This window comes from Mytilus galloprovincialis, chromosome 9 (assembly GCF_965363235.1).
Source record: "Mytilus galloprovincialis chromosome 9, xbMytGall1.hap1.1, whole genome shotgun sequence".
Taxonomy (NCBI): domain Eukaryota; kingdom Metazoa; phylum Mollusca; class Bivalvia; order Mytilida; family Mytilidae; genus Mytilus; species Mytilus galloprovincialis.
In genome coordinates this window covers 61289149-61341304 of record NC_134846.1, presented here as the reverse complement: position 1 = coordinate 61341304, position 52156 = coordinate 61289149, and the positions used below count along the sequence as shown (strand labels likewise).

The following is a 52156-nucleotide window of genomic DNA, read 5'->3' as shown; positions in this document are numbered from 1 at the left end:
ATGAAAAGAAGTTTAAAACATTCTATACTGTATAGAGCGAAAATTCATCAATAGGATTTTAGAAATAAATATTCATTTTCCATGCTGATTCGAAAGAATTATTGGATGGGAAATTATATCAGTAATTTTAATCAGTAGAAAGCAATGCAATACTGCAATTTGTAGACAATCTCTACCATTAACATGAGCTGAATTCCATGTAACTTATTGGAAACCTATATATATATATATGCTTACAAAGAACATGCAGAATTATTGAATTCAGATAGAACATCGGGTGCAGTCATTCTTTAATTTCATCTTTTGTTGACTGATAAATTTGTTAATACTAGAACACATCCGTGATATCGCGGGTCCGAGACTGAATTAAAGTATATAAATATGCGCAAGACTTATTTTAGTATTAGTATTGTCATCTGATAAAGTCATGCCGATTATAAGATACACAATTTTCTCTGCTTTTAAATCTTTCTGTTTGAACCCGTCGAACTGGAACTTATCAATTATTGGTAACATTAATTATTTGGAAAACAAAAGGTCCTGGAATGGAGTATTTTTTAATCAACAGCATTGTCCTATATTAGTTATAAAGAAAGTTGAATTCTTTGATTCGCTGTTTTACGCCATGCCCGCTAACAAATTGAAAACTGTACCGATACGCCTTATTTTCAGTCACAGATTTTTAATATTCGTATTGTTATCTTAGAAAGTCTTACTGATTAAAATACTACAATAGGTAACAATTTGACAATTTAGTAGTGTCAACCCTGTGATTATGACCCATGTATATAGCATATTAATCCTGAATACACCGTTTGGTGGTGCGCCTGTCAGATGCGGAACGTACAGATAAGGTAATAGGTAACAGGTGAATATACTATTGGTATCGGTATCGGACTCAACCCGGAACTTCTTAATTATTGGCAATATTAGTTACGTGGAAAACAAACGGGCCTGAAGTGGTGTAATTTTTAATCTACACCTTTGTACTATATTAGTTATATATAAAGTTGAATTCTTTGATTCGTTTTAACGTGATGACGGCTGACAAATTGGACCTCGTTATTTTAGTATAATAGATACATGAATAGCTGTACGATATATACTGCACATAATATATAGCCTTACATAGACAATAATAGTGCATTGACTTGACATATCAACGATATAAGGATAAGGCTTAGAAACAGGGAAATGCGAGGCTCTGCCGATTCGGGCCGAATCCTTATATCGTTGATATGTCAAGTCAATGCACTATCATTGTCTTTATACTGCAATCTAAAAAAAATCACTTTCAATTGTTGTTTAATGTGTTAATTTTATCATTTGATTTAATTATTGGGAAACTTCACCCTTTTATGAAAAGACCTCATATCATGCAGGCGGAGAAATAAGCAACACGATGAAATGTACATTACATTTTGAAATTCGCAATCGATGGTGAACGAATTTGTTTGAAAATGAACTAAATTATCAACAATAAGCATATAACATAATGTTATATAGTTTGCAGACTAAAAATATTAACAAGTAAAATATTTTTTTTATATAAATTGCAACAGAAATAAGTTAAAGTCGTTGTATATATTGAAAACAAGAACAGGTTGAATAGGTCGTATGAATAATTAATTATAATTTCGGTAATTTCTATTTTAATATTCATGAGGAAAAGTGATATCATGTCAGTGACTGTATATGACATAGAAATATACGGTCAACGGATTTTGACTGCTCAAATAGAACGAGTGCAGTATAAATGTATATATTCGTGTAAGTATAAAATCTTAACTTTTCAAGGAAAACAATACATATTGGTCTATTAATGCTGTTTCCGCTTTATTCAGCAACGAGAGACGGGAAGCATTTAAATTAAACAGTAACTTAAAAATTCACTGAAACCTATAAACAAAACAAGAAAGGGGTACTTCAAACATGATTTTTTTACGCTTGTTATTTCATAATTATTATTTGTTTGTTTTTCCTAAATTTGAAATATTATATAAACTTTTACGTTATAATATTAAACATATTGTCAACGACTACCCTCCGAATGTTGGTGAAAGAAATCGTCAATTTGTTTTAAATCTACTGAAATCGTCTCATTGTTGATTTCTTTGATGATTTTTTTTTTTATTTAAAAATTAAAAGACAAATTTATGCAAAAAAGTGTAGATTATACAAAAGGGACAATCAAATACCATAAGTCGAAGACATCCACATAACACCTTCTCTTTTTCTTCTCTCTCTTCTTTGATAACAAAGGACGAATAGATATTAAGAATCTACAAATCATTGTACGGAAATCTTAAGCAACCAGAATCATACCATAAACAAGAATAGACCAAGGTGCTCTCAGACTGTTAACAGTTTCTGTTTCAATGACATTAGAGGCTCAACAATACCGCCATATTCATTGATTTGAAATTTGAAAAGCCTAGCGTTGAAATATTATGTTTTTATTTTATTTTTCAAGTATAAGATTATGGATTTACCCAAAAGTTCAATTAAGTCTAGATCACAACCTCCAAATTTCGGAATAAAATTGAGAATGAAAATGAACTTGGAAACACAATAATAAGTCGAATGGAAGTGTCTTAATGTTTTTGTTAAAACAGTGTCCTATTAAAGCTTTTTATATTTGGTCGATGATTACTTGGAAGTGTGAGACATTCGGGAATTTCTGTTTCATTTGTGACGAATGCATAACGTAACGGTACCCAAATTTCACCTATTTAGCAAAAATAGCAGCGGAAATCTTACAAGATCTCCTAGAGACTGAACAATTTGTATTTTTATGATTTGATACTATGCATGTCTTTCAACATAGGTAAATATATTTATATATACACAAAACGTTCACAGTATTTATCAACAGATGAAGTGTTTACTGAAAAAGCAAAATGTACCAAAACGTCGACATGCAACGTCATCAAAACGTCATCTTTTTAAAATTAGCAAATACAATATGTTTTAAGTATCCATTTCTTACAAAAAGAAGAGTAAGCATGGACAAATATCCAATTGTTCAAAATATTTGAAAAAAAATAAACAAAAGCTTTGTTATTCGACTTTTGACGATGCGAATTTAAGCATGGATGCAATTTGGGTACTCCTCATTACAGAATTATTGATGGTTTGGAGGTTAGTTCAGACTAATTTTTCTATGATTCCATATGAATTGAAAATCAAATTGGTGTACCTATATAATAAAGAAGGATACAGCTACAAAATAAACACAAAATGGAAATGTTTGTCTTGATCATAAAAAGACGTAGTTGAAAAAACTGTCAAAATAGGTGCAATTTGGGTACAGTCACGTTACATAGCTGTCAAACAAATGTGATTCACACGCGTGTGAAATTTATCAATTTAGACACTTCAAGGTCGTTTTTAGTGAAATATTGACCAATAATGTACGAGAAGACATCCCCCACATTTTTCCACAAACAAATCCGGCTCGACTAGTTGATCATCTCAAATCCCTTGCCAAATACGGACGTGGAAACAAGATTTGAAATATTCGATATTGCAACAAATTTTGTTGTTTTACACACAAATGATAACCTAATGACTAGGAACTGGATAAAAGAATGGTATAGGAACTTAATGAAGGACTTTCATTACAGGTGACGTGAATTAAAGGTAATTCCTCTCAGGAAACTTGAATTGGTAGAGCCCAGACTACATTAGCAAATCATTTCACAAACTTGACAGAAATAATACAAACATACAATCTGAATGATAATCTGTATCCTTTATTGTTAATGAGAAAAGGTGTTTCTCCAAACCATACTCCTCTATCAGTAATTGGCATTTAAGGGTACTGACCACTTGGTGATATTGATGGGAAATCTAAAACTGCTACAATCATAGGCTCCAGCAGCATGAGTAGCTGTTTCTCCATACTTTATCATTGCTGGACTTAATAATATCACAAAATACTAGAAGGGACATTAACAGGTGTATAATTGGCACTGGTTCAAAAACGGAATGGAGCAACACAGCCATCTCTAGAAATACTTGGAAAATCGTTTTCTCCAGTTTGTACCGCGAAATGTAGTAAACAATCTGTGTCAGTTTTGTATGGCAGTAATACCACTTATTTGGATTTGGTTAATTGGATGAACATCACCATGTCGTCTTGTTTATCTTTACTGCACATATTTTGCAATCACTTGATTTAAACGTATTTCTGCGTTCCATTGAACATCTTTAAAAGGTTGATAAGACAAAATAGAAAAAATTCAAACGTAAAAAAACCAATGACCGCATTAAAAACAACATAATTTCAAAATGGTACACTTACATTCACAGATTCAGTTAAGCAAGATGTTTAAACATTTTAAAACTCGTTCAACTTAACTATATATAACGGTAGGTATAGTGTCCGGCTAGGATCGTGGTTTTTCGAGTGATTTGGTCCATTTTTTCGAGTGTAGTTCGGGCTATTTCGAGTGATAAAACATGCGATAAGTTCAATTAACGGATATTTTGTAATTATAAGTTTTTAACATTACTACCCATCTTATATTGAAAACTTTTGTTTTGATCAACAAAGAAGCACAATTTCCTTGTATTTAATAAAAACGATCAGTATTTGTTATTGTCTGGTTATTTTCGAGAGCAACTGTGAAATCGTCCGGGTTTTTAGACAAATAGTCTGGGTTTTTTTTACAGAAAATTGGAATAAGAAAAAAGGTATTCTAGACTTTAAAAAATGATATTCTAATTGTAATTACGTGAAGGACAATAACATATATTCCAAATAAGTCATTAAAGGTTGCACTTTGTAAATACAGCTGTTTCTCAAAACACGCCTCTTTTGGGGAGTAATTGAATATTCATAGAAAATAAATTTTGTTTACATACTGGTTCCCAGTTATGCTCTCTGTGTTCCATATCGCAGAGACAGAACTTGGGAATGTTACCAGTAAATAAACATGTGCATATTGTTTACATTGAAATCTGTGGTAACCTTTCATTCGAGGTAGGGGTAGTTAAGAAAATTAGTGTAAGTTTAAACACTGAGAAGTTCAAGGCATATAAACGTTGAAAATATGCCGCACAGCCCTATATTTTGACCTTTGAAAAAAATTGTGGTGCATATGAACTTTCAATTCTAGGATAAGATTTTTTTCAAAACTTCATAGTAAAAGTGGTACAGTTTTAGCCGTAAAAGGAGTTCCTATGGGAAATTGCATTGTCAATATTTACAGAAATGCAACCTATATAGGGTGAAAAAGGGGAACATACAGAATTTAAACACATTTGCTTAATTTCACAGATTTTAAAGAAATTAACTCAAATAAAAAGTATTATAAATATTTAATGAAGATTGATAGAATCCTGGGCCTTAAATATGATGACTCAGCATAAATTAACAGTTTACAGTATGCATAGTTTACTTAAAGTCCTGGATACAAAATTAAATCATAATATTTGCATATTTGTAAGTTAAATTGTTAAGAAGTGCCTATATTTACTCTTCGCAGTCATTGAAACTCATAGATCCTTCCGGAATATTATTTATGGGGTATTCGTGTCCTTTCGATAACCCAAAAGTAAGCCGCAACACCTAAATCTGCTTTTTTGTCACCACGGCATAATAAATACAAGCTAGAAAAACAAAAATATCTCAAGAAAACTTACAATAGTGTATTCTATCCTGAATATGTACTAAATATTCAAAATTGCTAGAAACAGCAGAATGATTTAGGAAATTTGAGGCCCCAGGGGCAAAAAACATAGAAAATTGCCTACCCCCTGGGTCATAAAACAAATAATTTAACTTGTAAATGCTATGATTTTATGATTTTAAAGTTCTTGATATAGAAAACAATAACTATGCTTAGAAGTTATGCAAAAATCAGATGTTAGCAGTCATCTCTACAACATTTTAAGTGAATTTATATCTCAGACTGGTATCTGCATACATACAACTATTGCAAATATGGCTTTGTTTGAACACTTCTAGTATATATAGTAGCTAAATTGTGTCAGATATATGGTTACAGATGATACTGTTGTGACAAGAATTCTAAATTGACCATTTGAGGCAGAAAATGTGTTCTTTAATTGACAAATAGGCATACAGTAAGATGTGGACTGGAGATAGAGGCTGGATTGGATACTTTATATAATCTTGAATGTTGTAATGCTTGACTGCTAAACATTACATTTATGATATTCTGATATGCTTTCAATATGTTATCAAAACAGTTTTTAACAGGTTCTAGGCATTTTTTATCAGAAAATATGCAAATAGGGTAAGCTAGCAATAATTAAAGTCTTGTTTTCAAATTCTTTAAAAAATTGAAACAGGGGAGGGGGTATAAAATGTATAGTAAAGAAAAAATTAGAGCATACACAGTGATTTCTTTAAGACTTTAATTCTGATAAATGAGTATTGATGTGAGAAAAACTGATTTTAGAGAGTTTTCTATTTGAATAAATGTCTGTATAGGTTGCACTTTGTAAATACAGCTGTTTCTCAAAACACGCCTCTTTTGGGGAGTAATTGAATATTCATAGAAAATAAATTTTGTTTACATACTGGTTCCCAGTTATGCTCTCTGTGTTCCATATCGCAGAGACAGAACTTGGGAATGTTACCAGTAAATAAACATGTGCATATTGTTTACATTGAAATCTGTGGTAACCTTTCATTCGAGGTAGGGGTAGTTAAGAAAATTAGTGTAAGTTTAAACTCTGAGAAGTTCAAGGCATATAAACGTTGAAAATATGCCGCACAGCCCTATATTTTGACCTTTGAAAAAAATTGTGGTGCATATGAACTTTCAATTCTAGGATAAGATTTTTTTCAAAACTTCACAGTAAAAGTGGTACAGTTTTAGCCGTAAAAAGAGTTCCTATGGGAAATTGCATTGTCAATATTTACAGAAATGCAACCTAAAAGCATATCAAAATGGATCTTTTTTTCAATTTAATCGAATTTTCTGTTTGGAGAGCGTTATACAACTACTTTCCAGTGTTCATTTAGAAATGACTTGATACTTAACAAAACGGTGTCTAGAACATAATGCAGGGAACTCATATTCATTTGAACTTCATTTCATGCTACTTTTGTTTTTACAGTTAATAATATTTCTTGTGATTAACTCCGGAGATTAATAAAAAAAACAAACATTAAAAGACACACACACTTAATCCACCCAATTTTTATTGCCATTGAACACAACATTTGATAAAATTTCAGATAAAATCAACAATGAAATGAATAGTTCATTAGCCTAAATATGATCCTTTAGCAATGATAGACAAATACAAAATGTGTATATGTTCTTTAACTTTGTACTTGTTTGGCTTTATAAATATTTTGATGTGAGCGTCACTGATGGGTATTATGTAGACGAAACGCGCGTCTGGCGTACTAAATTATAATCCTGGTACCTTTGATAACTATTATATGCTATCACCAGCTAGATTGTCTAGTTCAGGAACAACATTGTAATGTCTTGATTAACATTCATATTTCTCCACTTTTAAGACACTTTTTATTTTATTGAAAGGAAGTGTGCATGGTGTTTAGTTGCTGTATGACCAATTATTACATTTCACGAATAATCAGACTCCTCCTCACAGTTGTAGCATTAAGTCATTTTCAGTTTCAATTATAAACAATAAGATAAATAATACAAGATACAAGAAAAATAGGAAATGAAATACCTAAGATGTATACTCTTTTAAAAACAAACATACATCTCATCTCATACAATATAAGATAAGATAAGATAAGAATTTTATTAATCTAATCAAGAACCCATAAAGGGCATCATTTTACAACACAATATGATTAGAAAAAGCAAAACAGAAAACTAATACATACTATAACGTTATGAACAGGATCAGAGCCTAACACAACATGTGTTTTATATAACTATTATATTAAATCTTATAATAATAAAATACTAACTTACTTCATATATTTTGTTTACATCTGGATCTTATTTCTAAACCTTTAATAATGTAATTTCCTAGGCACATGAGAGTTGGTAAATGCTCATTTGTGAACAGCCAGAAATATTTCTTATCATTAGGTAGTTCTTTAAAATTAGTACAAAAAGTTATAACTTTATCAAATAATAATTTCCTCTGTTCATCATATAATGGACAATTTACTGTAAAATGGGTCTCATCTTCAATAGAATTTGATCCATGTGATAAGCAGTGATGACATAGACGTTGAGTTCTCTATATGTATGTACGTCTCAATTCGAATTGTCTATGCGTATGTTTCGGACCATATGAGTATTAGGAGCATACATGTATTGACAATTGTGGTCTTATTAATGTTTGTGTAGATCTTACTTTGCTGAACATTATTGCTGTTTACAGTTTATATCTAATATCTATAATAATATATAACATATAATGATATTCAAGATTGAAGCAAAAAAAAAATGCAAAATTTCCTAAAATCTACCCATTTAGCGACATCAACCCATGGCCAACAATGGGTTGTTTGATTCGTCTGAAAATTTAAGAGTTGATAGATCTTAACCAACTGAACAATTTTACTCCGGCAGATTTGCTCTAAAAGCTTTAGTTTTTAAGATATAGCCAAAAACTGCATTTGACCCCTTAGGCTGGTCATCTCCCTTGCAACACACGGGTATCAAAGCCAAACAGATAAAGGATAGAGAACCAGTCTATTGACCACTATGTTCTAATTTTAGCCATGGTGGCCATGTTTGCCGATGGATCAATTTATAATCTAGATACCCTTAGGAACATTCAGTTAAAGTTTGAAGGTATTTAGTCAAGTCGTTTCAGAGGAGAAGATTTTTGAAATAGTTTACGACGACAGACGACGAAGACGACAGACGACGATAGACAACGGACAAAAAGTGATGGCATAAGCTCACATGGGGCCTTTCGGGCCCCTGTAAGCTAAAAACGAGAAACGAGAAACACGTATAAATTACATAAACAAACATGAGTATTTCGACCAAATAGGTATACATTAGAAACGATTTAATAATACAATAAACTTATTTTTAACAATGACGGTTAGATGAAATGTATTAATTTTATAGTTCAAAGGCTACCCAAAACAGCACAAGTTACAACTTGAGACCTATTGTCTTTTAATTAATTGCCTTAATCTGGGCGTATCTGTTTTTCTGTCCGTCTCTAGTATCAATTATTAGACTCTTTATCATATCGACTTATTTTGTCAGTTAGTAAAACAGTTGTTTAACAGTTCATTAAGACATTTTTGGAAGTTACCTTCCATGTCGACATTTTGCTGTTCAGTAATAGTTATCCCATGAGGTCCAAATACTTATATGGTCCGGAACACTCACATTAGATTGTTGACAACAAGGATACATACTGTACATGAAGTTTATAGAGTGTGAGGGAAAGAATATATACAAATGAACGATATTTGTTTATAAAATGCAAGTGTTGATACACCATGTGCCTTGGAAGTACTTAATTTGAGCCTGTATTTTATAGTTTTTAAACGTATTACTAAACACATAATATTTTTAGCTATAAGAAATGTGTATAATCACTCGATAAAAAAAGGACACACTCGAAAAAGCCCGGACTGCTCTCGAAAAAGCCCGAGCATGAAAAACTTAATTTAATCTCAAAATATCGTTTTCAGCGCAATAACAATAGTTTTTGTAAAGTGTCTGTATATCTAAGGATAAGTATATTCCATGTATGCAGTCCGTCGAATTTTGCATTGGTATGTGTAAGAAAATGGCTCTATTCTGTATTTTGGAATAAAAGTATTTTAAGGCTTAATTAACCTTTTTAACGAAAAGCAATGTCAGAATGATACTATCTCTATATATCAAAAACTAAAATAATGTATAACCTTGTTTATCAAACTCAAGCTTCTATATCACGTCTTGTTAGACAAGAAGTCCGTTTGTTTACATTTTTGTTCATATTCCCGACCAAATCACTCGAAAAACCACGATCCTAGCCGGACACTATACCTACCGTGTATATGAGTGATCCAATTTTTGTCATAGCCAAACAAAGATTAATAACAGAACTTGAGGTGGCCTTATCCTCAATTATTTTTATCATATTGTCTTTAAGATAGAATCATTATTAAACGTTTGTGTTATTTTGAATAATATCGATTTCTTCAGTCACATAAAAGATTTACTGTTCTTAAAATTATTCATCAGGTTACTTTGTAATTTACTTTTTTTATATTTGTTTAATTCGAGCGCCGCTGATGAGTCTTTAGTAGACAAAACATGCGTCTGGCATACAAAATCCTAAGCCTGGTATCTTTGATTTTTTTCTTAATTACTTACGTTACCTAATTTATATCGTAGAGGAACTTTCTCGTGACGTATTTCTTTGTACAACATACGGAATTAGCCATCATCTCATTTCGGTTATAGTGATGGATTTGGTATACTGAATATATTTTGTACCAGGTTGAATGGACAATTTTAATATTACAAAAGCATGCATGTTTGTTCAAAGCGTCAATAAGTCGTGATTTGATCTTTTACAATAATGTGATAAGCTTTTAGTTCCCGACAAAAAAACTTAAACTGAAATCAAATTGCATTGTTTTTGAAATGCTAATGTCTACATTAAAAAGAATGAAATTATGACTACGGACAGTGAAAGTGGTTGTTTATCGTAAGGTATGTCACTTTCAATACAGAAAAAATACATTCTTTATTTTTTTTATTCGGAATCATCGATCTTTACTAAATGACTTCATTAAGTTAACCAGTCTTTCTTATTTTCTACCTGACTACCCGCAATTCATCAAACGATATTTTTTTTTCTTGACATGTTTATTGCTAATTAACTTAAAGATTCTAGCGACAAGAAAGATCCCAAAGTAGTGAGGTCTATAAGTTCATAATTACTAAGAAACATGGCATATATCAAAACTCTTCTTATAATTATACTTGCTTGAAACAAAATCAAAGAGCATGATTCACATTTAAGATTATCCCGTGGTTTGCTACGTTCTATGGTTCAGCTTAACACAGTTCACAGAGTAACTTTAGAAAAGAAATTAGGAGAAAAGAACAGGACCAGAACATTTCTAGTTGTCAGGGATACTGAAATGAAAATCTAAAATTTACGTCATTTTTTTCTCAGGTGCACAGGTGTCTCATTAGCAATAATACCACGTATTTTTTTTTTTTATTATTATTATTATATTGTAAATGTTCTATCTTAATGAAGCATTATACAAAGAGGATACATTTACTGTGTAATAGTGTTATAATGAATATACATCATGTATATTTAGTTATTTACCTGCGTATGATGTACACCAATTATCGCTGCATGAATTTGTGTATTATTATTATTTGTTGAACGTTAACCTTTGCATATACTTGCAATTCAACGTAACAACCGATAACATGGTGTGTTATGTCCCAGATCCATAACCAATCAAAGTCTTTTGACATACCTTGAGTTTAATATATTCTGTTTAGGACATTGCGGTATGAATGTCATGGTTTGAAAGACTTTGTTACATATCCTCACAACTGAGCCTGACTTCTTCTAGATTTGATACGAATCATAGCTGGACATTTTGTACATTCATTTGCCTCTCATAGAAGACCGTCTGTTGATGTGGGTTTTTTTTAATTTTTTTATCTGCAACTGTCTCATTTATGTATATCCAATGTCTTATATTTTATGTTTTAGATCCATAATTTAAAGTTATTCAATCCTTCGAGAACAATTTAAAAATGAATAAATCTGTAGCAGAAAACCTGCAGTACAAGTTAATACTCGTGACGACACGTGCGTGTCAATAGCAGACTATGATTAGTTATAGCTTACAAAACGAATTAATAAATAAATTGATGCAAGTAGCAGGAATATATTTGCTAATATCCCGACGTTTTATCCTTGTTCTATCTTTATATTTAGCTATACATTTTACTGTTGTGATTGATTTGTTTTGTTGGTTACTTGTTTGTTCGTTGTTTTGTTTCTTTATCAATTATATTTTTCTTCATTAATAAACTGACCTTTTGGAAACAAGTCTTAAGAGTTTTCGTCTATATCCGATTATGTTCTTTTTGCATAGTTTTATTGCCAGCAAACAGAATGAATCAGCTATTCTAATCTGTGCAGCACTGATTCCAATAAAACAGTATTTGTATCTTTAGCCCTACTACATTAATTTCCTTATCAAATGTTTAACAGGATCAAGGAAATACCATTTACAATATTCTGACATAGTTATCTTTTCCCTTGATGATGGTATTGCTTCTCATAAACACAGTATTTTATTGGTCATAAACACCAGCTATCTATTATAGGAAGGGACAAATTCTAATAATGGATAGGGTGTGTATATATAGTAAAAAAAGTACTACTAGGGAGAAATGGTCAGATTTAACAGATTAAAATACTAAAATGTAAAAACATTGCTGAAAAAATGTCTTTGTCGAATGAATGAATGAATTTTATTCTCATCAACTAATGACATAGTTATAGAGACAATAAGTATATACAACAATATAATATACAGTGCATGTATGAGGAAAATGATATACGTTAACCAGGAGGAGAGACTTTCACATTAACAGCTTTAATATATCGACATAATTTTTCTAAAACAGTAATATTATTTGAGGAAAACAGATTACATAATTTCAAGGTGTTTGGATTTTTCCAACAAAATTTCGGTAAATATTTTTGTCTTTCATTAACGAAAGATTTACAAGACAAAATATAATGATACTCGTCACCAATTTCAGCCGAGCCACAGATACGACACAATCTATGATTTCTCGACAGATTGTGCCATCTCCCTGTCTCAACTGGTAGACGATGGCTACCACATCTAAATTTACAAAACATATACATACAATTCAATGGTAAAATAGATAGATATTTTTCAAATTTAAATTCTTTTTTAAATATTCTATAACATATACCTTTTGAGGTAGAATTCATATTTTCATACCATTCCTGTATAAATTGGTCCTTCAGTTTTTGTTCTACACATTTAGAAATCCACAGAGCAGAAAAAGTACCCTGCTGATTCCAAATATTTGACATTCCACAATTGTCTAGTGTGCTTTTTATAAAACATAACCATTTACTCTCCAAACCATAATTATTAGAATAGACGAATAATAGCTTATATAAAAGTGAAGAGACTTTACATTCTTCTCCATGTAAAAGACGACACCAAAACTTTACCATACGAACTCTTGCGTGAAATGAAATGGGATATCTTCCCAGCTCTCCGTAAATCATAAAATTTGGAGTAGATTGTTTCAAATGTAATATAAGTTTGGAAAATCGCAAATGTACTTTTTCGAGTAACTCTAAATTTTCAAACCCCCAAATTTCACATCCATACAAAAGTATCGGTAAAATAGTTTTGTCAAACATATCTAATTGACATTCAATAGACAAATTGTTCTTTCTACATTTTTGTAACAATCCATACATTGCTTTTGTAGCTTTTCCATATAAATATTTTCTTGTCTTCAAAAAAGAGCCACTTTTTGAAAAAATAATTCCAAGATATTTATATTCATTTACTATCTCGATTTCATAATCTTCAATATAAAATTTTAAATTCTTTGACAGTCGACCTTTTGAGAATACCATAACTTTTGTTTTCTGCACATTTACTTTCAGTTTCCATCGTTTACAATAATCACAAAATTCATTAAGCATCAATTGTAAGTCTTCATTTGATTCTGACATCAAAATTGTATCGTCAGCATACAGTAAAATAAACATTTTGAAATAAACCATCAGTTCATTTTCTATATCTTTACTAATAGTTTCTAAACCTTTAACATTTGTAGTTTCTAGAAAGTCTTGCAAGTCATTTAGATATAAAGAAAACAATATAGGAGAGAGATTCTCCCCTTGTCTAACTCCTATATCACAAGCAAAGAAGTCAGACTTTTCATTATTATGTACTATACAGGATTTCGTATCTTGATACATATTTTGTACAATTCTAAAAAATTTACCATTTATGTGGTTCTGTAGAAGTTTGAAAAATAAAGAGTTTCTATGTACAAAATCAAAGGCTTTTTCAAAATCTACAAACGCACAGTAAAGTTTCTTTCTTTTTAAAAACAATAATTGAAACAATACATACAGAGAAAAAATATGGTCGTTAGTAGAATATCCGGATCTGAATCCAGCTTGATTCTCATGTAAAATCTTATAATGATCGAAAAATGTACTTAATCTATCATTCAAAAAAGATGTGAATATCTTCCCAATGCAAGATAACAGTGTTATAGGTCTATAATTTTTTGGTTCCATTTTACTCCCTTTATTCTTAAAAATAGGTAAAACATTACCAAAAAGCCAGGACTCTGGTACAATACCTGTATCAAAAATCAAATTGAATAAATAAACATAAATGTCAATCATAGAATCCAATGAAGATGAAATGTATTCATTAATAATTAAATCATCACCTGGAGACTTGTTATTTTTCGCTTTTTTTACTGCTTTTCTTATTTCATCTGCAGTTATTTCCTTGTTAATCATCTCATTTACTTCGTCTGAATTTATCTCGTTTGTAATAACAAAATCGTCTGAATGATCTTTGTTTGTATTTAAATCTTTAAAAAAGTCAACCAAAGTTTGCAAAGGAATTTTAGAAATATCTCTTTGCCTATTACCATGAAAAAGTTTCCAAAATTCTTTGGGATTTTTTGTTCTCATGTTTTTCATTTTGTTTCGAAAATCTGTATTAAATCTCACAATAGCATTATCCATAGTTTTCTTATAGGAAAGTTCACTCACCCTTAATCTTTCTTTAAATATATTTGAACCATATTTTTTACACAGTCTTTTTGATTTTCTGAATTCTTTTTTTGCTTTCAAACATTTCAGATCAAACCATTGCTTTTTTGAATGTCTGTGTGCTTTGTTACTTGTGAGACCGAAAGTAGTTTCTGCCGATTTCAATAAAATATTACAAAGATCAAAAACTACTTCATCTACTTCCGGTTTTTGTGCGTTTTCTTTTGCATTATGTAAAGTTTGTATCTTAAAAAATAATTTCTCAATCATTTCTCCATCTAAATTATCTCTAAAATCCAAAGTTTTTTCACATTTCCATTTACCAATTTTCGGTGTAAAATTATTTGTCTCCAAATCTGAATGCTTCTTATTTTTACAGCTCAAAGTAAGTGAGAGAGGTGAGTGAACATCTGAAAAAAGTCTACAAAACTCTTGTACTTCAAAGTCGAGTATATTCTCGAGAACATTACATGTACATATTATATAATCAACTACACTTTTATTTTTACAAGTCATTCTACCAATACTATCTTTCCCAAATCTACCATTTAGGATAAACATATTATTATTTTTACAAAATTCAATAAGTTTTCTACCATACTTATTTACAATAGTGTCTGGATTTTTTCTACACCTTGATATGTTCATATCATCAAGAATACATATATCTGAAAATACATTTATATCTGATATATCATTAAATTGAGTATCATCAGTATCTTCTATTTCATGGAAATCTTTTAGTGTTGCAGTTCGACTATTGAAATCGCCAAGTAAACACATGTAATCATTATTCTTACTAAAATTTTGAAACTCAAATTCAATTTCCGAAAAGGCTTCATCTGACGCATAATTTGTATTTTCTGGGGGTATATAAGTTATACCAAATATAACATTTTCTTGGAAATCAAAAATTTCTTTTTTAACAGAAAACCAGAAAACAAAAGGGCATTCTGATTCTATTACAGTAATGTAATGTTCTAAATATTTTTTGTAACCTATAGCAATACCACCAGATTTGTAGTTTGAAATTTTCTTTCTATTTTTATACTTGAAAATAAAGTTTTCACAATCAATAATGTCTATATCATCAAGCTTTGTTTCTTGAAAACAAACAATATCAAATTTATTTATTAAACATTGGAATTCGGGATAAAATAATCGATGCTTGACACCGCATACATTTAGAGATAATATTTTAATATCTGAGTTCTTGTTCACAGTATGGCCAGTTGATCCGTGAAAGTCATCCGAATCGTTAGAATTGTCACTGTTCACTGAGTTTGTTTGCCCTCCATGGTTCACCTATCTTCCGTTACTTGCGGTTTCATCCGAAGTGATATCATCTCGTCTGTTTCGTCGTCTAGTTTTTGGACGTGCTCCTTGTGATTGAAATTCCCGTCGTGTAGTATTTTCGGCTATATCTGATTGTAGAGGCTTAATTTCTTTTCCATCGATAAAAAGTCTGTCTCGTTTGATAAGAGCTTTTTTGTTTTGTTTTCGAGCTTCCTTATAATAAGGCCACAATAATTTTCTTCTTTCGTTGATTTCTTTAGGGAATTGTTCTGAAACACCAAAGGTCGTCCCCTTAAGATTAGTTGCAGACTTCCGTACTATTTCTCTGTCCTTAAAGCTCTTGAATCTGCATACAATTGGTTTAGTTTTAAATGTTGTTCCGTCTCGATTTTTTCTCTCATTCAGCTGTCCGAATCGGTGAGCTCTGTGGAAATCAATCTCTGTTTCCATTTTCATGTCTTCTTTCATGAATAATTTCAAAATTCCTTCCGTTGTATCACTTTCTTCATTTTCTGTCGTCATAGGAATTCCTGTGAAGACTAGGTTTTCACGCATCGAACGAATCTGAAGATCTAGGTGTTTTTCTTGTAGTTCATCAAGATTATTCTGTACCTTTTGCATGTTTTCGGCCACTTTATTGTTTTCAGATCTAATAGCAGTAACTTCAGATTTCATTTCGGATAGATCACTTCTGTTTCCTTCAAACTGAGAGTTTATAAAGTCCAAACTTTTTTCTATATCTCCTACTCTATCTGTAATTTTTCCTACATTGCTTGAAAATGTTTGCATACTTCTTTCAAATTTGTCAATTTTTTCACCAAAAGAGTCGAGCATAGATAATTTTGTCAACATTTCTTCCACCTTTCTGTCAAGATTGTCAATTTTGATGTTTGTGTCGTGTCCCATATTCATTGTTGAATGCATAACTGGTTGAATATTTGGAATAGGTTGGGGTCCATAAGGATAGTAGCCCGTTGGTGAAGTTAAGTTTGGAGTTGACATTTGTTGTGTTGTATACTGTGGTATGTTGGATCTTCCAGGTAGGATAGGGGAATCAATATTTGGTATGTACGTTGACATATTTACAGTCTGTAATTTATCGACAGTTTTATTTTTTAAACTTTTTTTCGGTTTGTTTACATTCTCATATTTTGAATCGTGAGTACTACTTTGTTGTTTCTTACTTGGTTTCTCCGAGCTATCGTTTTCAGGTTTTGAATTCCTTCTTTTCTGACCTTTCTTGCCATCCTTTTTACGATTCATGTAGTTGATACACTATTTGGGTAATAAATTCCACATAAAATAACTTTCACAATAATTGTTAACTTCTAGTTATTGTCTTTTTTTCGGGATAGAAAATTGGTCGACATATTTTCTCCACACATGCGCAGATCTTTGTCAGTAGTATGTTATGTAACAATGTTAAACAGTACTACTCTAAGTGCATTACATTTTTTATTTTTCAAAATTAAACTTTTAATTTTCATTAATACTTTAGGACAATATATATTAGAATATCCAAAACTTTTAACTTACTTTTCAGGAGGGGGAATTGAAACACTGAAAAAAGTTCTAACCAGGACTCAGTATAAGAGCTATCTGTGAGGAAGATATTACTGGTTCTAAATGAAGTATTCAATTTTGTTCTTATTTTTCAAAATCCGGTATCCTTTCTAAAAGGTGTAAATGAATTTATGAAAGACATTTTTTTAGTTGGCACAATGACATATTTGCGAATACATGATACTTTTAAGGTTATAAGTAAAATTAGTATCGATTTCTTTATAACAATTTAATCTTTGTTTTTATCATTATAGTTAATACTTATATATAACATACTTATATTAAGTTGTATTTGACTACTTTTATTTTGTTTTATTGGCTTAAGGCTAGTTATAGCTGTAAAATAATGTTTCTTTTGTGAGTTTCGTGTTGTGCAGTCGTTAATTTTATGTGTTGTGTTTTGGTACTGCTCTTTGTCTGTGTTTCTTTTTCTTTTTATGCCATAGAGTTGTCAGTTTATTTTTGACTCGTGAGTTTGGGTGTGCCTTTGGTATTGTTCGCCTCTCGTTTAGTTCTCAGTCTGTCAAAGCTAAGCAAGTGCGATTCTTTACATATATGCAAGGATGAAATCAATAAATGTAATTATTAGTTTGGTGGTTTTTAAAGAAGTACGGCTTCCACAGAGTACTAAGCAAAGGAAGGTATTGTTTCGAATGGATTTTTTAATTAACTTTCATGTAGTAATTATATACTGCTCAGGTCATTGAAACCTAGGTAGGATGTATCGTCATTGTTTAAATAATGGCGGTTAGAAATGAAAAATAAACAACTTTCTTGTACTAAAATTTTGTAATATGTATGTTAATATGTTTGTTTATGCCTGTATACCATTGTACGTAGGTCTATGAGAATAAAGTTATACATATATTGTGATCGAGTGTTACTAGAGAACCAATTAGTGTAATTAAAATGATCAATAACGAAAAAATAATTCTTAATAGACTCCTACGAAGCATACTTTGAAAACAACAAATGTAAGGTGGTACAACATGTACCATACCTATTATTCATTACGACACTATCTTTTGTATAAATATCACGTAAAAATAAAATCCTTCACCACAATGAGTTTAATGAAGAATAACCAGACAAACAAATGGTCAAGCAATTTAAGTAATTAGTGTTGTTGACCTTGACTGACCGTAATCAGTCAGATGCGCTTTGTGAATACCTACATTCAGGAAATAATGGTCAGTTATGTAATGAAAACAGCGAATGTTTATGGTACGAAAAAAAATGACATTTAGATAATCAAAACCTCAAGGAGAAAAATTAATCTTTCCAAACCTCTTAACACATTTATGTGTTTTCCTCTTAAACAATGTTATAGTTGATGTATTTCTCAGTTTTAGTTTGTACATGTTACCCGGACTTTGTTTGTCTGAATTGATTCATGAGTTTTGAACACCGGTATACTACTATTGCCTTTATTTACTATGATTAAGAATTAAAAATCAATGGCAACATAATTTATATTTAACACCTTTGTGTTATTAGAGAAATTACATTTTTTTATTTGTTGTTTAACAAAAAGTGTGCGTATGAGACACATATTTTTTTTTCTGTATGGTGCCGCTTCCCTTGACATAAAATATGTATAAACGAACTCTATTTGTTGCACTTTATGAAAGATATAATAAGTGATATGATTGCTAATAAGATAACTATCCATGAAAGTCCGAATAAAGTATATGTTAGCAACTATTGATAACCATACGGACTTCAACAAAGGTATAAAAGGTATGATAAATTTGAAACATTTCAAATAAGTAACCCAACGGCCTGATTTATGACAAAACAAGAAAAGAAGTACAGATAAGACAGCCATCAACCTAGTACAACAGGCTCCTGTTTTGGAGCAGACACAGAAAGCATGTGGTGGGTTTAAACATGTATAAAACTCACTGAGGCAATATTGAACACTAGTCATCTTTAGCAGGTTCGTTTAGCTATATTTTTCATAAGCTTTCACAACTTTGGGTCCCCAATGCTCTTCCACTTTGTAATTAATTTGTCCTTGTTCAATTACTTGATAAGTTCATCAATGATAGATAGTCTTTTGTAGATGTCAAAATTTAAATCCTGGTATCTATGGTGCGTTTGTGAAAAAAAATTGTAATGTGCAGATAGTCTACTATTAAATATAATAAAATTATACTTATTTACAATCACATGGTCAGGGAATCGGCATTGGTGTGGTTTGAAAGGGCTAAATTCTCACAAAAAGATGAATGTTCGAGGGGACAAATTTAACATATCATTTGGGAACTAAAAGAGAAGGAAATGAATTTAGTTTTTTTAGACCTAACATTTAGGATATTAAAGAATTGACAAATGGAGGCAAAGAGTTTAGATGAACCCAACAAAGTTATAATGCCAGAATCACAACAGATATTTACAGCAAAACCATTACAAAACAAATATTGAATTATACAGTCAACCACGGTTTGGGCCATCAAAAGGTACAATCTCAGCATTTAAAAAAATGATTATAGTGTTTAAGGTTTTCATTTTGGTTACTTGATGAATGTGAATTATGAAGAATATATTATATTATGCTATCCAAACTATATGTTAACGTTATTATTAAAATTCTTAATTCAATATAGATATATTATTTGTCTTGAGTAACTGTATTAAAGGCGCAAATGAAATGTATTTTTTTTGTTGTCGTAAACGAAAGCATTTTTTGGCGCAAATGAAATGCTAATTGGTGCAAAAGAGCACCAATTTAATACAACACATTTAATATGTGAATGAACAGCTAGCTAATAACATCAAGTTATACAAAACCTAATGATACAACTCGGGAATAGAATTTTTACTCGTACACCCCCAATGGATAGTAAATGTTTCAAGGGAAAGAGAACACTCAGATTACATAGACAAACTTATAATTATCTATCTTAAACTCTTTAAAAAATGTTTGATAGAAAGTGCAACGAGTTAACTTGAAGTAAAGTATTTTATTCATCGATGTGTCTATTAAATTTTACGTTTGAGATATCTAGTGGTCAGTATTTGCCTCTACTATAGACGACTGAGTTTCACATGGTTTTTGTCACTTCCAGTATCTTACAGCTTTTTATATTTGAAGTTTGCTTTAATTTTTAACCAATAAAATATTTGTCTCATCTGCGTCTTGTATCTTTGTTAGAAGTATGCTTGGACATTTGCAACAATTCCTCTTCTTCTAATCAACATGTGTCTTCCGTGGTGTGGTCACCTTATTTTCGATTTTGAGTTTAAATGTCCCTTTCTCTAAAATTGAGCGTAATAACAGTGAACCCATTGATGTACAGATTGTACGCTCTTGTTCGGAGGACATAATGATTTGTGTATTCCGAAAATGATTTAGAGAATAAAGCATGGGTAATTTAAATATTTTTCTGAAACTAATTGGAGTTGACATGATGTGATGTGTGTAGATGTATGTAACTAGTTTATTAATCAATTTCTAAATGTGATGGATAGTTCAATAGGATCCCACAATGGATTTGAAATGATATAATTTCATTAATATACATTATTATTTTTCAGAAATAGCCAAGTGTTGAGAAACGTAGTTAATTACAACAGGAAGGTCAAACGGACATGGTAATACCACTTGAGATTTTTTTCCCTCCATTTCATTAAGGTTTACATTGACCATATTTATCACCAAGCATCTCCAGTCAAATGCACGTGTCTCTCATACCTAAGTCAACCTACACACTTACATTTACTGCCACAAATGATAAATACTAAAGCAATAAATAAAAGAGGTGATACAGAATGTTTTAAAATGGACAATAAATGGTTATAAAAGTATTTGTTTTTACACCAAAAAAAAAGAATAAATATCGATAAAATAAAATCAACTAATAAATAGGCCATGCTAAATTTACATTCTGAATAACATCTTTACAAATGAAACATTTCAGAAGTTATGAAACAAATCCACAAATTACCCAGGAAAAGGATAATATTATGGAAATCAAATCAAGAAATATATTGTTTGGCCACAACGTGAATGCCCAGTATTAAAACAATCCTTTATATATCAACTGACAATTTTTTATCGACTTTCTTCAAAATATCCAATCGTTAATTAGACTTAACCATGACTAAGATGTTCTTCATCATAAGCGTCACGTACATGTCAGGTTAACTATGATAATTTCATTACTACAATTTGTTATACGAATGGAGTTAGCTTTTAACAATTGTTACTTATAACGAGGTACTAGGTAGTCATGATAGCCATATGGTCACACTTCACACTTAATTTACAACAATATGAATAAAAAAGATTTTGCAAATAAGTAAATATGAGACAGCAACATTACGAAAAAACAATCTAGAAAGTCTACATAATCCAGATCTAATCATAGACAGGAAATTTTACAAAAAGGATAACAAGAAAAATAAAAAAGTCAGTTCAGACCACGGCAACAATATGAATAAAAAATATGTTGCGAATAAGTATATATGAGACAGCAATATTATTAAGAAAACCGGCTCCAATCATAGACACAAAATTATAGAAAGTCTACATAAACCGGCTCCAATCATAAACATGAAATTATACAGTGATAAAGAAAAAAGAATGATAAAAAGGCAGAAAATATCTGTTTCAGAGGTTTACAACTTTTTTAGACTATGCGTAACTGTGGGCATCTCTTTTGAAGCTCGTATTGCTTTCACTGTAGCTATTATTTGTAGTCTGTACAAATGTAACTCTAAGCAATTCTTTCCGAAGTGATGTTATCGTGTGGTTTGCTTTGTACCTTATAGAAGTTCCAATGGTCGAGATACAAGGGAAGAATTTGACTATTATATGATAGTTTCAATTCAGGAATTTTGTTAATTATTTTTACTATGTTGATGTTTTGTCAAATTAGGAAATATGTTTTAACTACATATCTTTGGAATGATCTGTGTTTTTGTTTCAGCGAAACTAAACCGTACCAAGTGAGGAATGCGACAGTTGATTTTGGTTGAAAAAAGGAAACCGTCCGATGGTGAACGTTTTATGAACTTCCCCTATTTACCTTTAGTTTGGAGTTCAGTACTTTTGTTATACTTTTTTTAACATATTGAACTAGCAATAAATCACAGCGTGAAAGGTTGTCATCGAAACATAAATTTGTACCAAGTCCTTGATGTGAAACAAGATCTAAATACTTTTTCATTCCCTTTGAAAGTTTTTTCCGTAACACTATTATCAGATATTTCTGTATTGAAAGTTTGATTAAATGCAAGACTAAATCAGATTTGTTTAGAATGAACCGATATACAATTTTTCAAATAATGTTTGGTCTTTGCATTGTATTCTTTTCATGGGAATGGTTATGGTGCTACAAAAGATAACAAGTGCCCCACCCCTCAAACGTAAAGTAAAATAAAGACTAATACTGTCAAGCATTTTATTAATGAAAATACACAAACACAATAGTTCTACTGTTTGTAGGAAAGACTTGCATAACAAATCTGGGTTCTAAGAAAGATAACCGAAAATGTGATAGTATAACCATTTAAATCTTAGAAATACTTAAAATTAAAAAACATTAGATTATTTTATTAGCTTCGAAACTTTATTTCTTCAGCCTTACACTGAATTACATTTTTTTCTCACTGTACGCCTATTGTGTCAAATTCTTCACATATATTTTTTAAAATACACATTTGAGTTAACTATATAAAATAAAACTACTTACAGTTGACGTTATCCCCTATCTAGAAAAACTCTTCAACAACTGGATAATGACAATTCTTTTTGATTTATTTGAAGGGCGAATACTGAATTGAACTCTTCCACACACCCATTGTTTTAAAACTATGAATAATAAACTCCATCAAAATTCAAAAACTCCTACCTCAGTTAATAGTTCAAAAGAATTAGAATGGTTCGTTAAATTTTACAATGGAACACTTTCATCAAACGGTAATCATCAGTAAGAACATTTACATAATATCATCATATACATGTAATATCTGGATCAATATCAATAAATAAAATATCTAATTAAATAAATAAACATGACATTCACACCATTTCACTAAAAATAAATTCTTCAAAACTTATATATCACAAAATGTCACATGAAATAAAGCAAATGTATTGACAAATACAACAGTTTTATACGAAAAGTTTATTCAACTTTGTAATGTCTCAAAACCGGAAAGCAATTATAAAAGAAACTGTGTTCAGCTCAAGTGGCAGATAAGACGTCTGACTCATAGTTTGATTCCTAAACAAGTTTGTGGAATTATTTGTGTAAAACCTTCAGTATATCACTGAAACGTACACTTCTAAGAGTTCTTTCATTTTCTTTATATACATTTGCTCATACTCGATTGAATTCTCGTTGTGAATATAGAAGGTTAATGACTAAGTTTAAACTAACAACATGCAATAGAAACTCATAACTAACAATAACATTTGTTGTGACTGTGCCTTAAAGATTAAATAAGTCATGTTTATGTTTATTACAATATTGCCGAAACACATTTAAAAAGAAAAAAAGTTCTACATTACAATGCAGGTAGAACTATTCTAATGAATGAGCGCACTGAATATGACACATCAAATACAGAAAAAAAATAACCGGTTAATATATACCGTTTCTTTATCTTAGTACAGAATATATTTAACAAAACGTGTTTTTATTCATATGCCGGTATGTCTTTATTGCACTATTTAAAATCCGTACTTTGTCAACAGTGATTATACAAATCTTTGTTCAAAAGTCTGTGCTTGGAGTATCTTCTTGCTGTTGTTGAGGCTTAACAGCCGTACTTCTGGTTATTATTTTAAGAGTTCTTCCGGTTCCGGCGGGTGCTTTTTGTGGTGGAGTTGCCTCTCTTGACTGCCCCGCAGAACCTGAAATATAACCAAGAGCCTGTCAAATATTGTTCTTTAAGTTTTAATTTTAATACAGTAAGTAATAAACTATATCACATTTATAATAAAGCGGTAGTTATTTTCAGAGTTTCTTACGTAATTTGGTTACTTTCAGCCTTTTCTTACGTAACTTTCTATCTTATCCCGATCTGACAAATTTTTAACGTATTAATAAAAGCTACTAGTATCAGTTATTACATAGTATGGTGCATAATATCCTCATGAATAACACATTATGAAGGATTGATCCATTCAAACGATTATCGTATATTAAACAGATGGTTTAACGTTTGCAAAAGTATTTATTTTTGAGGATTCTGTCATGTTTTCTCTGTTGATTTATAAATTAACCAAGAACAACAAACATTTTTGATAAACGCCATAGTAGAGGTGTTTTAACCGTATCAATAGAGCTTAAATGTTAACATAATATGGAAACAGATATATTCTTAGTAAGTTCAAACGAGTTACTATCTTGTTATAGAAAACAAACATTTGTCGGTAAAAATTCAAGTGTATAAAACTAAGAAGATCGACAACTCTCATGGTTAATGAAACCAGACATGTCAACAACTTTCAATGATAACGAGACCATAGTGATTTGTTAAAACAAAGATCTCTTTTTCGTTTTTTATCAAATCAATCTACGTCATCCTGAATATTCCATCAAGTAAGCAGACAAATCGTTGTATGTATTTTTATATTTACTTTTGAACCATTTGATTTGCTAAACAAATAATCATAAATTAAATTCCATTTTCTGACAATTGTACTGAACAAATAAAACACCTTATCTACTAAAACACACTCAAAATTTTACAAACAGCAAACGAAGAACAGCACCTTCTTGTAAAGTATCCAATTACTTAGTTTCAAAAAATATTCCTTTGCTAATTTCAAACACACAGCATATAAGAACATAAAACAACATAGAGTCTTTATTTTTTGGCATTTTTAGACACAAGATAAACACGGTTATATAAACGCATTATGGACAATCAGTTTGAAAAAGGTTCAGATTTCCGTCTTCTACACGTGTTAAACCACGAATATCAATTTAGACTTTCCTACTCAAACATCTCGTGAAATAACACACACAAAATAGTTTTAGAAGAATATCGTCAACCACAATACAAAATGCACAACAATTAATACTAGAAGTCATGCTCCTTATAAACAGTTGCAAAGGTTTATTACAAAGGCTGTCAACACAATTCTATTGTGCACCGGTATATAGCGTGGTAAACGGCTTAATTATTGTACCGGTTTCAAATTAGTTGTACTCTTACCATTCATAGCAGAACGGGATGATTTGAAATCAAACTAAAGAGGTATCTGTCTAAGCAAGTATACCTTTGGGAGTGGTTGCATATTTTTCTATATTGATTGTTTTTGTTTCAGAAATTTGGTGTAAATGGTACGTTTTAATTTATTGTGACTCCTGCTGACAAGTCTACACTAACTCTAAGATATCATCTTTGTTTGATCTGAAATAGGTATGGTCCTTATCCCCTTTCTAAATTACATCAACTACATCGCTTTATTATTTAACAAGAAGCTCTCAAGAGCCTGAATCGCTCAACTTGATTTTTTGGCATTTATCTTTCATTTAAGAGTTTAAGTGTCCAATTTCATGGTACTTTGGTTTTTTTTTTTTTTTTTGGTTTTTTTTTTTGGTTTTTTTTGGAAAGGGGGGAGGTTAATGTATTAATAAGTGTTTGAAAATGCAGTTTTCTGTCATACTTCTATGCTTTGGTTTTTGAGATATAAGCCAAAAACTGCATTTTACCCCTATGTTCTATTTTTAGCCATGATGGCCATGTTTTTGGACGAAACAGAAAATAAAACACACAGTTTATTCTAGATAACCTAAGGATCATTTAGCTTAAGTTAAGTTGGGATTAGTTCAGTGGTTTATAGGAGAAGATTTTTTAAAGTTAGAAAACATGTTACACAAATTGTGTAAAATTGTCCTTAAAGGGCAATAACTCTTTAAGGGGTCAATTGACAATTTTGGTCATAAATACTTGTATTTGTAGATCTTACTTTGCTGAACATATTTGCTGTTTACAATTTATCTTTATCATTAATACTATTCAAGATGATAACCAAAAACTGCCAAATTTCCTTAAAATGACCAATTTAGTGGCAGCAATCCTACAATGGGTCATTAGATTCATCTGAAAATTTAAGGGCTTATATCTTATGAACACATTAACCCATGTCAGATTTGCTTTAACTGCTTTGGTTTTTGAGATATAAGCCAAAAACTACATTTTACCCCTATGTTCTATTTTTAGCCATGGCGGCCATGTTTTTATACGAAACAAAAATAAAACACACACAAACTTTATTCTAGACACCTCAAGGATCATTCAGCATAAGTTTGGTTGGGATGGGTTCAGTGGTTTTAGAAAAGAAGATTTTTTAAAGTAGGAAAACATGATAAACAAATTGTGTAAAATTGTCCTTAAAGGGCAATAACTCTTTAAGGGGTCAATTGACAATTTTGGTCGTATACACTTATTTGTAGATCTTACTTTGCTGAACATATTTGCTGTTTACAATTTATCTTTATCATTTATACTATTCAAGATAATAACCAAAAACTGAAAAATTTCCTTAAAAAGACAAATTTAGTGGCAGCAACCCAACAATGGGTTATCAGATTCATCTAAAAATTTCAAAGCGAATAGAACATTACCTTATGAACACATTAGCCTTGTCAGATTTGCCCATACTGTTTTGGTTTTTGAGATATAAGCCAAAAACTGCATTTAACCCCTATGTTCTATATTTAGCCAAAGCGGCCATGTTTTTTGTCGAAACAGAAAATAAAACACAAACCTTATTCTAGATACCCTTATTCAGCTTAAGTTTGGTTGGAATTAGTTCATTAGTTTCAGAGGAGAAGATGTTTGAAATAGTTTACACCAGACGGACGACGACGACGACGGACGCCAAGTGATGGCTAAAGCTCACAGGTCCTTCGGCACGGTGCGCTAAAAAGCAATTACCGTTTTCTTAGACGTTTGTCATATTCAAAGTGTGTTTTAAATTCCACAGTGTCAAATACATTTGTAAAGCTCATCAGAATGCCAAATGTAGCATTCTCTTGTAGAGAGTTGTCTCATTGCCAATCATACCCCATCTCCATTTTTATATATCTGAAATAATTGTAAACCCTTCGGTGAAATGTGATCACCAGAACTCACCGCCGCGCGCAATATCATTTATGAATTTTAGTAGTCTATTTGTAATTGTAAGTCATTAGTAAACACAAAACATTAGACAGAACAATTAAACAAATTAAGAGGTTTGATCAAAATGAAAGGAGTAGGTTACCATTCTGTTCTCCTGAATCACCAACAGACATCTGTAAATACTTAAATGACCGTGAAGGAATATGTCCACCCATATAACGCTTATTCGTCAACTCCTCCCCACTAAGTGTATCTGGAAGTCCATCATCTTCATCTGATGGTAGGTCATCCTCATCTCTTTGTTGTTTTATAGGTACAGCAGCTAGGAATAATGGGTTGCGGGTGATTATAAGTATAGCCATGGTAACATGCACAGTGTAACATGAAGATGACAACGTGTACAAAAATAAGGGAACACAACATAATAACTCAACAAATTATATATTATGGCTTATTATTTATTTAAATCGTTATCATGTTGAATAAATTCCTTAGCCCAAATTAGAGAGGTAATGTTTTTGTTGTTCTTTATTATTCAATACTAGATTTATTTTCGGTATCTTGTAATTTTATTTTTTTTCTCACTGACAAATATCAGAGGCAAACTTCTTTAAAATAATTTTAAAATCTATCATATCAGTATTTTTCTATCCTAAACGAAGAAACATTTTTAAAATATTCTGTACGGTTGTTTAAAAAATGTCTACACAAAACATGTGTATTAAAAATATTCCGTCAATCTTCAGATTACATACAACACTATTGACAAGAATTGCAAGCTTTTTTTTTTTTAAAGAAAGCAACCAAGCGTTTTGGATAGAAGCTTTACGTGTGAATTAAATGAAGCTAAAGCTAAAACGGCAAACTACGTTTTAAATCTGGAAATGTCATATCATATCGATTTTATTTTATTTTGTTCAAAAATATTCTCCTTAATAAAAGGCTATTTGTTACTTGGAGATGTTGTAATAGAGTTCAGAAAGGATAGTAACATAACAAACTGTTACAACAACGAAACGGGAAATTAACAATAAGAAACATGTTAGTGTAACTGAATATTAATATACCTGGTTGGTCATCATCTTGACATTTAGCTAATCGCTGGAGAACTCTAAATGATGGGGATGGTATGTGTTTTCCAGTATATCGTATGGATCCCTGTTCGTATTTACCAATAGTGTTTTCCTCCTCGTCTGTTTAAAAAAAAATACATGAATAAAATTATGATTTAAATGCTGACTTTGCTAAAGGCCGATTCCTTCAAAAGGATGCGGGATTCAAACGTCGCAAAATGCATTCAAAAGCGGAAGAACACTAGCCAATCATCTCAATAGCAATATGTGAACGCTCATTTCATGTTAGGAGAAATTGTAACCCGCATATTTATTTAGATGTGGTTCAAAAAATTTGATTGATACATTATTTTAAGGGTACAGCAGCTAGGGATAATTTCTTCCAATAACGTAAACGTAAACATTAACAAATGAGCCTTGAAGCATATCATGCGCGATGAATACATTTGATTTAAGTCTTGATTTAAAATGAAATTGTTTGATAATAAACTCATCTTAGATACTAGAACCAGGATTGAAATTTGATAATTGCACCAGACGCGCGTTCCGTCTACAAAAGACTCACCATTGACGCTCGAATAAAAAATGTTAAAAGGACCAAATAAAGTATACCCTTTATTCAATGGTATACTACAGAGACGTGGACTATAGAGGGTCCGTTAAGCTTACGGGCTAAACCTACCATTATCAAGATATTTATCATGGGCGTCTTGTTGGTATTGCTGTTGACCATTAAGTTCAGTATCATTCTGGTTTTGGTTTGATATACGTGTCAACGTTCTGAACGCTTTAGACGGGATGTCAGTCTTCTTATTCAATCCAGAAAACGTCATTTCATCGTCTATAGAATTGTGTCGTAAAAGAGGATCTCGTGGTTGATGTTTTTGACGAGGAGCACCTGTTAAGGAGGAAGGATTTGTTTAAATCTTTGTTGTATTGATTACCTAGCACTGGATACGTGAAATGCTTAGTAGATGCTTTATTTAAGAGTGGACCAAGTTTACTTACTATATTTTATTTGTTTAATGTCACCGCAAAAGAAAAAATACACATGCTTGAAAACAACAAATACATATATGCATAGGAAATTGAAAATATAAAGTTATCTACAAATTAATATAAACGTACAAATATGAAATATTGAAATAAAAACTAAAAAGGAAGTATTGATACAACTACATGTAACATTAATATATACGAATTGTAACAGGGATGGTTTATCGATTAAGGTTAATTATTCTTTATCAAATCGTCAATTCGGTAAAACACGATAATGTAATAAAATCATGTCTGTAGCACTGTAAAATTTAACTTTTGGTATCAATTTTTAATAGTTACAACTAAAACAATAAAAAAAAAACAGCATTGACCATTAACATATAAATACATTTGTAAATAAAATTCCATAAAATCATCGCTTGAAAGAGAACAATATTTTCCGTCATTACATTTATTTAATTGTTCAACAGTGAAATTACAATAAAAAAGAAACAAAAAGAAAAAACTATTATTAATGATATAATATATTTGGAGGATTACATTTTGCTTTATGTGCAACCATAGAGAGAATTATAATTTCGAATGCATATATATTGCTTATAAGTAAAAAAGGTAAAAGAAGTTTAGTGTAGGCAAGCAAGAAAAACGCAATCAAAACAAAGGCTAAACTTGTACCAACAGTGTAAGCATACAATTTATACTAGTATTTTGGAAACCGGGTATCTATCCCCTTCCCCTACACATCCCGATCTATAAGCTAAACGAAAACATGTACTATTAAACAAAATTGCTTAGAAAACAAAAAATCATATTCACTGGAAAAATTAAACTGCTAAGAAATCGAAAACTCGTTTTCACTGGAAAAACAAAATTGCTAGGAAATTTTGTATTCCTATTTACTTGAAAAATAAAATGGCAAAGAAATCAAAATTTCCTATTCATTGGAAATATATAAAGGTATTACGTGTCGACTAAAGCTTGGTACAGTTACATATAATCATAACAATTTTTTTTGAAAAAAGTGACATTTTTCAACACTTTTAAGAAACATTTATAAATGCTCGTAAGGAAAGAAAAGAAATCTATCGTAATTTATTGATTGAACGTGCATTAAATACTATTGTTTTTGAATAATTGCATATGCATTGTTACAATGTTATTGCGGATATACACGTGCAGAAGCCATGCATATTAGTGTTTAGTACTTGGTCATGAAATATTGAAGATTTTGAAAAAGGGAATTTATATTCATATCTTGAACTCAAATCAGAGAAAATAATGCAGTTATACGGCTAGCAGTGTGATGTTGTATTTATAGTACTTCAAGGGCTAAGCAACAGGAATAAAGATCGAGACCATATCAAAGGATAATAGATTGAAATATTACACTCCGGGTTTGGCTCTGTTTTATTCTCCTCCATTTCATTGTCATACAGACTTTGTAACAGAAGGAAAGATAATCCCTGCTTCCTTGGAGCACATTCTCGGTCTGGAGTTAAGGGGGCGCTACTCTTACCTGAAGATTCACTCTCCTTTATCATTTTATACACCGCGGAGTTTTCTATATCGGCTGCTGGTTTATCTGGCATTCTGTGAAGAAAAATAAACATTTCTTGAATGTGATGTTTACGTCGTTAAATGAACGATAACTTTTACTAACAACCATGTGCACGTGGGTTTAAAATTACAGACGAAAGTGAAATATACTTGTTTATCTTGAATTATATTCTTTGCTACATTGCATTGCCATTTTAAATCCTGCATCTTTACATATATATCAACAGTGTATTGTTGTTTTTTTATGTTTACATGCTTTTTTCTGTAAAACACGAATTGGTTTTTTTTTAAGAAGTTGCAAGGTGATATAAATATGAAAGAAAGAATGAATGGAAAAAAAACAGAATCTCAATGAAATAAAATTAATAATCTTCAATTAGAATATTCTCTGTAAATACCAGCTCATGTGGTAAACAATTATTCTTATATGTGTATATATCAACCGAACTTGGACATTTGAATGTCAACCATTTTCGATTTTGACTGTTTGCTATATATTACATGTTATTTATATAAACCGGAAATGTACAAGTACAATTAAAAGGGGTTCTTTTTCTTTCGCGTTCTCGTATATACGACGAAGGTGAAGAATAATGACATAATCGATCTATATTATTTTATCCCTACAACGAGGTTATCATATATAATCTGCAGATTAATAAAACAATACATGCAAAATAAATTAACAAAGAAGGCAAGACACAAATGTACATAAAAAGTACAGCAAATATAAAAGGCCTAACCTTATCAACTTTAGGTTTTTATACTTGTCTTACAAAATATATTTTACATATGAGATGTTTCCATAATTTTGTGGTCTTAAACTAGTATTCTATATTGACAGCAAAATAAACTTGTTTCTTGAACCAAGTTTTCTGAGCTAATCCTGTCGATCAACAATAACCTAAATGTGTTTGACTATGTGCAGCAACGGGGCTTAAGAACGAGTCTTTCAAAACTCGGATGGGATATTGAGATCAAATTTCATCGACGCATCATCACGGCATAAAGTAAATCTGTTGTTACGACGAGTATTAGCTATTACGTATAGTTGTGTGATCGTTTATGGAAAAAGTAAACTTGAAACTGAAAACTTACTATTACTTTCCAGTTTCACGAAAGAAACGGTTTTTTTTATATTTTTTGCCGGATAGAAATTACGCTAGTAAATTGATCGAGTTTACCGGGTCGACTTCTTACATATGTATATGTATATGTGTAGAAATATTTCGAGATTAACAAAATATCACTCAGAAGTTACAAAAACTGTTGGAAGAAATTTGAAATTACACGACAAAAAAATGATAAAAAAACTCATATTTCTTTACAATGTACAATTACTATCTATGAACAACATATAAAACGACCATGCACACATTCAACTTTAACTATGACTTATATCTTTCTACATATTGTTCCTTTCAGATTCCAGACTGGAATTAGAGAGAAATTACTTTTATAAAGCGTAGAATAAAAACCAAATTCAGGGGCGGATCAATACATTTTAAAAAGGAGGGTCCCAACCCAGAATAAAGGGGTTCCAATTATATGCTTCCATTCAAATGCACTGATTGGCCAAAAAAGGGGGGTTCCAACCCAGACCCCCCCCCTGGATCCGCCAATGAAGTTACTGTACTACTAGTGTGTATCCCCCAAAGTCAGAAGCCTGTAAATTGCTGTCTGTCATATATTTGTTTTTCGTTTATTGTTTTGTCATTAATCAGGCCATTGTTTTTTTTTCGCACTGTTGAAAGCCGCACAGTGACCTATAACTGCTTAAACCCTCTTCATTTTAACTCTGTTGGATAGACATTTTTTTTCCAATCATACCACTTATCTATATTTTATATGTTCATACGCCATAATTAAACACGGGGACTTGCACCAGTTTACAGTTATTCAACTCCCGCTAATGTATAACCTTAACATTTTGCGATGAAATGTGAAATATACATTTGTAAGTATATTTTTGTGTAATTAAGACTGCCATAATTTATCCGTGGGCTTTGTCTTAATAATTTCAAAGGAAGTGTTATTATGAGGGCCGGGCTTTCGGGAAGATAGGAAAATCGCCCTACAAATACTACAGTAAATTACTAGTATATTTTTTATAAAATACAGTTAAAATTTCTTACTGTTCGTACAAATGAAGGTTCCCTTCCAGCAAAGACTTTACAAATAGGCTACGTTTGTTATATGAGTGAATGAAACCACAAATATTGTAATTATGTGAAGGAAATTTCTAATATTACAACACTTCAACATGCACTTCAAGTAGGGTGACGTTTCATAAAGGAAAACAATGTATACAATATAAGGCGTAGGAAGGGTACTAGTCTATCAATGGTTCAATACATATTTTCGCCCATTTTTTTTTTCTCTTCGTAGTTCACGCAAGCTTGAATGAAAAACGTTTATATTTACGATTTTATATATAATGTTCGTTTTAGTCGACTTCCAACATATTTTAGCATTGTCACAATTTATATAGATCTATGTATCTAAAATAAGTCTATTATTGATTCTTACCATACAATAACTAAAGAATAAAAACACACATGCTGCTGAAATATATCTTTGACAACTTTTGACATTTGATATTTGACATTCAACACAAATTACGCATAAAATGGCTAAATCTAAACAGATGTTTCTTATGAAGGGTTATTTCCCTTTTTTATAAAGAGCTGATGACTATTACAAAGATCCATGCTTTCTGTTTCTACTCTGTGCCTATTGATCGCATCATGCTGCGTTTATTTTTTTGTATGCATGGTCTCACCGAACAGTCCTCATCGGTACAATGTAGTTAAATTGGGGAGTACTTGATTCAGAATGTCTACGAGTACGCCGGCTGTAATAAGATTTCTCAACAGATGTAGAATAATCGTCATTTATACTATTGCTGTTTACATGTTTGAAAACAATTAGTTAACATGATTAATAAAAATATAAACACACACGTTCTAAAATTAGTAGAACTTGAAACCACTCCAAAACTGCAGGCAACTTGTCAATGTTATAAACAGAAACAGTGTACGGCTGCAAAATGTAAGTCAGATTCCACATTAAATGAGTAAGACACAAATGTGATTTGCTAACAAATGTAAGCGTGAAAATAAATGATGATGGCTTAAATTGTTTAGAAATGGGCACAACATAAATATGCAGGTAATAAAAACATGAACTAAAACAAACTTAAGATATGACTTCATTTCATTATGTTAAGGGTCATATTTAAAATTTAAAAAAAAAAACGTATTTTAAATCTTTATCATGTAATTGATATTTATATCACAAACTTGGCGTTGATGGGTGTCATTCTAGTAAAGATTGTTTAGTACAGATTTCCTGGATAAGTAGTTAATGGTTTCTACATAAAACCTTCGGAAAACTTCCAGGTAAACTTTTTAAAACAGTTCATATCATCTTAGAATGAAATTCAAAACAGTGTAGCTGTGGCCATTGATTGACACATTAAAATCATCCATTGACTGGGACAATTTACGTGAACGTTTGTCTGTAACGACCACTGTTCACGACGTACCTACGATAGACATTTAAACTGTGGGGTCACCAAAGGTTTCTTAACGCCTTTAATTATAAAATAATTCGAAAAATTAATCAGGAATAACCTTTGTGTTTTGATTTATATAATTGATATAAATCAAAATATCGTGTTATTTCTGATTAATTTTTCGAATTACTTTATTTAGGTGTTGAGAACCTTTGGTGACCCCATAGTTTAAGTGTCTTTAAAAAGTACATAGTGATCAGTGGTCGTTGCATACAAACGTTCACCTAAATTGTCCCAGTCAATGGATGATTTTAATGTGTCAATCAATGGCCACAGCTACACTGTTTTGAATTTCATTCTAATATTTATTTCTTCTTAAATTTATGTTTTACAGTAGCAGCATTCAAAAGTTTCAGCATATAACCAACATCCATTTCACAAACCGTTGAACAAATTGCGGATAATCAACCTTTTTTTTTACTTTCTTAAACCTTACAATCGGTTACACTTTATGTTACTGTGAAAAACTACCACCTTTTTAGAATCAGCTAGTTTAGGATATTAACGTTGGCTATTGAAAGTAAAGATGGTATCAAACAAACATTTATTATTCAAGTTACAGTAAAATTCGTTCAAATCGGCACATTGACCGTTTGGTACAAATCATTCACCTATTTAATGTTGATCAATCATTAGTACCTGTCTAATGTTCAGTGGATTGTTGTTTCGTCGTTTTTGGTCATTTTTTTTCGTCAACTTATGGTTTCTGATTAATTTTTTTTTTTTTTTTTTTGGGGGGGGGGGGGGGGATTTTCTTACTGTTTTCAGTGATTTTTTTTTTAATTTGTTACCGGGCTCCGTAAACGATGTAGTGCAGTAGTTTACACTGTCTAATACACCAATATTATAGTTTTGTGCATTTTAATCCTATCAATTTAAAGAAAAAATAAATCAAAATAGGAAAAGCAGCACTTCTTAAAAGAATTGTACGACAATGTTCTGTATTTCACTTACCCAGAAACCGCAGTAACAGAACCTTGACTCTGAGTCTTTAGTTGCTGTTCCGCATTATCCTTAGAGTACATATTTATCGGATTATTATATTGCACGTGTTTATATGGGCCTTGTTGTTGTGGATTCTTTACTGGTTTTGGTTTACTATAGGCCACTTCAGCTTCATCATCTACAGTGGGACCTTTGTAACCCTTTGGCATTACCTTCGGGGGTGGACGACTGTAAATAAAACAAATACATGTCAGTATAGCATATCACGTTCATGTTATACTTATTTGTTTTGCTTCTTTTTATAATTATGATGTAATACTTATTTTTAAACATACTCAGGTGTGCCTGAGACAAAGGTTTTATATATATATACTAATATGTGAAAACTGTTGTTTCTTATTTGTGTTTGTAACTATGTGTTGTTTATTATATTTGTAAAAGAATATTATATTACAATGATATTATATTATGTTCCTTGTGAGCCCATTTTATGGAAATAAAACATCTTCTCTCTCTCTTCATACTGTGAATGCTGCGACTATTGATGTACGTTGCAACTCACGATACTAGTATACTATAACTATATCATAGACCTTGGAGATGTTCGATGGTCATGCTGACCGTCAGGTGTTCATTATTTTGAGATTCTCTAACATTTTTGATTTAATAATAACATACAATTCACGACCATAAGCAAAGAAAGCAAAAAGGCCAGTAAAACTTAATGAACTGAGCTTTAATGATTTCGCAATTGTTTCCTTAGACAAGCTGGTGTTTATGTCTCACATTTTTGAACCCCATCCCATTAAAGTATAATTATTGGTTTATGGACTGTTTTAAATTTTGTTGTTGACCTGAGTTGTCAAAATACACAGAAAGAAAGATTTTTATTTTTTTCCGATGAAAACTGTTATCTCTGTTATGTTTTCGAAAATGGATTATAACAATACCACTTAATCTAAAAATTACTTAAAGACAAAAAGATCAGGATAAACAATTTCGTTTTCATGTCAAAACTGTTGAATAATATAACTTACTTTCGTTTCTTAAATTCTTAAAGATGGTTCCTCAGAAGGAGGCTGTTTTTGAGTTAGATCTTATTTAAATTAATGTGAAACAAAATAAGGTATATAGTATACTACATAAATCCCAGAATATTAACCAAAGCAAGAATTAAGTTTCGAAACTTGTCAGCAGTTCCCTATTTAATTGCATATCGATATTGAAGTAATATAAGCTTGAACTTTGATAAGCAGTTGTTAAACATTTGTGGTTACAAATCGTCCACCATATCAAAATTACGAAAAAGTAAAATCACAAAAATACTGAACTCAGAGGAAAATCAAATAGGAAAGTCTCTATCTAATCACATGGCAAAATCAAATGACAAAACACATAAAAAACGAATGGACAAGAAATGTCATATTCCTGACTTGGTACAGGCATTTTCAAATGTAGAAAATGGTGGATTAAACCTGGTTTTAAAGCGCTTTGTTGACAGTCTGTAGAAGGTACTGTAAATAGTTTAGAATAAAATGAGATGTGTTTAAGTGTCAGTGTTACTTTGAGATGAAGAACAGCAATATAATCGATGTTCCTTTGTTGTTTTTTTTTTGTGTATGAGCTGATTTTGTGTTATTGGATAAATACGCCATATCCTTACTTTTCAATTAGGAAAAGGAATGCTATTTTCAATTACTTTCGGTGGTGGGTGACTGGAATAAAAACATATGTTATATCACTTTCATTGTTTTTATTTGTTTTATTAAATTGTAGAGTAATACTTTAACCGTTCTGTGACTGCGAACTACTAGTGTACGGTGCCATAAACGATACCAGTATACACACCTTAGAGATGTTCGATGGTCACGTTGACCATCAGGTTTTCATTATTCAAAGCTTCTTTAACGTTATTTTTTTCAATATTAACAAACTATTCACGACCATAAACAATGAAAGCAAAAATTCAAGTAAAACTGAATTAATATTACTTTAATGATTCTCCATTGTTTCTTGAAAATCTACCCATAAAAGTATTATTGGTTTATGGACTGTTTTGAATTTGGTTGCTGAACTGAGTTATCAAAATACACAGAGGTGAAAGATGTTTACTTTTTTCAGATGCAAAAAGTTATGTATTCGCAGAGGGATTATAACAATACTTCTTAATCTAAAATTTACTTAAAGACAAAAAGATCAGGATAATTAATTTCGTATTCATGTCAAAATTATTGAATATAACTTACTTTCGTTTCTTAAATTCTTTCAGATCAATGCCACCCGTAAAATAGGCAAAAGGTTTCGGCTGACCACTACCTTGTTGTTTCATCATGGTGTTAAGTACTGCATCAGGAATACTTTGTTGGTCGCCAGTCGGTTCCTCAGAAGGTGGCTTTTAAAACATACATTTTCGAGTTAGATCTTATTGAAATTGATGTGAAACAAAATTAGTAAAAACTGCATAAACCACAGAAAATAAACCGAAACAAGAATTAAGTTTAGAAACTTTTCAGCAGTTCCCTATTTTTGAATCCATTTTTAAAGGAGTAATGGACACATCCTTACAGTATAAAAATCTAATTTTCTAAAATTTCTTTCAAGAAAAAAGCCTTTCTCATTTTCATAGAATTATGAGGCATCTATGAAAACTCATCCAGTAGTAAATATTTGATCCGTACTTGTTAAACACTAGTGCGTCCCCCACATTAAAATTACGAAAAGATACTGTAAATAATTTAGAATAAAATGAGATGTGCTAAAGCTTCATTATGACTTTGAGATGAAGAACAGCAATAAAAGAGCTTTTCCTTTGCTTTTTTGTGTTTTTTCATGCATGCACTCATTTTGTGTCGTGGGATAAATACCCCATATCCTTTCTTTTCAATCAAGAAAAGGTATGCTATTTTCAATCGTAAATAATAATGATTTGCAATGTACGAATTCCCTTGTGCATTTTGGGCCTGCTGGTAATTTACTGTTCATATGAATTCGATCAACACGATTATTTGGAAAAGGGAAAATTATGGAATGCATCAATTACTCCTGACAATATCTTGTAATACAAAATACATCATGTACATCTTTTTCTGCTTAAGAAAACAAGATTAGCTTGGACGAAGAGAACAGTTAATACAATATGAAAAACAGGTGTTTTCCCTATGATAATTACATGACTGCTTCTTCGTCTGAAGCATTAAAACTATCTATAGTTATCTACATTCCACTGTTTCTCGTCATTCACGCAAAGTGATTTCCATGTTCTGTAATTAATTATACGTACTGGCTGCCAATTCTTATAGATTTGTATGTATGCATGTATTATGAGTTCTCTTTCAGAAAGTACTTAAGCAAAAAAAAAACGCACACTTTGCTGTGCCTATACTGCACTTACACATATATATCAATAGCAAATTACACATCCGTCATCTTGCTATTCTAGTGTTTTGATTATAACGACATCTCGCGGTGTCAGTAGTGTCATATAATGTAATATAATGTATTATCTATAAACGTAGGATAGAGGTATGCATGCATAATGAAAATACAAGACATTCTTAACACACAGAAATTAGTCGAAGACTGATGATAGACAAACAGATAATGTTACATGTAAACAATTATTACTAATCTTACCTGTATTTTCCGTTTTGGTAGAGACCATGCTCCGGGTAGTGGGAGTACTGGGAGAGGTGGTGGTGGTGGCGGTGGTGGTGCAAAGTCTGAGGGTGGTGGCAATGGTGGTGGTGGCGGCGGTGGTGGTGGTGCAGGTGCCGCCGATACCTGAGGCGACGAAGGTGTTTGAGAGTAGTCCTCCCTCATGGGGCTCATTGGACTGTACATCGTATTCATTTGATTCATCTGATTGTCAGAGACACTATCCTGGTATGTCGGACTAGGACGAAGATCTGATGATGTGCTTAATGGCGATCCGAAACCACGTGGTGGTTCCGATATGTCTGAAGCAACCCCACTATCAGTTTCTTGTTTCGGTTCATTTGATTGTTTAACAAACTCGTTATAATAATTAGGGAATTTTTCAAATGGTGATAATATATCCTCAATACTACTAATTCCAGTTGGAACACTACTCTTTTTAGGATTCAAAATTTTGTTTTGATTTCTGTAATTCTGATTCACTTCATTATCTTTCGTTAAATAACCTTCCGATGGAGTACCGGCGGAACATATTTTAGCTTCGTAAACAGGAGCTTTCGGAAATGAGCCTCCAGAAGTCTGTCTTTGATAATTCGGTCGCGACTCCTCCCGAACTGGAGGGGATGGTGGTGTTTGTTGTTGTTGAAGTCCACCAGGGAAAGCGTTAATCCTACTTACTTGTACAGCCTGTCGTCCATTGTTTATCTGTGGATGTTGTTCGTAAGATGGCTGACGTTGATATCCTGTAGATGTTTGCCTCTGAAGAGATGTATCATTAGACTGATAACTTCTTTGTTGATTATCGTCAGGTCGCTGATGTTCGTACCCATTGTAAGATCTAATGCCTGCGTCTTGACGTTGGTATGGCGACTGTGATTCATTGTAATTAGAATTTACATAATATCCATTATTACCTGGCTGAGAGTCATACGATGGAACGTTCTGATTTTGATACATATTTGATGATGTTTGTCTTGAGTAAGATGGACCACTTGTATTACTTCCTCTTCTTTGCTGTGTTTCTCCGTAAGTTGGTGGTGCTATGCCATATCCAGGGGGACCAGAACTGAAGTTTGGACCTGGTGATCGGTTTTGATCAGAACTGAAGTTTGGACCTGGTGATCGGTTTTGATAAGGATCTTGTTGGTATGGATCGTACATGGCCTGTTGCTGTGGTTCAGGCCTGTAAGGCGATGTATTATACCCTGGACCGTAATTTTCATTTTCGTTTCTCATTTGACTGTATGGTTGTTGTTGCTGAAAGCCAGCATTTGGGCGGTACGGTGTCGGTTTTGGCATAGTTTGTGTACTGTACTCTTCACGTCGTGGTTGTTGAGGTTCATATTGGTCATGATAGTTTCTGTATCCACCAGCATGTCTTGGTAATGATTGAAACTGTCTAGGACTATCACGTTCGTCAGGGTACATTCTTTGTTGATAAGGGTACCCTTGTTGGTACATAGGATAGTTATCTGAGACTGGTGACAAACTCCTGAATGAACTGGGACTTTCTGATTGTGTGCCGTACTGATTATACTGGGACATAGGTGTTGGACTTACTGGGGCACTAGCTGCAACTCTTGGACATCTAAAATGAATATCCATATTAAATTGTATTGAATTGATATTTTAATTAAGGCTTCTAAATTTTAAACAACGTATATTCTTTATTTTTTCGTTTTAGCATAAAGAGACACTTTTGAATTACTTATTAACTTCGAAAAACACTGTTGTTTCGTGAATTAAGTAATGTATTAAAAATAAAGTACTTAGCAAAATGGCATGCAGCGAACGATATAGCCTAAGGGAACAAACAGTGCCTCAAAATAAGTGAGGATATTGACGTATATTTAAATAGTAAAGACAGACATAAATGTGATAAAAACATAAAACACATAAAAATTATTTAAAGACAAGTTATTCATGGAATCGTACACATCTGGAGTTCTAATCTGTGTAGACCAAAGTGTACCGGAATATTAAGACACTGTCGACAAAGCGACTTTTGAAGGTCAAATTTCAACTCAAAATCATATGTAAACCATGTAAGGGGTATATGGAGAAGTATATTACCACGGGTTTGGTTTTTATAGCTATGATTGAGAACGAAACTTTCAGCCCTACTGTGCAATTTCGTGGCGGTCAGTTTTTATTGGCGAGGAAAGCGGGAGAGAACCATCGACCTTGGTAGGAAAACTAAGAATCCTAGTTATTTAGTGGAGCCGAGTGCACCTTCACCGTGCGGGATTCGAACCTCAGTTTTGACTGGCTAATGATATAGTTCGACTACTTAGACCATTCGGCCACTGATGCCCCTATTTGTATACGATGTTGCCTCAAACTGGGATAGTAAATACATGTTGGTGGTCAGCTGTATGTTTCATTTAAGTTTTATATGCATGTGCACAAGGCCTTTCAACGTTTTTCAAACTTCAAGCCTAGCGTAACTTCGGCATTATTAAAGATATGACAACATAATACTTTTCCTGGTTTGTTTTTATCCTTTCAGATAAAAGCAAATGGAGGATAATTATACGTGACAATTTTTGTTTGCACTCATACGATAACAAAACATCAGGAAGCAACACAACGAAAAATAAAAAAAATAAAAATACAATAAAACCAGTGAAAAGAAAAACAAACACACTACATGTGTATAAAAAATAGAGTATGCAATCTGATTAGATTAGTCTGTTAGGGCCATCAACGAAACCTGCTTAACATCGTATAAATTAAACCGATATGCCGGTAAATGAAATTTAACATCGTGTATTTATCATGCTTTCCAACGACATATGGACAAATCGCTGAAAGATCCCTTCCTGAATTACTGAAACTACCATTCTGCAATGACAACAATTATAATATATTGGTGTAAATTATATACACCCATTCGGGCTAACACCCCAAGGTGTATTTTATATATACAAACAAGCATGCTAACTTCCTACCAATAGGAAAATCCTTCTTGACAAACCAATTAACATCTCCAACCTTAAGTCACAATCTACGGATATCCGTATAGGTTAAAATTAGATTTCAGGAGAAAAACACACTTTTACTTAAAAACTTTAATATTGAAAAATTAACACGATGAAGCTTACTATTTGTTTTCATAGTACATATGATCAAAATACGTGTTCAATAACATTTAAACAGTTCTTTACAGTTTATTTCTGTACATACTACGGATAAGTATATTCAGATATAACATACATTTATGTTTATGATTTTGCATCTTGTACTTTCTTAATTAGACTTGTGAACCTGTTTTTTTTTTTTTTTTTTGGTGTTTTTTTTTTTGTTGTTGTTCCTTAGACCACAAGCATGAAAATGCCATAACTCACCTTTTGATGGTTAACTGTAAAAGATCTCCAGAATATCTTATTAAATCCTGTCCTTCGTTGTGTGAAACGTTTGTTACGTTGTTATTTCCGATCTTCAGAACAATATCTCCAGGAACGAGAACATTACCTGCTACACTTCCAGGTGTAACCTATAACAAGAAAAGTTTAACAGTGTGAAACAAACTTTTTTGTCACATTCTTATTTGCCTCTCCTTTTGATAATCTTTAAAATCGTAAATCTTTATCAGCCGAGCCGAGGGTAACGGATAATTTCAATATTAATTTCAGAATTTTAGTAAATAAATTTGTTTTGTTTTCGAAACTTGGGTTGTTATAATCTTGATCGTTTTACAAGCACAATTGATTTTTACTAGATTTTGATGAAGGGTTCAGATACCCACGATTACAGGTAAATACCTGTTTTACATCACTTAAGTTTATGAATGAAATAGTTAAACAATTACACCATTATTACACTGAGATTTATTGTTCACTTAGGGAGAAAACCTCTGTCAATTGACACCTATACCGGTTTCACCGTTTAATCATTGTGGGTCACTCAGTATGATATTGGTCTTTATACAAAGACAACATCTAACTTATATAGAATACCTAAACATTCTGCCAAGAAGAGCAAGATTGATTTATGAAGTACACTCCATCATAAATATGCAAAGTCAGAATAGTATATATGACTCAAAAAGTAGATGCGATATATACCCGACCTCGTTTGTACCGTAGCACATATTCTTGTCACCTACGCATGAAATAAGTTGCGTTAAATCAATAGAGTAGTACAAATGATGCATTGTTGTTATCTGTTGAAATTGATGGCTCTAATTCTACCAGTACATAAAGGCTATAGTACAAATCTCGTTCTACTAGGAAAAGATATATTCTACCAGTAAAGAAAGCTTCCATTGGTAAAACAAATATCACAGAACGTCTCGTAATCTACTAGGAAAGACCTATCAACTATAATTGCAAAGTAAGGTCTGTTTACGGCTCTCATTCTACAAGTTATGAAAAGATCACCATACCGCTCTCATTCTACTTGTAAACAAATGTCACAATGTCTTTTTTCTGGTAAAGAAAAATCACAATACGGCTTTCATTTTACCTGCAAAAAAATCAATGTACGACTCTCATTCTATTAGGTAAGAAATGGCCATGGACATCTTCCATTCTACTTGTACAGAAAAGTTACTTAACTGCTTACATTCTACCAGTAACGAAAGGTCCATGTACGGCTTTTATTAAACTGTTAAAGAAAAATTACCGCACGTCTCTCATTATACTTGCAAAAGAAATTCACCATACGGTTTTGAATCTACTAGTAAAGAAAATTCACCGTACGACTTTCATTTTACTGTAAATAAAAGTCATCACGTATACGGCTGTAATATTCAACTAGCAGATAAAGTTTACCCTATGAATCTCCTTTTTCTTGTAAAGAAATCTCACCCTATAGCTCTCATTCTGCAAGTTAAAAAAGATTACCATACAACAGTCACTCTACTAGGAACAGGTCACAGAACGGCTCTCTTTCTACTACTAAATAAAATGTTAACGTACGGCACTGGATCTACTGGTTAAAAAAGACCGCACGGCTCTCACTCTACTAGTAAAGAAAAATCAACGTACGACACTCATTTTACTTGCAAAGAAAGGTCACCGTACGCCTCTGGATCTACTTGTAAAAAAAGGTCACCGATCGGCTCTTATTCTACTTGTTGAGAATGGTCACCGCACGGCTCTCGTTCTACTTCTTAAAAAAGGTCATCACACGGCTCTCATTCTACTTGTTGGGAAAGGTCACCGTACAGTTCTCATTCTACTTATTAAGAAAGGTCACCGTACGGCTCACATGCTACTTGATAAAAAAAAGATCACCGCACAGCTCTTATTCTACTTGCAAATAAAGTTACTGTACGGCTCTCATTCTATTTGTTAAGAAAGGCTACATTAATTACGGCTCTCATTCTACTTGTTAAGATAGGTCACCGCACGGGTCTCATCTTACTTGTAAAGAAATGTCACCATACAGCTCTCATTCTACTTGTTAAGAAAGATCACCGTACGGCTCTCACTTTAGTAGTAAAGAAAGGTCACCGCACGGCTCTCATTCTACTTGTAAAGAAATATCACCGTACGGCTCTCATTCTACTTGTTAAGAAAGGTCATAGTACGGTTCTCATTCTACTTGTTAAGAAAGGTCACCAAGGTCACCGGACGGCTCTCATTCTTATTGTAAATGTCACCGTTTAGCTCTTATTCGACTTGTTTAGAAAGGTCACAGTACGGCTTTGGTTCTACTTGTTAAGAACGGTCACTGTAAGGCTCTGGTTCTACTTATTAAGAAAGGTCACCTTACGGCTCTCATTTTACTTTTTAAGAAAGGTCACTGTACGGCTTTCATTCTACTCATAGGCGGATCCAAGGGGGCCCTGGGAGGCCCGGGCCCCCCTTTCGTGGGAAAAAATTGGTTGATTATATAGGGAGTCACTGAAGCATGACTGGAGTGGCCCACCTTAGGTCAGTCAGCGCCCCTCCCCCCCCACCCCCCCCCCCCCCCCCCTTTAGGAAAAGTTCTGGATCCGCCACTGCTACTTGTTAAGAAATGACACCGCACGGCTCTGGTTTTATTTGTAAAGAAAGGTCTCCATACGACTCTCATCGAACCCTTTCCTCACAGACCATGTTGATAACACATAACTAATTATTTCATTTTTGTGTAAATTAAAAAAACTTTACAATGAAATGTTTAAAAATGCGTTTGTAAAGTGTTCGGAATTTTTAAGAGGGATGTATCCACACTAATACACTTATACAATATTTATGAAACAAAATTAAAGATGATTAACTACAAAAACGTGTAAATATCTCGTTTAATAGTCATTGAACTAACTTCTCAAGATGTTTACGCCAAGTTCTAAACAACCTTACAAAATCATGTAAATCTTTTTGCATTGCCGAATCGTTTTGGCACTTGTGAGTCAATCGTCTGCAATTTGCTGTTAACCTTCAGAAGGAGAAATATTTATAGTATAAATGCACGTTGCCGAGGAGTTTCTACAGATATTTATTTTGGATTGTTTATCGTAAATGTGCAGATTTTACAGATAATTATAAAACTTAAAGCATTATTTATGCATCTGTTATTCTAACACGATCATTGTTATCATTTATCAACTTCAATTTTCTTGATTGTAATAATTAAAAAAAAATACGAGATAATCTAGCTTTCTAAGCCACTAGGATTTGTTTTGTATTCTACAAAAATGAGGAGATGTGGCAAGATTGCCAATGAGACAATAATCCACCAGAATTAAAATGGAGAGGCAGTGAACGATTTTATAGACCACCTAGGTTCTATCATATTCCGAAAAGGAAACTGCTACTTCATTCCGAATGAAACCGAAGAATTTGATGAACAGGTGCACGACATGCAATACACAGTACAGTAGTCTATGTAACTGATAGGTATAGATAAGATAAATTGTAGGTATCCGATAAATTTAGTTATATCATCAGTCATAAACAAAGCAATCAAGTTTCTCTCAAAATAGACAGACTCATCAACAAAGTACTCCTTCTTTTATTTGATAAGAAAATGTTTTGTATCATTAATCTGTTTATCTTGATTGATAGTTAAATAAAGCTAAACACTCTAAAAATCTGAGCACTCCGTTCAAATGAAAGGCTTATAAAAAAAATAAAAAATACATGTATTTTGGTTAAATTATATTAATAATTAATGCTTTTTTTTATTAACTTTACTACTCATCATGCTCATAATTTCCAATTATATTAGTTGAATTAAATCTTCGAAACTTACCGAAAAGTTTGATTTATTCAAATCCTATATATTTTATCCTTGCACATTGCCGATCGATTTGATAAGTATGATCTCGAATCACAAAAGCACTTGTAATATTACTAAAGAAAAGTAACATCTGTTTCGAATTAATGGAGAATATTAATCTCTGTACTAGAAATTAGTGTGATTTGTGTATTTTTGTTTATCGTATTTATTGAAGGTACTAAGTTAATTAGGACCAGTCAGTGACTCGTTAACTTTGTTTGCTCTGAGGTGTCTGGAGATGATAAGAGGTACATTTTTGTATGTAATATGGTATAACACACAAATAAAAGGGGGGATAAATAACCTAGGGGTGTAATATGACAACATAATACATAAAGTGATAATGTACATCAAATATAATTATTGTAAAATTGAATAATTGAATTTGTAAAAACAACATAGTGTTCTTGCCATTACGTATTGTAATATATGTTAAAAAGTATATGATAAGAATACATGTAGAATAACTGTTAGTCTCCGCCGGTCTCGCTTTTTAAGAACGAAAAAATGTTAATTCAAAATGGAAATATCATAAAAACAACGCTCTTATAGATTTCATTTGTTGCAAATTTACCATAAAAGCATCATATGAAAGTTGTTTCCGAAAGTAATAAAAGTTGTGTATTCCTACCTTTTGTACTGATAAAGGCTGAGCGAATTCACGTCCCCCTTGTAAACGAAATCCCCAGGGGACCTCGCCACTGGACCTCTGTAGCCAAATAGTTTCCATATTTAAAGCCCAGTCCTTCTACTGGGCAATATTCTGAAAGAGAAGGTGGCAAGAGGAATGTACGAAAATTTTGGAAGATGTAGCTACAGAGATAATTTTAGATAAGACGTTGTTATGGTAACAGCATACATCACAAACACCCCATCGTCTGCAAAACAGATACATCTTGTCTGTTCGAAGGATTTATCTGTTTGATATGTTATTCATTTTCTTACGGAAGCAGAAATAGAATTTTCTATTTCTACCATTTTTTTTAATTCGAAACTTTCATAAAACCGATAAGACACGTTTATATTTTAGTCATGATGACTCATTTCTTATTTATGTAATAACTTGAATATTAACATTTCAAGACCTTTTTTTTTAGCTTTATCGGTAAGAACACAATTAGCTAGTGATATTTTATTACTTGAAATAACAAATTATGGTTATGAATATAAACACACATTTTTTTGTCTCCATTTTAGTTAAAATGCCGAATTCGTATTTCGACGAATAAAAGATTATAAATTTGACGGAAAAATTTAGAATGAAATTCAAAACAGTGTGGCTGTGGCCATTGATTGACTCATTAAATTCATCCATTGATTGGGACAATTTACGTGAACGTTTGTCTGTAACGACCACTGTTAACGACGTACCTACGATAGACATTTAAACTGTGGGGTCACCAAAGGTTTCTCAACGCCTTTAATTATAAAATAATTCGAAAAATTAATCAGGAATAACCTTTATGTTTTGATTTATATAATTGATATAAATCAAAACATCGTGTTATTTCTGATTAATTTTTCGAATTACTTTATAAAGGTGTTGAGAACCTTTGGTGACCCCATAGTTTATGTGTCTTTAAAAAGTACATAGTGAGCAGTGATCGTTACATACAAACGTTCACCTAAATTGTCCCAGTCAATGGATGAATTTAATGTGTCAATCAATGGCCACAGCCACACTGTTTTGAATTTCATTCTAAGTAGTTTGCCCTTATTTGAGCTGTCATACGTCGGTCTTAAATAATGAGTTTCCATTTCTTCAATTTTGTTTAAAAGGAGTAGGTCCAGTTAGACCCCTTTTTGGCCCCAAAATATAGCAGTTTTACAAAATTGTTAAAATGTAAACTTTTATTTATTTATTGGACAGTAGAATGCTTCTGCTACATAAATATGGGCTGTTTTTGATAAAACAATGTACATATATCGGTTACTAGCACCATTAAGTCATGCTAAATTACTGAAATCTTCACAATTCTAGCATTTTAGTTGAATTTTGGACGGTTTTCGTGTAAAACGAAAGTGGCCGCATTCGTGTTCATCATTAATATTGAAATGTAAGTTGTATTTTATGATTATACATAACATATATAAAGGCTGAGGATGAACACGGATGCGGCCACTTTCATTTTTGACAAAAACCATCTGAAAAGTGACATTTTCGGCATATTTGGTAGATTTTTCATATTTAAGCTTGAATTGGATCGTTTTAAATGACTAAATCAGTTAAAATCTTTCACATAAACTAATCGAATCAAATGAAATAGACACTTAAGTGTTTACAAAGTGGTCAAAATCTTTCGTCAGATGAACCTGAAATTTGATGCCAAAATCGGTCCTTACCGGACCTACTCCTTTGGTAAGCTTATTATTTCCTTATTTAGATATTTGTTCTATTGTTTTTGAAGTCGGTTTTTATATATCCATTCCGGAGTAATGACTAGTGATTACGATTATTAATGTGCATCAATATTGACGATATATATTTAAAAAAAAACAGTGTAAATAAACAAAATGTATGGCACACCCACAGGATAAGATTAGTTCTTCAATTAAAACGATTCGGATACTTATTTAATATGGGAACTGCATATTAAATGGAAACATAATTTGTCACTCTGTATAATGACGATATTAGCCTCCCAAGTCGGTTATACAATTTACAAGCAGATAACCTTCTACAACCTATAACACAAAGTTATCATTTTTTCTTCTAATTAGTCGTCATGTTATCTTGCTTATACATTGTAGGAGTAATGTATTCACTTGTTTCGCGTGCACAGCGCGTGCAAGTCAATGTGTACTTTTATCTTTACTTTTTACTGTCCTGAAATTTTAATATACTTAAGGTGACAGATAAAAGAGAGGCGAAAAATACAAAAGGGACATTAAAACTCGTGGGTCGAAAATAAAGTGACAACGCCATGGCTAAAAAAGTAAAAAAACAAACAGGTAAACAATAGTACACAAACAGTTAACTATAGAGACTGAGGAACACGAACCTAACCAAAAAAACTTGGTTAAAACATCTTTCTTCATGCAACTATCCTGACATGTTATTATAGGAGGAAAACAAAATGTATTTCTATATACAGATATTTTCAATATTCGTTTATTTGTTTTGTAAATCTTAAAAGGACAAAGCTAAGTGGAGTAAAACATTTTTTGATAGGCTCGAATTTTCTATCTTACTGTTAACTAAAAATATGAGGCTTTACAATGTATGCCATCGGTCTAATTTTTTGTAAAGACAAGCCGTATTCTAAATACCCTGACTTAAATATTTGACAGATCGATGCTCAAGGTATTTTAGCAATTGAACGATATATAGAATGAAATTCAAAACAGTGTGGCTGTGGCCATTGATTGACACATTAAATTCATCCATTGACTGGGACAATATAGGTGAACGTTTGTATGTAACGATCACTGCTCACTATGTACTTTTAAAGACACATAAACTATGGGGTCACCAAAGGTTCTCAACACCTTAATAAAGTAATTCGAAAAATTAATCAGAAATAACACGATGTTTTGATTTATATCAATTATATAAATCAAAACATAAAGGTTATTCCTGATTAATTTTTCGAAGTGTTTTATTTTTAAAAACAACATTTGTATAAGTTTTCAATTTATCTAGTACATAGTTAAGCAGAACAATTAGATATCAAGTCGACGACATGGGTATCTTTCAAGTTGGATGTAGAAAATGCATAACCTCCGATCTAAAAAAAAAATTACCACGGACGGAAAACATATCAATTTATTAGTTCAGTAATTTTCGTGTCTGCCCTTCCATTATGTGACTGAAGAAAAAATTCCAAAAAATGGGTAACAATTGTATCGAAAAGAAAAAATCGAGTGCACCTTTCTATATTAGGGCGTGTTTGAGTTGAATATTTTGTCTTGCTATCGTACAAAGCAAGAATATTTCATACATCGTCTCGCTTCAGATTCTATCATTTTTATATATCAAAGCTACAGGTTGACTTTATAACATAAAAAAATCACAGTACTAAAAGATGAAATATATGGGTCAAGTGAAATACCTATCTAATGAATCACAAAAACAGAGTAGGTGTGTTCGAATAGCTATGTTTTTACTGAAAGTACTTGACGACAGTCTTTCAAGTTGGATGATGAAAATGCATATCTTCGAAAAATTATAATTTTTTTGTGTGTGATAACTAGGGTTTATAGTCTTCAACCACTGAAAATATCTAGTCTGCCCTTCCACGAAATATTTAATTAGAATTTTTTTAAATGTTTATGAATTTTCAAAAATTCCACCTGACAACCGATCAGACAATAGTTTTAAGTTGAACCAATGCAGACAAAATTATTAACTGATGCTCATTAGCTAATTGATAAATTTGTCTTTTAAAATACAACAGTTACTGACATATAAGGATCGTAATGGTGCAATGTGGATAAATTTATCGGTTTCCGAGAGCAAAATTGGCAGCGCGTCATCCCTACAAGGAAAATGAACTGGCGTAATGGGGAGATAATTTTGACGAAGTAGAATCCTGACTGTTTAAATTTGCTTGGCATGGTTTCCTGTAAACTTTTACGCAGATATTGTACCGGAAAAGAAGGAGCTCACCATAGAAACAGCATACAAAAAAATAATGACAACCACGGCGACCCTATATTCTGGCGAATTTTCCTTTCCGTAATGAAAATGACGCTTTTTATAACGAAAATTCTAAATGGAACATATTATATAAACTGTAGTAAATAAATAATTTTTAAAACGTTTCGTTTACTGGCATTCTTCAGTTCTTTATTATCCTTCTTGACTACATAAGAGACATTCTACTTAAATAATCATCAAGATTTCATACATGTAGATTTAGTTTTGTTACGTTATTATTTTCGTTGGAAAATTAATAAATGCATATACATTTTTGTGTAATATATATGCGTGAAATGTTTGTAGGAACGTTGAGATATCGATGACCGCATAAAGTATGACTGAAAAACTTTAAAATTAGTATGCATTGTGTATCAAGGAAGTATATATTCTGATATATATAATATTCCAAAACGGTTATTTGTTATATGCAACGGTCATCTAAGAATTTAAATTCAAGTAGTCAGTGTCGACAAAATCAGAGTCCAAGATATTCAATTTTTGTTTTAATTTATTGTTATTTTTTAAAGAGGATATCAGTTTCATTTAGTTGTGTGTGTACATGTTTTAAAAAAAATTGCGACTGTAACTGTCATTGCGTTTAGATTTCGATCGATGTGGTACACAATTTTTAGTTGGATGTACAAAAGTCATAAATATTTGACTGTTATGAAAAAAAGTGTTATAGAGTAACTGTTGCATTCTGCTTCAGGCATCCTATATGTGTCTTTGAAACTGGTTCAATGATCATTGGTCTTGAAATACATCACGTGATAGTCATTA

General features: G+C 31.8%; 1 protein-coding gene across 10 annotated transcripts; it reads right to left on the bottom strand.

The window, feature by feature from the left end:
* Nucleotides 1-23022: 23022 nt before the first annotated feature.
* Nucleotides 23023-47540, bottom strand: LOC143045527 (uncharacterized). Of its 10 annotated transcripts, XM_076218096.1 has the most exons (12): nucleotides 47366-47534; nucleotides 42870-43018; nucleotides 40638-41110; nucleotides 39502-40601; nucleotides 38115-38260; nucleotides 35878-36096; nucleotides 34129-34200; nucleotides 31177-31379; nucleotides 29473-29688; nucleotides 28785-28910; nucleotides 27860-28039; nucleotides 23023-24493 (listed from the first exon to the last, which is right to left on the bottom strand). In XM_076218096.1, exons 1-12 carry the CDS (start codon nucleotides 47462-47464, stop codon nucleotides 24354-24356), a joined length of 3123 nt encoding a protein of 1040 aa, XP_076074211.1. In that variant the 5' UTR covers nucleotides 47465-47534; the 3' UTR covers nucleotides 23023-24353. The 10 variants fall into 10 exon arrangements, with proteins under 10 accessions (XP_076074211.1, XP_076074210.1, XP_076074213.1 ...); XM_076218095.1 differs by having other exon boundaries at nucleotides 39502-41110; nucleotides 47366-47533; XM_076218098.1 differs by having other exon boundaries at nucleotides 31306-31379; nucleotides 39502-41110; nucleotides 47366-47533.
* Nucleotides 47541-52156: the final 4616 nt, after the last annotated feature.

Bases quoted from the DNA above. Each gene is read 5' to 3' on its own strand.
- LOC143045527 (XM_076218095.1), bottom strand. From the start codon at position 47,464: ATGGAAACTATTTGGCTACAGAGGTCCAGTGGCGAGGTCCCCTGGGGA. The intron at 41,111-42,869 runs GTGAGTTATGGC...TATTCATTTTAG, and splicing joins TTACAGTTAACCATCAAAAG to ATGTCCAAGAGTTGCAGCTA. The intron at 36,097-38,114 runs GTAAGTTATATT...TTTTATTTACAG, and splicing joins AAAGAATTTAAGAAACGAAA to TCGTCCACCCCCGAAGGTAA.